The sequence below is a fragment of the Populus trichocarpa genome, chromosome 14 (genome assembly GCF_000002775.5).
Source record: "Populus trichocarpa isolate Nisqually-1 chromosome 14, P.trichocarpa_v4.1, whole genome shotgun sequence".
NCBI classification, from domain to species: domain Eukaryota; kingdom Viridiplantae; phylum Streptophyta; class Magnoliopsida; order Malpighiales; family Salicaceae; genus Populus; species Populus trichocarpa.
Genome location: NC_037298.2, coordinates 14,050,333 through 14,122,421, shown reverse-complemented (window position 1 = coordinate 14,122,421; position 72,089 = coordinate 14,050,333). Strand labels below are relative to the sequence as shown.

General features: G+C 33.4%; 4 protein-coding genes and 1 long non-coding RNA gene across 8 annotated transcripts; 4 read left to right on the top strand and 1 right to left on the bottom strand.

Annotated features, from left to right (window-relative positions):
* The first annotated feature begins 11,250 nt into the window (after nt 1-11,250).
* Nucleotides 11,251-12,198, top strand: LOC127904309 (uncharacterized). Its single transcript, XR_008057330.1, has 3 exons — nt 11,251-11,314; nt 11,648-11,799; nt 11,939-12,198. It is a non-coding gene; the product is annotated as an uncharacterized LOC127904309 (long non-coding RNA).
* A 7,642-nt stretch (nt 12,199-19,840) lies between these two features.
* On the top strand, nt 19,841-21,899 carry LOC7463399 (outer envelope pore protein 24A, chloroplastic). The gene is made up of 3 exons (XM_002321225.3): nt 19,841-20,108; nt 20,438-20,797; nt 21,593-21,899. The coding sequence occupies exons 1-3, from the start codon at nt 19,911-19,913 to the stop codon at nt 21,671-21,673; spliced, it is 639 nt and encodes a 212-aa protein (XP_002321261.1). The 5' UTR covers nt 19,841-19,910; the 3' UTR covers nt 21,674-21,899.
* A 23,509-nt stretch (nt 21,900-45,408) lies between these two features.
* LOC7469394 (uncharacterized membrane protein At1g75140) lies at nt 45,409-47,797 on the top strand. The gene has a single exon (XM_024585708.2). The coding sequence runs from the start codon at nt 45,657-45,659 to the stop codon at nt 47,625-47,627; it is 1,971 nt and encodes a 656-aa protein (XP_024441476.1). The 5' UTR covers nt 45,409-45,656; the 3' UTR covers nt 47,628-47,797.
* A 1,339-nt stretch (nt 47,798-49,136) lies between these two features.
* Nucleotides 49,137-54,179, bottom strand: LOC7463397 (COP9 signalosome complex subunit 4). 2 transcript variants are annotated; one of them, XM_002320549.4, is made up of 14 exons: nt 53,859-54,176; nt 53,621-53,772; nt 52,919-53,022; nt 52,752-52,812; nt 52,165-52,257; nt 51,968-52,068; nt 51,257-51,365; nt 51,129-51,173; nt 50,927-50,995; nt 50,749-50,840; nt 50,605-50,647; nt 50,038-50,097; nt 49,535-49,594; nt 49,137-49,404 (listed from the first exon to the last, which is right to left on the bottom strand). In XM_002320549.4, the coding sequence occupies exons 1-14, from the start codon at nt 53,986-53,988 to the stop codon at nt 49,330-49,332; spliced, it is 1,194 nt and encodes a 397-aa protein (XP_002320585.1). In that variant the 5' UTR covers nt 53,989-54,176; the 3' UTR covers nt 49,137-49,329. The 2 variants fall into 2 exon arrangements, 1 of the variants encoding a protein (XP_002320585.1); XR_002977583.2 differs by lacking the exon at nt 49,137-49,404 and adding an exon at nt 50,307-50,493 and having other exon boundaries at nt 53,859-54,179.
* A 6,835-nt stretch (nt 54,180-61,014) lies between these two features.
* LOC7463396 (uncharacterized) lies at nt 61,015-68,082 on the top strand. Of its 3 annotated transcripts, none has more exons than XM_024585428.2 (16): nt 61,015-61,170; nt 61,409-61,632; nt 62,057-62,139; nt 62,269-62,379; nt 62,492-62,593; nt 62,787-62,895; nt 62,976-63,176; nt 63,801-63,969; nt 64,068-64,149; nt 64,243-64,330; nt 64,833-64,929; nt 65,092-65,185; nt 66,065-66,137; nt 66,829-67,002; nt 67,190-67,312; nt 67,725-68,082. In XM_024585428.2, the coding sequence occupies exons 1-16, from the start codon at nt 61,158-61,160 to the stop codon at nt 67,884-67,886; spliced, it is 1,905 nt and encodes a 634-aa protein (XP_024441196.1). In that variant the 5' UTR covers nt 61,015-61,157; the 3' UTR covers nt 67,887-68,082. The 3 variants fall into 3 exon arrangements, with proteins under 3 accessions (XP_024441196.1, XP_002321258.1, XP_024441197.1); XM_002321222.4 differs by having other exon boundaries at nt 62,041-62,177; XM_024585429.2 differs by lacking the exon at nt 61,015-61,170 and having other exon boundaries at nt 61,483-61,632; nt 62,041-62,139.
* Nucleotides 68,083-72,089: the final 4,007 nt, after the last annotated feature.

Here is a 72,089-nt window from a genome sequence, read left to right as displayed (position 1 = left end):
AACACGTGGCAGTCATGACTCTTCATTCCATACAATCTGCAGTCCTCTATATTAACCAGCCTTGATATGTTCGATGCATGTCCATCCGGAAAACGCAGACTCTTAAGCCATTTGTAGACTAGCAGTTGTGCGTTTTTCTCTAACACGAAGCTTGCTCTTGGTTTTGTGACCCGTGACTCATCATAAACCAACTCCATATTTTTACGGTTACAGTATAAAGCTATATCCAATCTAGCCTTGATGTTGTCCTTTGTCTTCCCCTTCACATCCATGACGGTGTTGAAAATATTCTCAAACATGTTCTTTTCGATGTGCATGACGTCAAGGTTATGGCGGAGCAGATTGGTCTTCCAATAAGGAAGCTCAAAAAAGATACTTCGCTTTACCCAATTATGGGTCAAACCAAAACCAGGAAACTTTTGCTTACCTGATTGAAGGCCAAACACAATGTCACCGTACTCTGAGACAACATCATGTAATTCTTCACCAGAAAGACGCGGGGATGCAACATCTTTTTCAACTCTGCCAACAAAGAAATCTTTTCTGTTCTTTCTGTACCTGTGATGAAGTGGCAAGAAGCGACGGTGACAGTAAAAAAAAGAAGCTTTACCTCTATTTGCTAGCATGAATGCCTTGTTGTTTTCCATGCAGTATGGACATGCGAGTTTCCCATGCGTGCTCCAACCAGAAAGCATTCCATAAGCTGGAAAATCATTGATAGTCCACATCAATGCCGTCCTCATAAGGAAATTTTGTTTCCTCGATATATCATAAGTCAGAGCTCCGGAGGACCACAACTGCGCCAACTCATCAATCAACGGTCGAAGACAAACATCTATATTCCGCCCCGAGCTTCTTGGACCGGGTATGACAGTAGATAAAAACATGAACTCCGGCCTCATACACATTCCCGGTGGCAAGTTATAAACTGTGAGTATGACCGGCCAACAAGAATAAGGAGCAACAAATGACCCAAATGGGTTGAATCCGTCTGTACACAACCCAAGACGCATATTCCTTGATTCAGCTGAAAAGTGAGGATGAACACTGTTAAAGCGTTTCCACGCTTCGCCGTCAGAAGGATGAACCATCACTCCATCAACCGCATGGTGTGCTTGGTGCCATGTCATGTGCTCAGCAGTCCTTGGTGACATGAATAACCTCTTCAGTCTAGGTGTGATCAGGAAGTATCTAAGTTTTTTATATGCCACTAGAGTCTTTCCCCTGCCAGTTCTAGGTTTGTAACGGGAATGCCCGCATGTCATGCACTCGGTCATCTCAGCATTTTCAAGGTAGTATAACATGCAGAAGTTAGGGCACATGTCAATTTTTTGGTATCCTAAACTGAGGGATTTCATCATGGACTTCGCAGCATAGAAGTTCTCTTTCAGCCTGTTCCCTTCAGGTAAAATGCTTCTTGCCCATTCAATAATCTTGCCATACCCGGCCTCACTCAACCCGTGATCTGACTTGATGGTGAACACCTGTGCTACGGCCGATAATTTACTGTGGTTCGTGCAGCCATCCCATAATGGTTCGTCAGAATCTTTCAACAAATCAAAAAACCTAGCTGCATCTACATTAGGTTCTTCTTCTACGATTGGACATTGACTGCCATTACCTTGATTCATTCTCATTGCATCCATAACCATATTTCTGTAAGGATTAGTGTTGTCATTTGCCGTTTCATGCACGTTGCTAGCACTAGAAGTAGACCCAACCACCGTTTCTTCCATTCTCCTCTCACTCTCGCTAACAAATACTTCTCCATGTGCATACCAACACTGATAATTCTCCATAAACCCTTTGTGTAGAAGATGCATCATTACAACATCTGGATGCAAATACTTTTTATTTTCACACTTCCTGCATGGACACCTAATACCGCCTCCAGTAAAATTTCTGGGAATAGATGTTGTGAAATTAATAAAACCCTGAACCCCATTACAATAATCCATCCTCCGCAATCCTTGGGGTGAATCTCGATACATCCATGAACGATCATCCATGACTTATATCGAACCTCTATAAAATTATGATGACATCATGTATTAATTAACTAAGTTAGGTAAATAAACTTGCAAAATTATTACTTTACCTCGAGATTATCCAACAAACCAATCACAACTTCTCATAAATATTAAATATTCATTATCATTTATCAACGTCCATACGAATTAAAATATATAAATTTACAGAAATTACCACTCCGCAATAGTACCATTGATAAAACTTTAAACGGGCCCATTAAGCAAGCTATTAATTATTTCAAAATAGCACATGTAATTCGGTAATTCCATAAAGAAATAACAATTTACAAACAAATACAATCTTACAAAATCTAAAACAAACCATAACAGGTACAAAATTATACATTCTTATACTACAAGTTTGTTTGAGAAATAACAATAAAACATGTACATCTACTAACAAAATACATATACTAAAAAAACAATAAAATTGACATTTAATTAAATGTTAAAATTTAAAAAGATAGAATTACTTACAAAAATTGATAAAATCCGTCGGTAAATCAGAACACGGATGCTGTTACCACAAAACTTCAAGAAATATAACTTGTTGTGCTGATATGAGGAAGATTTTTTTTTTGGGGGGGAGGGGGGCTGGTTGTTTGCAGATGGGGAGAGTTGGGATGAGGAAGAAGAAGGAGAAATAGGGAAGGAGAGGGTCGGCAGAGCTGTCATGTAGTAACTTTTTCCGACGGTTTCACCGACGGAAACTCCGTCGGTTATTACGTCGATGATTCTGACGAAAACATAGACACGTCACCGTACGGATCTGCCATTTCAAATCCCTCAGTGAGTCCGTCGGCAATTTAAATGGCAAACCGGTTACATCACTGTACGAGCACTGTACGAGCTGTCGTTTTGAATCCGTCGGAAAAAAATAACCCGCCAAAACCTCCATGTCAGCGACCTGCCTTTTTTTTAAATTCGGAAACTTTTCCGTCCGTAATTCAGTCGGTAACTACCGACGGAAATTTTCCGTCGGTAGTTACCGACTGAATTACGGACGGAAAAGTTTCCATTGGTAATTACAGACGGAAATTTGCCATCGGTAATTTCGACCTCAAAATACCGACAGAAATATTCCGTCGGTAAATCCGTTGGTATTTAGCAAATTTCTGGTAGTGAAACAAATGAAGCAAGCCATTGGAGCTGGAAGAATAACGAATCTAAGTGAAAAGAAAGGATTCACTAGAAGGAAAAAAGAGACGGAGGTGAACCACCTTGAGGAAGATGAGGAACAACTTCCTTCACCCCCCATATCCCTAAAAAAGATGTATCAGTGTCTCCTCAACATCGGCCAAGTAGCACCCATCCTCGCTTTAGCCATGCAACCACCATTTCCCCACTAGTACAAACCTTAGTTAAAATGTGAATATCATGTTGATGCCCTAGGACATAGCATTGAAACACACCTCACTTTAAAAAGGAAAGTCCTTCAACTTATCAAAGTTGGATGGATTACCTTTGATGATACACCTAATGTGAATTCCAATCCCTTTCCTAACAATGCCTCTAAAAATGGGAGTGTCAATGCAATAAAGACAGGAAAGGAAAGAGCAAAAACCATGAAGATAACCATGAATGATTTATATCAGGTGTTAAAGCCAACTCTTAAAACGCCATCACAAGAACAAGCCGCAAATAACAATGGTGATTTCTGCCTATACCACCAGCATAATAGGCATGACATTGGTTATTGCAAGGAATTTCACACTGAGGTGAAAAGTTTAATGGCATGAGGATTGTTAGCAATTGATGATCTTGAAGAGGAGATGGAAGTAGGAATGGTGACTGGGCAAGCATGCAGATATCAGTCGATGGAAAAAAGGGCCACAAAGATTGATTTTGATCAAGTCAATGGAAATAAAAGTGGAAAATATAATGCTTTGCCTTATGACTATGATCAAACCTATCTTATAATGGTTCCTGCACCTGTTTTCCATGCTGAAATTGGAGGTTTGACTAGAAGTGGGAGATGCTTTACTCTTGAAGAACTAGAAAACCAGCGGAAAGCCAAAGGGAAAGATGTGGCATACCTAACCAGGACCTATAAGGTCAACAGACCAGTAAGCAATGAGGAAGCTATAGATTTTTTGAAATTGATGAAACATAGGGAGTATAGTATTATAGATTAGTTGAAAAGGACACCAACCAGAATTTCCCTGATGTCCTTAACCTTGAGCTCAGAATTACATCGAAATACACTCTAAAAAGTCTTTAATGAAGCTTATATCCCCTAAGACATAACACTAGACTTCATGGAGCATTTAATAAGGAGAATACAATCAACCAACTACATATATTTCACCGAAGATGAACTTGATCTTACGAGGAGAGGGCACAATAAGTCATTGTATATCACAGTAAAATGTAAAGATGGTGTTGTCGCTAAGGTGCTCGTAGATAATGGGTTAGCTCTGAACGTGTTGCTGAAACACGTAATGGACCAAATACCCATTGAAATTTCTCACATAAAGCCCAACACCATGACTGTAAGAGCATATAATGGAACACTAAAGCCTATGGAAGTATTGAAGTGGATTTGTATATCAGACCACAATTGTTCTTGGTAACCTTACAAGTCATAGGCATCCACCCTTCCTACAACATGTTACTAGGGAGACCTTGGATACATACAGCTGGTGCAGTGGCATCCTCCCTACACTAGAGAATCAAGTTTATTATCAACAGTAAGCTGGTAACCATAAGGTCTGAAGAGGTTATGTCGATTACGAAGAATGTGGCAGTTTTGTATATTAAGGCTAAAAATAATATAGATGGTGACCTAAATTCCTTTGAAGTTGTAAACATTGAGTGGGTCCTTAAAAACATGATATAGAATACTCCAAAGCTTTCAGAAGCTGTAATCATAGTTGTAAAATGCTTCCTCAAGCATGGACTCCTCTTTTGCTACAACCCAATCAAGAGTATGCCTAAGAAGATAAACATAAGAAAGCTAAGAGCTACTAATAAAAGATTTGGGTTAGGATTCATGCCTTTGAAGAAAGACCATACAAGGTCAGCAAGAATTTAAAAAGAAAAAAGAATGACCTGGATTATAGGGAGGGAGACCAATGAGGAAGATTTGAAGATCTCACATCTTTATGAAACCTTCCCACAACCCATTTATGCGAGGAGGGTAGGATAAGGATTGGAAAACTTGGAGGAAATTTTGCCAGTGCTATAATCAATTGTTTAGAAAAGGCTGAAAAAGTCGAAGAGAGTCCCCTCGAGCTTTTCTTGCCCCAGCTAATGATCAACACACTTGAGGACACCCCGACAGAAAGTTTTGTAAGGAAGCTCGCTGAAGGAGAAGACTTGGATAATTGGGAAGCTCAAGACATCCCAGTTGTCATAAAAAAGTAATTCATCTAAGGGTGCTTACAATTGATGTGTTTAACTTTTACATGCTTTCCATATGTCTTTTTCCTTTATGTGTCCTTACCTAGCTGATAATTGTGGCTCAAGATATCAGTTAGGGGTGTCTATATTTGAGCCACTCTTTCAGTGTTAGTGAGATCATGCATTTTTCTTCTTCCATTTTTTGCCTTGGCTTACTAAATTTCATTCACTTATATGAAACCCTTTTCGCTTTCAGGCCATCTGAAAGCGAAACATCAATAAATATGCGAACTCATTGCATTATGAATAATTGGCTAAATTTTGATAAATGCACGATTGCTATGGATAAATAAGAGTTTGAAGAAAAAGACATAACATAATTCACCGAGATAATTAAACAACCTAAAAATGCCTTAAAACCTGTTGAAGAAAATCTACAACGGTGAATGTAGGTTCTGAGCATGAGAAAAAGGAATTGAAAATTGGAGTACAGATTACAACCAATGAGAGAGATGGTATAATATCTCTTTTAAAGGAATTCTCCGATGTATTTGCTTGGACAAATGCTGATATGCTTGGTTTAGATGCTAGTATTGTGGTGTACAGGCTCCCTCTAATAGGTGGGTGAAAACTAGTAAAGCAGAAACTAAGAAGAATGAGGCCAGATATTCTTATCAAAGTAAAAGAAGAAGTGGGGAAGCAATGAGACGCATATTTTCTAGAAGTGGTCAAATACCCCTAGTGGGTATCAAACATAACGGCAATACCTATGAAAGGTAATAAAATCCGAGTATGTGTGGATTTTAGGGAATTTAATAGAGCTAGCCCGAAAGATGATTTTCCACTCCTTCCTTACATCGATATGCTTGTAGACAGTGCTGCAAAGAAATTTACTTACTCTTTCATGGATGGTTTCTCAAGTTACAATTAAATTAAAATGGTCGAAGAAGACAAAGAAAATACCATTTTTGTTACCCCTGAGGGACTTTCTATTATAAAGTAATGCCATTTGAGTTCAAAAATGCAGGAGCCATATATCAACGAGCAATGATGACTCTCTTTCATGATATGATGCATAAAGAGATTGAAGTATACATCGATGATATGATTGCTAAAACCCAAAGGGAAGAAAATCATGTGTAAACATTGAGAAAGTTGTTTGAGAGGTTGATGAGATATCAATTAAAACTAAATCCAGCCAAATGCATATTTAGAGTTAAGTCTGGGAAATTGCTGGGATTTATGGTATGTAATGAAGGAATCAAGGTAGACCCGGATAAAGTCAAAGCCATCCAAGAAATGCTAGTGTATCAGACTGAGAAAGAAATGAGGGGCGACTTTTAGAGAGGTCGAACTATATAGTTCGTTTCATCTCTTAGCTAACTACTACATGTGAACTAATCTTCAGGTTATTAAGAAAGAATAACCCTGAGATTTGGAATGAAGATTTTCAAGAAGCTTTTGATAAGATCAAGTAATACCTTGTGAACCCACATCTCCTAGTGCCACCAATTCCTGGAAAACCCCTGATACTATACCTGACTGTCAGTGAAGCAGCCATGGGCGCTGTACTAGGGCAACGTGATGAAACAGGGAGAAAAAAACAAGTCATTTACTACATTAGCAAGAAGTTCATAGGTTGTAAAACACGTTATAGTATGGTTGAGAAATTATGTTATGGATTGACATGAGGCGCTAAGAGAATATGTAGTATATGTTGTATTTCACCACATGGCTCATCTCCAAAATAGATCCCATGAAGTACATATTTGAGAAACTTTATTTGTCTAGTCATATCGTAAGATGACAAGTTTTATTGTCATAGTACGACATAGTCTATATGACTAGAAAGGCAATAAAAGGAAGCGCCATTACTAATCATGTAGCTGACAATGTCATTGAGAAATCTGAACTTCTAAACTTTGACTTTCCATATGAAGATGTCCAGGCAATCGAGAATGAAGAGGGGGATGATTGGTGGGCAATGTACTTTGATGGAGTCGTGAACATATACAGTAACGGAGCAGGAGCAGTCATAATTTCCCCAGATGATAGACAATACCCCATTTCCATCAAACTGCAATTTAACTGCACTAATAATATAGCTAAATATGAAGCATGCACTCATGGCTTGAAAGCACTTACAAAAATGAAAATAAAGAAGTTAAATGTATATAGAGACTCAATGTTGATAATTTACCAAGTAAAAGGAGAATGACAAATTAAGGATGAAAAGTTGAGTCCCTATCAAGAATACCTTTCCAAATTAGTAAAAGACTTTGATGAGATAGAATTTACACATTTGGAAAGGCAAAAAAACCAATTTACTGATGGTCTAACAACTTTGTCCTTCATGACTCAGATTAATTATAGGGACCGAGTACAACTAGTATGCATAAGAATCATAAATTCCCCTCCTTACTGCTGCTCAATAGAGGAAGAGTCAGATGAGTAGCCTTGGTATTTCGACGTGAAGAAATTTGTTCAGTATCAACAGTATCCTAAGAGGGCATCCAAGTCAGATCAGAAGACATTACGAAGAATGACTATGGATTAGTACCTAGATGAAGAGGTTTTATATAGGAGATCGTTTGATAGGACTCTTTTAAGATGTCTGAACGAAAAGGAAGCAAGGAAAACATTGCATGAAATATATGAGGGGATATGTGTACACATGCAAATGGACATATGATGGCTAGACAGATCCAGAGAGTTGGATATTTTTGGATGACACTGGAGAAAGATTGCATAGATTACGTGAGAAAGTGCCACAAATGCCAAGTGCATGCAGATAAGATTAATGCACCACCAATTCCTCTATTCAATATAGTGTCACCTTGGCTATTTGCAATGTGGGGGAATAAATGTTATTAGACCTATTAATCTGAAAGCCAGTAATGGACACAAATTCATTTTAGTAGCAATTGATTACTTTACTAAATGGGTTGAAGCATGCTCATATGTGCATATGACTCAGAAGGTTGTTAAAAGGTTTATTGAGAAAAAGTTAATTTATCAATATGGGTTGCTTGAAAGAATAGTCATGGATAATGCTCAAAATTTCAACAGCAAAATAATCGTTGACTTATGTGTTAAATGGAAGATCAAGCATCTAAATTCATCCCCGTATAGGCCAAAGATGAATGGAGTTGTAGAGGTCACCAACAAAAACATAAAGAGGATTATCCAGAAAATTGTGGTCTCTTATAAAGATTGGCATGATTGGCTTTCTTATGCTCTCCACGTATATAAAATAACAGTAAGAACATCAACTGGTGTTACACCTTATTCGCTGGTATATGGAATAGAGGCGGTTATTCCCCGAGAAGTGGAAATCTCATCGTTAAGAGTATTGATGGAGCTCGATCTAGAAGAAGTTGATTGGGCAAGGAAGAGATATGAGTAGTTAAACATGATCAGTGAGAAAAGACTAGCAACAATTTGCCATCACTAGTTGTACCAGAAAAGAATGGCTAAAATACATGAAAAGAAAGTTCGGCCAAGAACATTCAGAGAAGGTGATCTGGTGTTAAGAAAAGTTATCCCATTGCCTAACGAAGATCATGGCAAGTGGGCACCAAACTATGAAGGCCTCTACATAGTAAAGAAAGCATTTTCAGGAACAGCTCTGATCCTAATGTAAACCCCTAGTCAAAAATAGATAAATCTAGGTTAAATAGGGTAACTATTAATTGAAAAATGATAAATTAGGGAGAAAATCTTATGAATTTGGATGAACATTTCTAGAAGATTAATTTAAAATTTAGGGGGCATTTGTTTGCCAGGAAAGTGGTTTCTTGGAAACCACTTTCCAAATTTTCATGTGTTTGTTTGTCATTAGGAAAGTTGGTCAACAGAAAACACTTTCCAGTCAAAGGAAAATTTGTCTTGATTTCTAGGAAAGTGTTTTCCTTTTATTTTGAGCGGAAAACACTTTTCAAAAGTTGTGAAAATTTTAGAAATATCATATTATTTGCTGATTATATCAAATTTGGTCCTCAAACTTTTGATTGATATATATATTTTGTTTGAATTTTTTTTTAATTTCATCCCTTAGAATTTGATTTAATTTGATTTTTATATTAACTTTGGTCCTCATTTTTATGATTGTTATTTGCTTCTCTTATCATTTTTTTAATTGAAATTTTTTATCTATCAAATTTGGTCCTCATTCTTTTGATTGTTACTTATTTTATTTGAAATAATTTATGAAATTGCAATTATTATTATTTTAATTTCATCATCTTTCAATTTTTTTTATTTGCTAGATTTGATCTCCATTATTTTGATTATTATTTATTTTATTTGAGATAATTTATGAAATTAGATTTTTTTCAATTTCATTCTCATTCAACTTTTTAATTTATAAGATTTGTTCCTCATTATTTTAATAAACTTGAAAAAAAATAAAACATTAATAAGTTATTTTCCAGCTCATTTTTCATAACATAACCAAACACTAGAAAATGTTTTCCAACTTATTTTTCATGACACTACCAAACATCGAAAAATAATTTACTTTCCCAGAATTCACTTTCCAAGGAAACCATTTTCAAAAAAAAATTACTTTCCAGCAAACAAACGAGGCAATCAAGAAGCTAAAGTAATAAAATAGTATACAAAATATTAGTTAATGATAAATCGTGAAAACTCCTTGACCAGGTAAAAATAATAATTTGAAGGAAATTTTATAAATTGGGTGATATTATGCGTAAAATAGAAGGAAATGTCAAATAAATCAATGCATGACCCTTTGCGCGAGAAACATCAAATTTTAGTATAATCCCCGCACACAATTGTGCTAATGGAACTGAAAGTGGTAAGAAACTCAGAGAAAATTTTTATGATAATTATGAATAGGAATATCCAAAGAATTAGTCTAAGACCCAAGATGATTTAAGTAAATTATATGGTATGCAAAATTTAGATTTTTGTTGTGAAATTTCCAACTGTTCATTTTTACAATATTGAATGTATCTCCCAATCCAAGTATTGGATCGGGCTGAAATTTTATGTGGGATCTTAAGACATATTGTTTTACCTTGGGTTAAAATTTGAGGTCGATCGGAGTTCGGGAAGGTCCTGAACATGAAAATACAATGTCATGGCAGTGCAATAAACCAAAATTTATGAGGAGTAAGTTGGGGTATAATAATAATTTACCCATAAAACCTAATGTAATTATACTTTTTGCTACTGTTCACGTGGAACAACATCTAAAAAGAGAGGAAGAGGCTTATATCTTGCCTATCTTCAAAAATCATTTGAGAAATCTTCCCAAATTGTGAGATTGAAGCTTGCAAATATGTTTGTAAGGAGAGAAACACATTTAGGCTGAAATTAGAAAGCTTGGTTGGACGAGAGGAACTTGAGGAATAAGTATGGGTGATAAAGAGGAAGAACAATTGAAGAACAAATTGGCAAGAACTCTTCAATTTAAACTTAAAATTATTGATAAAAGTATTCTTCCTTAGTTTTCCTCCTTTATTTCATAGTTAGTAAATGATAATTGAAAAACCCCCAATGTTGTGATCAAGGTTATCAAAATCGCGTTTTGACTCGTAAAATCGTACGATTTTACGAGTCAAAACATATAAAACGTGCAAAATCGAGTTTAAAACTCGAAAACCAGTAAAATCGGTCAAACCCGGTCAAACTCGCATAAAATCGGTTCAACTCGGAAAAAACGTTAAACACGGACCGATTTCACGATTTCACGTGAAATATAAAAGAGCTGCAGCGCCTCCACCCTTTCCCTTTCCCCTTTCCCCTTCCCCAGTTCCCCCTTTCCCCTTCCCCTGTTCCCACTCTCTACTCTCCACTTTTACTAATTGTCTGCTGAATATTTAAGATCTGAAATTCTGAATTTAATTATCTTCAATCTCCACTTTTCACTCTCCACTCTCTCAGCGCCTCTGGTTTTGCTTGCTAGCGAGAATAAGGTAAGAATTTATTCCCAAGCTTTGTTTTTTCTGTCTCGCCTCTGGTTTTTTTTGTCTCGTTTTTACTCCCTGCATCGTCCACCTGAAATCCTTACGTGGAGAAGAACAAATCATTGTCCCTCTATTTACTGCTTCAATAGTCAAAGGCTTGATGGTTGTAACTTGTAAGCTCACACTGAAGTATTAAAATGGGTTTCTGAAATACTTATAGAAGTAGATATGTGGGTTTTTTTTTTTTTTTACTTTTTTGGATTCTTGGGTTAATTTTAATTGTTCTCTAAGATAATTGGGTCTAATTATAATGAAAATTTTGGAATTGGTGTTTAATAATAGTGGCTGAAGAAAATGAGGAACAACATGACAGAGATCAATCAGTGGTGGGATACTGGGATGAAATTATAATGCCTGCAGACGAAGAGCCACTGCATGAAAATCATGAAGAAGATGGTAAAATCACTGAACTAGAGAGCACTAATGCAATCAAGGTACAACCATTTATCTTTAATTTTCCACTTTGTTCACTTCCATGAAAATTTGGATCAAAATCAAAGTTAGATTGTAACGTGTTCCATTCTGCCTAGCTATTGTATTGACCTTAACTCTGGGATGAATTTTGTTTCCTAGGATGTATTCAAAATTTTGATACGTGGACTGTCGGTTTGATGGAAAGTGATGCAGTGACAGGTTGTGAAGAATCTGTGACGACAAGAGAACTGGGGAATGCTTGATGATACATTGCAAATGTCTTTGTGACAAAGGCTATCAGATTCTTCTCCCTATAAGAAACTGTTACTGCAAACTTATGTAGATCATGACAGATTATTGGTCCAAAATCCTGATATCAAGTACTAATATACTTTTTTATTTGTACTGCTTGTTCATTCTTTAGGCTTTCCATCTTCTTTTATCTGCAAGATTCTTTGAGTTGTAGTGCTAACCCTTCATATATAGTCATAAGTTTCTTTTCTTGAGAAGTTTAGCATAATGGAGAGTAGATGTTGTATGAACCTTGCTGGAATTCATAGATATGATTGTTAATCAAAGAATTTTTCTGCTTCAGGCGTTTATACATTTTTGAATTGAGTTCGTTTCTTTTTCCTTTTTCAAAGCCACACGTAATATATCACTGATGATTATGATATTCACACCTTCTTCACTGCAATGCAAGTCTAGTAATGATGGAATTGATTTTATTAATGGAATAATGGAATGATTTTATGAAAAATTTAATTGTATAGTATATGTATGAATTTTTATTTGAAGCATGAATTTTTTGTTAATGTATTTTAAAATTCCTTACGATTTTACGATTTTACGATCCGTTTTTACGATCCGAGTTTGTTTTGGATTTTCCGTGCCGTGTCAAAATCGCGATTTTAACAACCTTGGTTGTGATTTTAGGGTTCTTGAAAATGTGTAGAAAATGAGAGTTTCTTTGAACATGGAATAGATAATGGATGTTGTAATGCATGAAAACACTTGGTGTAATTGTCAAATTTATATCTCATGTAATTTAAAGGTGGTGTTTCTATATAGTTGTAGGTATGGATGTTATCTTTTAGATGGAACTAGTCTTGACTTATTTGGAGTTGTATAACTCCAAATATAAGAAAAACATTGAGTAAAGGTCCAGACCGATATAGTACTAAACAGATTTTGGGTGCTACTGTAATTGTTAATTTTGAGCCTTAAAACAATGTAATTTGGAGCTAGTATTTATATAAAAGTTGTAGGTATGGATGCTATATTTCAAATGAAACTAGTCTCGACTTATTTGGAGTATTATAACTCTATATATGAGAAACAAACGAAGTAAAGGTCTAGACTAACATAGTACTGGACATGTTTTGGGTGCTACTGTAATTGTTAATTTTGAGCCTTACAATGATGTAATTTGGAGCTGGTGTCTCTATAAAAGTTGTGTATATAAATGTTATCTTTCAAATAGAGCTAGTCTCAACATATTTGGAGTTGTATAACTCCATATATGAGAAACACACTGAGTAAGGGTCCAAACTGACATAGTACTGGACAAATTTCTTATGCTACTGTAATGAGTGAGTTTAGACATGTAGATGGAAAAAATAAGTATTGTGTCCTGCATGAAAATTGTAGCCCTATGTATTAGCTTTCCATAGAGACAAACCATGCTCGAAAAAGAGTTCTGAAACTTTAGTTACAATTAAAACACCAAACTGTGTTTAGAGTTGGGTGAACTAAACTAGCTAGGACTAATCAAACTCTAATCTTTACTTGGAATTTGTTGTTGATTAAAGGTTATAACACTTGGAATGATGTAGTAAAAATTGATGAAATGAACACTTAATGTTAATACCCATGTTTCGGCATATAAAAATTTAGATGGGAGAATCCTTGAGAATGTACATGTTGAACTTGATTGTGTACTACTTGACAACATTGTGATGAACTTAATGAGGTTATTAAAAAAAATTGATCTTTGAACATGTTTAGTAGTACTTCGTAATTGGAATGCGTAGAACACTTTATATCACACGATAATGAATGAGAATTTGATGTTGCCACATGAAGAACACAAAAATATGCTTGTTAAGGGAATGACATAGGCTTCAGCCACCTTAAGAGAGGATAACAAAGAAAGACCCTCTAAATGAATGTATGCGTGTTTCGATATATGTGTGGTAATGGTCTTTGACATTACCTAAATAAAAATATACTGAGTAATAGTCATTTTGTGTATCAGGAGGCGTGACCGAGATCAGATCTTCAATCGGGCGAGGACACATTATGGGAGGGGCAGGTAGGTGGTTTCCACCTTTAACTAATTATTATTAAATCCTTGAAGTATTTATGCATAATGTTGCTACCCGATTTCAATCGATTAAAAATTATTTATGAAACACAATGAATAATGATGTGATTAGCTTCAGGTAATGATATCCATATTGGATAACTGAGATTAAACGATGTGAGTAGCTTCAGCTATTGGTATCCATATTGGATAACCAGGATTAAATGATATGATTAGCTTCAGCTAATCGTATTCATATTAGATAACCGGGATTCATTGATGAGATTAGTTTCGGCTAATAATATCCATATTAGATAACCAAGATTAAATGATGAGATTAGTTTTGGCTAATGATATCTATATTGGATAACTGGGATTCATTGATGAAATTAACTTCACCTAATGGTATTCATGTTGGATAGCCGGGAATGAATTATGAGAGTAGCTTCGACTAATGGTATCCATGTTGGATAGCCAAGAATGAATAATGAGATTAACTTTGGATAATGAGATCCATGTTGGATAGCCAAGAATAAACATTGAAGATTAGATTTGGCTAATGATATCCATGTTAGATAGCTGAGAGTAAAAGATGAGGTTAACTCCGGTTAATGGGGTTCATACTAGGATTACCGGTAATGAATGTCGTGAACCATCTCATTTGAAAGCGTTTACTAATATGATAAAATAAAGAGTATGATGTGTTATTCACAATTGAAATTAATGTTTAAAGAACCATATACAAAATTGATCATAGTTAGGAATGAATAGTTACGCATGAAAGAATTCTATATATATAAGGATTCTTAGACCATAATACATGTCATCAGTTGTTTGTTGAACATAGCTCAAATAAAATAATGCAGCATAAGGTTGTATGAAGATGTGGAGTAAAATATTAAAGATAGACTCGGTAGGAAGATTTTAATAGTCGAATTTGTTGGCAATCAAATGGGTTTGCTAGAATTATTGGCAGCCGCGAGGGGATGACCAAATTATATTTTATGGCCATAGAATCGATGACTACGGATGAGATACGAATGATACTTAGTGGTCGCAGTATCGGTGACTAAGGATAAGAAAGGAACGATATTTAATGACCACAATATTAGTGATTATGGACAAGATATAAATTGATAGTTGACGATTAATTATCAATAACTATGAATATAAAAACTTTTGATGTTTAGTTGGCTAAAAGAACGATGTCCAGGGAAGCAAAGTACGATTTGGTTAATTATAAGATGATGATGTAGGTTTTCATTTCCCTATGCTTCTATTTAAGTTGACAAGTCCTTTAAATTAAATCATGAGTAACAAAAGTTACTTCCTAGTTGTCCGTAACAAAAAGGGAATTCATGTGGTTGTCTTTGTTTTGAATGGAGACCATTGTGTTGTTGTTTCCAATGAGTAGAAACCATGGTGGTGTTGTTTCCAAATAATGGAAACCATTGAAACTATCCTCAATTGTATAATGGAAACCATTAACTGATGCTTAAAAATGTATATGATAGGGGGGTTGATTGGCAACTTAAAACATGATACCATTTGATGTATTATTAAGTCAAAGCAAACATTAATGGGGTGATAACAAACGATTGTGATACCTAGAAAATAGAAAATATGATAATGTTACAAACAAATTATGTTAAACGGTGATGATGATGAGTAAACATAAGATTAATATGTGTGTGGTTACTTCAGGGATTGTACCTAAGGAAATCGGTAACTAAGGAAATGAAATATTAATTATTGATTAGGGAATCAAAAAATTAAGAAAATGAGTTGCTACGTGGTGATGTATAGTCGGCAACCTTAGATTTGAATGTATTATGTAATTTGTCGTAAAGGCAATGCCGAAAGTGACAAATATGAACTTAGACGCATAATAGCTAATGCGTAATTCAATATGTATATGATGTAATCAATGCTAAAAGAATTCTAGATAAGCATATTGTTCTTCTTCCTTATGAAAAACCATGTACATGTATTTTATGGCTAGATGTTAAATTTGTAATGTTATTTTAATTGCAATGATGAGTACGAGTATTGTCATATAAGTTGAGGTATTATTGAACTTGAGTTGAATGTTTTGAGAAAGATTGTTAAAAGTTTTAATAGACATAATGATTCATTTCCCTCATAAAAAAATCATGAGCATAAGTCTTATTGACGACTAATAACTTTTATAATGCTATATATGTTGCAGGTCTATGTCACGAAGTGGATCAACACTGATTGTGTTGTTTCACTATTTATAATTTTATTAGGTACTTATTTTTATGTACTATGAATACTTAAAATTGTGTTAATAACTTCACCTTGAAATGTACTAAATGATATGATTGTATTTTAGCATTTGGTTATTGAATCTCTTTTGTTATGTGTGTGTGTTTGTATCCATCACACATGTGTTTATGTAAATGAAAAATGAAAAGAATATAAGATGAATTGTGAGAAGTAATGTGAAAGAATCAAATGGAGAAACAATTGAATTGATAGGTGGTCGAAGGTTACTGCGTGTATGTAATAGAGTTATTTGATATTGTGTTACCCAAGAGAATAAGAAAAGTACTGAGAAAATGTATAAGTTATAGGAGAAATACTGTTGTAAATTTGGTAAACCAAAGAATCAATAATGAGATGTATTGTTAGATAGATTGCTAAATATTTTTTTTACTCCATTATACTCAGACATGATGATTAGAAACATGAAAGTTACATGAAAATTTCAGGTCATTGCACTAACTAGCATGGATGGAGAAGATGTATAGGCCTATGAATTTAGATTATATAAAGAAATACTTTGTGTAGCTCGTTCTCATCAATAAAACAAAATTTGACCAATAATTCTCTTCATATACACTCTCTTCTTTTTAAAAAAAAACTCGCATGATCTTATTGACTTGCAATGTTTTTGAGAAAACCCTTTCCTAAAAAGCTTCAGACTTTTTGACCAATTTTGGTTTCCAAAGAAAAGTGATATGATGTTTGTTTTAAAAGATATCTTGACATTTTGTTCAAGCAATTCTCACCTCGAGGTGACAACAATTTGTTTAAATCATATATCTTGAGTTGCACTTTAGCTATATGTATAATTTCAGAAAGTAGGATTCACCTACTATCAATTTGAAATCTTATTCCAAACCATTACTTTGGATAAGGATAGATTTATCAGTTCTGATCGTTCATGATTAAAAAGAAAAAAGGTCATCTTTGTTTTTCTCTCATATTCTGAAACATATCCCTTGTGGTCCCTTTTTAGCCTAAATAAGTTTTTTGTTTCATAAAAACTCTAACTAGGATCACACTCCATACTTGAAGGGCATATGAAAATTTCTAAGATCAAGATCGGTTCTGACTAGGATCATATCCCACACTAGGGGGCAAATATAATTTTTAGAGCAATAAAAAAAAAAAAGATCAAATCAAGGTCAATACAAAATTAGGATGCTCCACCAAAGCAATCAAAATGAGCAAAGCAAAGAAGCACAATGAAAAAACACAATGAGTTAAGAGTAGTGATTCTAAGTCTAGAAACCTCAAAATACTTTTGAGCCTATGAATCTCTATTTTTTTTTCATAACAAAAAACATGATCCATATTATGTGATTTTGAAAGTCCTTTCTTATCAAGTAAACAAATGATTTGGATTGTTAAAATTACATCTCCAAAGATTTCATCATGATTATGGCATAACAAACAAAACTATGTGTCATTATTCATAAAGATAAAATTAGCATGCAAGAAATTTTTCACCATATTTTTTATCTGGTCATCTCACCATATATCTTTGAATACCTTTTATTTTCCTTTTTCAAAAGTAAAACTACTCAAGCTCCACTCCTAAGCCACCATCACAAAAAAAAAAAAAAAAAACAACATTAAAAAGGTTGGTTGGTGGTTGTATACGTCGTGAGTATGAATAGCAATGACAGTGGATATCCAAGGGTTTAGTTTTGTTATATCCATACCCAATTATGAACCTAATAAGGTATAAATCATACCTAATCTTATCAGGTTTTGAATATCCATCGGGTATATATATCCAAACCGAATTGGCCCGAACTCGAACATGTGTTATCCAACATTCGGTTGGCATAGATTAAGAGTCACCAACCTACCATCCTTTTGTGTCATGTTCAAATCTCTTAATAAAAATTATAAAATACAAAATTCTATTATTTCAGACTCTGATTTATGTGAGAACGCCGCAAATATCAAACTAAAAGTTCAGTATCACAACAAAAGCTAGGGCTCTTGAATTTTTTATATTATAAAACAACAACTCAAGTAGCAGTCAACAAGTTTTTAAAGTTGAAATTGCACTTTTTCTAGCATATGTAAGACTCTACTTGTGAAGAAAACATAGCCAACTTTAGCTTTTGTATCTGTAGATCCATGACATAATAAATGAGAAACAATAATTTTTGTACTAAAGGAGATTGGAGAAGAGAATAAGAGGAAAAGAGTGAGGTGTATGGGAAGAAGTCGGATGGAGAGGGGGCGTGTGATAACCCTAATTATATATATATATATATATAGATATATATATATATATATAGGTTGACACAATTGCAGTTATTTCAAACTTTAAGGTTATTGTTGTAGTTTAAGTAGGGTTTGGGTCGGGATTTGGGTCGGGCAAGGTTTTATCTATAACGTATTTAAATTTGATTTTTTTTTTATTTCGGTTATTACTTGAAACCAACCTAAATTTAATAGAAAAAAAAATTCATAACCATTTAGATTGGTTTAAATCAGTATCCAACAATTACGGATAAAATTATCAACTCAAAATATGAAAATGTGAAAGAGAAAGCTTAGATGGTGTTGTTTTAGGTGTGGATGAAGGTTATAGATGTGTGGCTAGAGAGTGATGGATGTCATGGTGGTTAATGTGTGGCTGGTCGTGGCAAAGGAGGATGTTGAGGTGTGGCTGGTCGTCGAGATGTCTAGCTTGGCTGGCTGTTGCGTGTTGCTTTTGCTCCCAAAGCAAGAGAGCTTTTCAATATATGTGGTGAGTACTCTTCACAAAGTCTAAATAGGAAGCCATTTTAGGAGCAACGATGCTCATGGTCTAATGAGTTTTTAATATATAAAATAATAAATTTAATTATAATATAATCTGTGTTTATAAACAGTTAATTAATCCACGTGGCATTAAAAATAATTAATAGTCTTTTGACGTTTACCATGCTAATTGGTAGTATTTTTTAAAAAATCTTTTTTCTCATCAATCTTTATCTTATCTACTTTTTTTTTATCTTTTGTTTCATTTAAAAATTGAAAAATAATATAATAAGGATAAAATTTTAAGTTATGAATGAATTTGAAAACATCAATTAACCTCTTTAATTATATAAAATAAATTAAATATATTATAATACTATATATCAAGAAGCATACAATAATAAAATGATATAATTAATAAAGATTAAATAGAATATATTTAAAAAATAAAGATTAGAGAGATAAAGACAAAATAATTTTATTTATATGAATTTATAATTTTAAAATAATTCAGATTACAATGCTATAGAACTGTTTTAATGTGTTTGAGAGGGTAGTAAATATTATTTTTAAAATATTTTTTATTTAAAAATATATTAAAATAATTTTTTAATTTATTTTTTACATCTAAATAATCTATATATGTAAAAAAAAATATTAAATTTTTTTATGAAAAAATATTAATTTTTTATTAAAAAATTAAAAATTAACAAAATAATGATTCATCGCTGCGCTTTCAGATCCTTACCAACGACCAGTTTAAATTGGAGGCACCTATAATCCTCTCTCCTTGTCTTTCTCGTTTTTCACGAAATGAAGGCGTCTTTAAAGGGCAAGTATGATAATGACAAAAGCAGCACCGCTGCTACTGTCGCCTTCAACGCCGGCGATGTTAAGCTCCGGGCTTCCATAACTGACGCCACAGTCGTCAACGGCCCTAGCTTAAACGGCCTGGCTTTAGCTGTCGAGAAACCTGGCTTCTTCATAATTGACTACAACGTTCCGAAAAAGGTAACTCCTCTTTGCTTTTATATTCGGTTAAAGTCTATTATGTGGCTGTTAATTTTGTAGGAAACTTGAATTGAAAAGACTATTGTATTACTTCAAGTTTGGCTTCCTTTTGGTTTGTTTCCTGATTGATTCATCAGTAGCCAAAGAGGGATTAGGATTTTTGAATTTCTAATTCAAGGGTATTTTTTAAGAGTCTAGGGCTTCTGTTGCTAATTTGTAACATTTTTTCCCCTGTAGCTGTGAAATTAAGGAAATTTAAAGAAAACTTGAATTTTAGTAGAATTTAGTAACTACCATTGACTTGATTTTCACTTGGTCTTGTGTTGCAGGATTTTAGGTTTCAGTTTATGAACTCAGTTAAGGTTGTGGACAAGCCCTTGAATTTGACATACATTCATTGTAGAGGGGATAACCGGACTATTTTGGATGGGACTCTTGTGGTTGATTCAGCGAACAAGATATCTGCTAATTATATGCTCGGTACAGAGAATTGCAAGTTGAAGTATACCTATGTGCATGGAGGACTGACTTCGTTCGAGCAATGTTATGATTTTGCAAAGAATTCATGGGATTTTGCTGGATCTCGAAAGGTTTATGGTGATGATGTGCTCAGGGCTGTGTATCAAACGTCAAGCAAGAATCTGGGCATGGAGTGGTCAAGGAATTCAAAGCTGAATGGGAATTTCAAGGTAAACACATGATTGTCATTTGTATGCTTTTTGGCTAGTTGCTGGATTTTGGTTCTAAATTAACAAATTAAATAAGGAAAATCAAGAAATAGAAATAGAAAACAGCACTAGTTGAGTTTACCACAGGTTCTCATTCTATTTGATAGTAACTGTATGAGACTCGTAATGGAGTTGAGCATAAATTTAGCAAACTAGTACATGCTTTAAGAATTTGATCCTCCATTAAACTGGACAAGATTACAGTTTAGGATTTTAAAGGTTCTAGTTCATTGATGGGAACTGTTTTTCTAGTGTGTTCATGGCCTCACATGTTGTATATCCATTTTGTAGCTCCTAGATGCATCTTATTGATTCTGTAACACAAGCATGTTTGTTTTCTCTAGGTTTTCAATTGAATTATAACTGAGCTTGTTCTGGTTTTGCAGAGAGCGTAGTTGTTGTATTTTACTTGCATTTTTCAATCATGAAAAGACCCTGGCATGATTGTGTTCATTTGAAGAGAAATCTGAACCAATGGATTGAGAGTTTTCAATAAAACACCTCTACTTTTATGGCTTGAAGTAATACATGTCTGGGATTGCATATGATATTAGAAAATGGGTGATTGCATAACTTTCAGCTATTTGGATGCTAGATTGATGCTTGTGAGCTGCTTAATTTTATTCGGTGGTTGTAGTGTGCCTTGACCTGTCTGGATAAGCCTCTTTAAGCATTTCTAGGATTCCAAAACCTTCTAAATTTCCTGTATTTTAATTCAAAAATGATTTTCTAATCTTTGTTCCTTCTTTATCTCAGGTTTCTGCATCCATCAATTTGGCTGAGGAGTCAAAAATGCCAAAATTAACTGCAGAGAGCACATGGAACTTTGAGATGTGATGCATTTCATCAGTATTCTTTCCTGGTTGTAACATTTACCGGTTGTTTTGACAAACAGCTCCACCTTTGGTTGTGCCCATGATTGCTTTAAGCTTATTTTTGTCCTTGAATATTGTCTATAATTATAAATTGAACTGATCACCTGGTCAGGGGCAGCTCTGTGGCACCGTTTGTCAAACTGTTAAATCTCTCTTTTGAAACATGCGTGCGGTCACTTTTGTTGCAACATCTTGTATCTTATGTATGTTTAGCTTTTGCGAGGGACGGAAGATTATGGGTATGGTGAGGTTAGTGACATGGAATGCATATATTTTCCATGGGTGTGATATGCAAGATTGAGTCTCCTTTGTGGGAGCTGTGGAAATGCTGAGGGTTTATGCTTGGATAGTTGCTCGTGGGTTTTTTTAGCTCCGCAGAATCCTACCCCAAACTTGCTTGCAAGTTCAGGCGTCCTTTGTCCAAGGCATGGCTGGTTATGTTGACAGAAGAAATGGAGTTTTGTAAGAGAGTATTCTTGAGTCGATGCATGTTAGTAACTGAGGTATCGGACAAGTCTTGAACTTTCTGGATCATGGAAGAACTGAGCATTGAAAGAAACCTGAGACCTGTTTGGAAATACACTTCAACTCGTGTTTTTAAAAATTCTGATTTTTTTTTCTTAAATTAATATTTTTGTAGTGTTTTTGGATTGTTTTGATACATTGATATTAAAAATAATTTTTTAAAATAAAAAAAATATCATATTAATAAATTTTTAAACGAAAAGTATTTTGAATTGGAATCCCGAACAGATGCTAAAAAGTCATTGATGAAACGGTATGGGGCTGTTATTAGGAGGATACTGTCCTAATCCTGCTTCTGGGGTTGTAGTTTTCTTGTTAAACGGCACTGGTTTACTGAGCAACAAGCATTGTTTCCTAAAGTAACGTGGGCTGAAAGGAATGAGGAGATGTATCAAAGGAAGGAGAATGGCGGGAAAAACTGTTATGCTTAGTTGATGCATGGAAGCATTTAACACATGAGAATAAAAGAATATAACATATTCAGTTAAAATGAGAAAACAAGCTTAATGAAGTAATCTTTTTGTAACTTGCAAAATTCTCTTTTTTCTTCTCTCATCTATTCTGACTCTGAATCTCATTCTCTACCTTTAGTTCTTTGTTAAGATTTAGTTCTTAACAAATTAGTATCGGAGTTATCAAGAAGGGGATATATAATAGTGAAAAGCAATAAAGTTAGAGCTCCGGAGAAGCATGGTAGGCAATTAAATGAAAGAATGCAAGTTCTTCAACAAGAACGACTAGATTCCACAACTAACAACAAGAGATAGTGGCAAGAACAAGCTAAGTGGAATGAACAACTATTTGCGCAAATGGATACCTTTATGGCTACCATTCAAATATTTATGGCTAGAAAAGAAGCCGTCGATAAAACTTTTACCGAAGAATAGTGTCTTATATCGACAGAATGAATTCGTCGGTAAAACTGTTTAATGGTATAGTGAAATTATATTTCACTTTAATTCATCTCAAAGAGTGGAAATAATTTCACTATACTTGGAGGGTAAGGCAGAAGTGTGGTCCGAAGGACTCTTGATAGGAGATCATGATCTTACTAATTGGGAGGAGTTTGTTCGATCTATCTATATAAGGTTTGGCAGTAGAAAAGATGTAGTTGATGAGTTTAATAAACTTATATAGAATAGAGCGGTAAAGGAGTATGTTGAAAGATTTGAGGAGTTTAAGTCATTAATAAGCATTATGAATCCTTCACTTACATAATCATACTACACCTCAAGCTTTATCAATGGACTCAAAGATGACATTAAACCAACACTGAAGATTTTAAAGCCTGCGGTGTTAGTACAAGCATTTGACCAGCCCATGTGACAAGAGGAATCCAATCACGCCATAACTAGAAGGAATAGAACATCTCCTTCTTTCAATAATGGAAGACCACTAGGTAAACCTTTTTCAAATACTCATACTACAAGAACTGATGTGATAATAGGAGGAAAACAAATGCATGATTCCTTATACGAACAGAGAAGGAAGTTAGGTAAGTGTTATAAGTGTGGGGATAAATTTGTTCAAAGCCATCAATGCAACAAGAAGAATCTGAATATAATGAATGATGTAGATGAAGAAAATGATGAATTCTTAGAAGTAGAGAAAGAAGATAATAATGAGATGATTGCTAGTGAAGATCAAATAGATGAGTATGAGTTGTCATTAAATGCATTGGCTGAGAGTTATGCCCATAATACAATAAGGATTAAAGAAAATTGTCAAAACAAGAACCTTGTCACACGTGCGCGTGATTCGTAACGAGACATTGGGATCGAGAAGTTGCCACCAAGTTGTTTGATTTAATGTCACTAGGAGACCCGAGTGTACTATTCTTATTATAAATTCTAAAGGTATGAGACTAATTGTGGCTAATGAAGGTATTAACACCCCTAGCGCATCTTACCCAAGATAAGCTGCATTGTGTGGTCTAAATATGGTTTAAGGGTTTTGATGGGTTCCTAACCAATGATTTGTCTATGGTTTAGAACAAAGATTTTATGCTCATGAATAAATTTGACATTTCAAATTATTATGAACTCGTATGCCTAGATAAATTCTTATAGGAAGAATCCATGTAGGTGCTCTAACAAGGTTCACCCATCTTGGAAGGTAGAAGTGTTTTTCACAACTCGTATATTATGGTAACAAATACTCCCAATTAAAATTGATGAATATCCAAAATAATTTTGAGAATTTTCTAGTCAACTCCTGATATTTAAAAACCAGTCTACTTATAGGTCCAATATTTATACCAGAATATTGACCATTAATTTTCAATAATTAAAATTTTTAAGGTTATTGAAATATTGGCTAAAATCTTTTGAAATTTTACAAACTTATTGTAAAATCCATGCAATATGTTTTTAAAAAATGCCAAAATATTTTAGAGTTTGAAATAATGCTCAAATAACTTTTAGGATTTTTGGCTATATACAATTTAAACAAAAAATTGTATTTTTAAAAGAAATATTTTTTTATTGTTGTTTTTGTGGAAGGGAACCGATTCGTTTATTACCAAAAAAGTGCCTCGCATGTAGATTACAATTTCAAATATTAAATATGTGAGGGTAGAAAAAAGTGGGGAATTCAAAATTAATTGCAAAATGATCTTCCAACAATTAAAAATTAATTAAGAACTGGATGAAGATTATGTTTGGCAAAACGCAAATAAAATATTTTTATCAAGGCTATTTTAACCACGATATCAATTCAAAACAAATTATTATTTGTCAACTCAAAACCAAACAACGCCAAACATCCACGCAAAAATTATTAATATCACCTACTTCGTTCAAATTTCATGTTAATCAAATAAATCAAACCGACCCGAACATAACTCTTGCGCCAATATTTAACGTCCATAAAACAATCACAACCCTAAAAAAATAAACCCATAATTCAACACAAATAATCAAATTATTTTAAAATTCAAACACAAATCAAACCAAATTAATAATTCAAACAGTCCAACTATTATAAAAAATAATAAGCGAATCTAAATTTCACAATATTTTAGCAATTTGTCTAAACAAATGTTTTGAGGTTATGAATCAACCTTATGAGGTGTTTAGGGAGAGAGGGAGCTGAAGTTTGGATTGGGTGCAGATGAGTGTATAACGAATTTGGTGAGCTCACTTGGATAGATGGTTGAGAGCTTAAGGAGCTAGATCTATTTGTTATGGTAGGAATTGCAAGTGGTTTTTGGCTTAAAAAATAGGTTTAGGGTTTTTGGTGTGTGAGCTAGAGAGAGTTCTTTTTTTTTCGGTATTTTTCCATAAGTTTTTTTATCCTCTCTCCTAAACATTTCCCCTTTTTGTGTGTGTATAATCATCTACTTATAGGTAAATTTGTTTTATCTTCTTCCCTTTAATTGCTTGGTTTCCAAGCAATCTAAATTTTCTTTGGTCCCTCATTTTCTTTCTTTTCACTTTTGGTCCCTTTTCCCATTAATTATACTTTGATTCTTCTTTTTTTTTTTTTGTATTTTGATTTTTTTTAAAAGGGCAACATCAACATTGACTCACTAAGAAGTAGAAGAAGATAAGAAAATGAGCTGAAGAACAGAAAAAAAAGAAGAGGAGTTAAAGATTAGAAGAAAGAAAAGGAGCCAAAAAGAGAAAAAAGAAGAGGAGGAGGGGAGAAGTTTGTAACTTTTCTTATTTCATTATCAATAATCTAACCATATTGTAGAAAATTACATACAAATAATCAAAACAAAGAAACCTTAATAAAAACCAACAAATAAACGTGACCCACTAAATAAAATGTCTAATAAAATAATATAGATTAAGCCCAATAATAGTAGGTAGGCTATGTCTACAATCAATTTAGGTCTTATGTACCCAACTTATACTTTCTAAAAGAGCAATTTTTGCTTCTTTGCTATGCAGTTCTGATGAAGATGACAATGATAAGGAGAACATTGATCCATCCCCACCCGGTTTGGTTGATCTGTCTTCAATCTCCTAAAGGTGATCCTATGAAAGCTTTTATTGATGAAGATGCTGAGGTAGAAGATGACAACGATAATGATCTAATGCGATTCAAAGATTATGATGAAGATGAGGATGACTTGAAGCTCTGAGGAACTTAATGATATGATAGCAACTGGTTACAAAGTGCCAGTTGATGATGAAATTTGCAATCAATTTCATCAAAAGTGGCTACAGCAACAGGATGCTGATGGAACAGAAAATCTTTTTCGGAGAATGAAATGTGGTTCTAAAGAAAGGAAAACGATGTTGTTTGTGTTAAATATAATTTGTAACGTTTAATGTCTTTTATTAGCTTTTATAGTCTTTTATTAAGAGGAAGAGTTTCTACTTCTTCATTAATTAAGCTTTGTAGTTTTTTTACTCTTCCTTGTACTATAAAAGGTGAGCAGAACAACAAGGAAATATAACAAGATTTGCTTATGGTATTGAGCTGCAGCTCTACCATTTATCCTTTCAATTCCTCCTTCTTCTTTGTTTCCGCTTTTATTTCCAACAGATTTGGTATCAGAGCCATTTGGTTTCTTCTATGGTTTCTTCATCTAGCATTTCTACCTTCTCCTATACAGCCACGCAGATTCCTATCTTTGATGAAGATCATTATGAATACTAGAGTTCTCAAATGAAAACTATCTTCATTTCACAAGACTTATGGACATTAGTTGATGAGGGGTTTGCAGAACCACCCCATGAAGGATCTTCTTCAAACTGGTCAGAAGAAGATGCAAAGGATTACAAGCAGAATGTGCAGAGAAATGCAACTGCCTTGAGAATAATACAACAAGGAGTAAGCAAATCCATTTATCCCAGAATCTTCTCTATTAAGAAGGCAAGAGAAGCATGAGAGATATTGAGAAATGAATTTCAGGGCTCTCAGAAAGCCATTTCTATTCGACTGCAGAATTTATAGAGAGAGTTTGAAAATCTTACAATGAAAGATAGTGAGGTGGTTAAAGACTTCTTTTCTAGAACCACTGAAATTATCAATCAAATCAAAAGTTGTGGAGACAATGTTTCAGATAAAAGAATTGCAGAGAAGATTCTCAGGAGTTTGCCACAAAAATTTGAACATATAGTTGTTGTTATTGAAGAAACAAAAGATATGTCAAGACTTTCAATTCATGAATTGATGGGATCTTTAGAAGCGCATAAACAAAGGGTGAACCAATATAACAAGCAACCAATGGAGCAAGCTTTTTAGATCAAAGCCAATTTTTCTAGCAAGAAGGGAGCAAGTTTTCATCATCAGGGAGGAGGAAGATTGTTTTATAGAAGAGACTCATATGGAAGAGTAGGAGATAGTTAGAATCATAGCAGAGGTAGAAGTAGGAGTAGAGGAAGAGGAAGAGCAAATTTTCAACCAAGAGTAGGCAGTAATCCTATTGCTCTATTTGTAAGAGAACTGGTCATGAAACTCAAGATTGTTTCTATAAGTGTACCAGATGTAAAAATTCCTCTCACTCTGTCAGAAACTGCTGGCTCAAAGACAAGGAAGATGACTATGGAGAGAACAATACAAAAAATATTTCAAAGCAAGAAGATCAATTGTTCTATTCCTGCATAAATGTAGAACACAAAGAAGAAAAAGTCTGGTATCTTGATAGTGGTTGTAGTCACCATATTACTGGTGATCGCTCAAGCTTTGATACTCTTGATGAAGAGTTTTCTTCTCATGTTGAACTTGGCGACAACAAAAAGGTGGAGATCAAAGGACAAGGTGATGTTGCAATCCACTTAAATGAAGGTAATAAAAAATGCATTCATGATGTGTTTTACTCTCCTAGCATTGGTCAGAATCTGTTGAGTGTGGGACAAATGATGAGAAGAGGTTTTAGACTGGTTTTTGATGATGCTCAGTGTGAGATTTATAATAAGAACACAAATCAAAAAGTAGTTGTGGTCAAGATGAGTTCTAATAATATATTTCCTTTTAACATGAAATCACTTCATCATGTTGCTATGAGGAGTGAACATCTTGATGATTCTCAACTTTGGCACTTAAGATATGGGCACTTAAATTACAATGGCATGCAGTTATTGAAGAAGAAGGATTTAGTCTCTGGTTTGCCTTCTATCCAGAATCAAGTTGGGATTTGTGAAGGATATGTGTATGGAAAAATGCATCGATTTCCCTTTCCAAAGACAGCCTGGAGAGCTAAAGCACCACTTGAATTGGTTCATGCAGACATTTGTGGTCCTACACGAACACCATCTCTGAATAATAAGAGATATTTCCTACTTTTTATTAATGACTTTTCCAGAATGATCTGGATCTATTTTCTTAACAACAAATCAGATGCTTTCTCTGTCTTTCTACAATTCAAAGCTCTTATAGAAAAGCAAAGTGGGTGCCAAATAAAGACTCTAAGAACAGACCGTGGAGGAGAGTTTATTTATATGCCCTTTCTTGATTACTGCAAAGAGAATGACATTCAAAGGCAACTTACAGTCAGATATACACCTAAGCAGAATGGAGTTGCAGAGAGGAAGAATAGAACTATTGAAGAAATGGCAAGAAGCATGCTAAAAGGGAAAGTACTTCCTAACAAATTTTGGGCAGAAGTTGTCAACACTGCAGCTTACATTCTCAATCGCTCTCCAACAAAGGCAGTCATAAATCAAAGTCAATTTGAAGCATGGCACAAGAGAAAGCTTGATGTCAGCCATCTTAAAGTTTTTTGGAGCATTGCTTATGATTTTATTCCCTCTCAAAGTAGAGACAAGTTTGATGAGAAAGGGGAGAAGCTTATCTTCATTGGTTATAATGATGAATTTTTCTACTTTTCAATCCTAAAAAGGATCAGTTACTGCTGTCCAGAGATGTTATCTTTGATGAAACTGCTGCTTGGAAATGGGAAGATTTTGTCAATCTTTAAACGACAATTCTGGAGTTACCTCAAGCTTTAGAGCAGTCTGATGTTTCCATTCTCAAATCAGAACTGGTTCAATTTTGCATAATGGAGGAAGCCCATCAAGTTCTATTGATGAATCAGACTCAGAATCTCCTCCCAGAAGAGTTACGTTCATTAACTGACATATACAACTCTTGTCATGTTGCTTTCTTTTCAGGTGAATCTCAGAATTTTAAAGAAGCAGTAAGAAAGGAAGAATGGAGGAAAGCTATGAATGAAGAGATGATAAGTATCGAAAAGAATCAAATATGGAAATTGGTTGATCTGCCAAAGGAGAAGAAAGCAGTGGGATTAAAATGGGTGTTCAAGATTAAATACAATGAATATGGCAGCATTCAGAAGCATAAGGGTAGAATTGTTGCTAAAGGCTATTCTCAGCAGCCTGGAGTTGATTTTACAGAAACCTTTGCACTTGTTGCAAGGATGGAAACTATCAGAATCGTTCTTGTCTTATCCGCACAACTTCAGTTGCAGGTGTTTCAGCTTGTTGTTAAGTCAGCATTTCTTGATGATGAATTGCAAGAGGAAGTCTATGTTCAGCAACCTCCTGGATATGAATTAAAAGGAAAAGAAGATAAAGTCTACAGACTTCATAAAGCCCTATATGGATTAAAACAGGCTCCAAGAGCGTGGAATCATAAAATTGATCTTTATCTTCATCAGAATGGTTTTAGTAGAAGTCAATCCGAACCATCACTCTATATAAAGAAGAAGGGAGAAGATTTTCTAATGGTTTGTCTCTATGTTGATGATCTGATTTATACAGGAACAAGTAAGGATATGGTTGCAGAATTCAAGACTGCTATGATGAAAGAATTTGAGATGCCAGATCTTGGCTTAATGAGATATTTTCTTGGCATTCAAGCGAAGCAATTTCCAGGAAAAATCTTTATTTCACAAGAAAAATATGTAGCAGATCTCTTAACGAAATTTCACATGTCAGAGTGTAAACTAGTAGCATCTCTAATGGCAGCAAATGAGAAATTACTGCAGGATGATGGTGCAACAAAGATTGATTCAAAGTATTTCAGAAGCCTCGTTGGGTCCTTAATCTACCTCACAAATTCAAGACCTAATATTCTTTATTTTGTCAGCATTATCTCCAGATTTATGGAGAATCCGGACAAACTTCACCTTGAAGCAGCTATGAGGATCTTGCAATATCTTCAAGGAACCAAGAATCATGGAATCTTGTATAAACAACAAGATGAAAACAGGTTGATTGGCTATTCTGATGGTGATTAGGCAGGAAGCTATGATGATAGGAAGAGTACATCTGGATATGTGTTTTGTCTTGGAACAAATATAATCTCTTGGTGTTCAAGAAAGCAGAGTTCTATAGCCTTATCTTCTGTAGAGGCAAAGTATATTGCAGCAAATGAAGCCGTTTGTCAGTTAGTTTGGTTGAGAAGAATCATTTTTGATCTGCAGCAAAATATTCTTGATCCTACCACTATTTTATGTGATAATATATCAGTCATTGCTATGACCAAGAATCCTGTTTTTCATGCAAGATCAAAACACATAGAGTTGAGACATCATTTCATTAGAGACATGGTCAACAAGAAGGAGATCCAGCTAGAGTTTATCAATACTTATGATCAACCTGCAGACATCCTCACCAAAGTTGTTCCAGCTGAGAAGTTTCAACAATTCAAGGAATTTTTTAAGATTGCAAATTAAAAGGGGGTGTTAAATATAATTTGTAACGTTCAATGTCTTTTATTAGCTTTTATGGTCTTTTATTAAGAGGAAGAGTTTCTACTTCTTCATTAATTAAGCTTTGTAGTTTTTTTACTCTTCCTTGTACTATAAAAGGTGAGCAAAACAACAAGAAAATATAACAAGATTTGCTTCTGGTATTGAGCTGGAGCTATACCGTTTATCCTTCCAATTCCTCCTTCTTTGTTTTTATTTCCAACAGTTTGAAGGCAAAGAAGATGAAGAAGCCGAAGAAGATGAAGAGGAGTTTCTAGATGAGGCTGCAGAAGTTACAAGAAATGTTGTTCGAATGAACTTAAAGAAAGATAAGGAAATGATTTCTCAATTTTTCATAGATAAGGATGATGTATATGTATCATCTGATGATGAGGAAACAGAAACGAGGCTTGTTAAGGAGCAGCCATCTTATGAAGCAGTGAGTTCTTAGCATATCCATAGACATGATCTCTCAAGAGTTGTGGTTATATATATTATTCCAATTAGGAAGTCTGATGCTGATACGGATCTTCTGACCCATAGGTTTCATATGATTTTATGATTTTGTCCTGAATATTATGGTTTCAATTGCAAGATGATGACTGATCATGATTAGAAACAGGAAAAACAGGCTACATTCTTGTCACCAGCGGAGGCTGAAGGCTCCAAAGAAATCTTCGGGAAGCTGAATGGTGTGCCTGATACTAGGAAGAAAGCTAAGATAACATGTATGATCTTATATTTTCCCATGCATGATCTTATATTTTCTCATGCATGATCTGTTATATACTATATTATCTCTTGATGTTCAGGCGGATTGGTATATGATTGCACGGAATGGTTTAAAAGGAATAGCTGACCCCAATTAGTTTGGAATCGAGACTTGGTTGTTGTTGTTACTAACTATCACATATCTAAATTGTTGCCTCATTGCTTCCACACAACTAAGTTTCAGTTTTACTTGTATGGTTCTGATCTTACATTCTCTAGGCTTATTTTGGCAGCGTATTTTCACATGCGACCCATAGGAAATAGGAACACGTCATCAAAGGTAAATGGTGTGCATTGATTGGATGTCATGAATTCATTCATGATCAGCTCTTCTACTTCAAATCTATATAATTTCTCCCGTCAAACATGCCTTTATCAATCTGATGTGTTTAATCAGTTCTGCATTATAGCAAGCTTCTGCAGCCTGCACATTCGTTCTCCAACTAAGTTTTGCACAATCCTTGTAACCTATCCCTGTTCCAACAAGCATGCGAACTAATGTTAAAATTAGCTTCATGTTTATGTGTACTTTTTTCATATCACTTAACAAGAATTCGTGTCAAATATGATGTCTTGGTGTGTATGCTGTCTTATACACAGAAGAACCCTACTCAATTGAATATGAGAATTTGACCAAATCAATGTCAATTGAGTCAATGTTTCTATCTCGTGGATGCCACTGACTATAACTTTACGTTGTAAAATATTGCAGTCATCTTTCTTGGGCGGGAATCAAGAAATTCTCTGCCATCATCCCGGAAGCATGGATCGAGCACGGTTCATTCTTTTGTCTTTGAAAGAGATGACAGGAGTGCAGCCTCAATGCCAGAGGATTCTTCGAATTTGGTAAGCTATATCAGGAAGTTCTCAACGCTTTAAATAAGCGCAAAAGTTTATCATAATTTGCTTCAAAACTTTTTTATATATAATTTGTTTGATTTTGCTTTCTGGGGGCGATTCAGATTTTACCATTGGATACTGTATGTATAGTGAGAAAAAAAGAGGGGATTCTTCTGTTTTAACTGAAATGAAAGTATCATTCAAAGTTACTATAATCCAACTTGGTGAATTTAATTCAATTTATTTAGCATGGTCTTCATTTAATTGATACTTGTGTGCTAAAACACATCTATGTTTGTTTTCTCTGCAACTTCAGTAGGTTTTATCTGACTTGCAGATCCAGAGAGAGAATAAACCAAGGAAAACTGTTTCAGCAAAGTTAAGCGGCTCGCAAACTAGATCAAGTTCACACAAACTGCAGCAGAAATGAAATTCGGCCCGTCACTACACGAGATGTTAAGGTGCCCTTCTCTGCAATCTAGGCACCACAATAGTAACATTATGGTAGGTCAAGTTGAAGCCATGTATGCTGCATTCAAATCGAATCAGAATCAGAGAAAGAACGAACCCAAGGGTATCCATAAGAACTGTATAGAGTATTATCTGAAAATATGCCATCACCGGATACTAATTGCTGTATGGATGATGTAAATTAGTTTAGAGTTCTTGATTGGTAAAATAATACATACAAACCAAAGGAATTATTCATTATTTACCGTAGTTGCTTTGAGAAATCATGTGATGCATCTATTTTTGGGAGACGAGCGCACACTCTTTTGGATTAACTTCCAAAACATGCGATTAGAATTTTGCCTTCGACTGTATTTGCAATGCAGGTATAGACAAACTTATTGTGAATCAAAATGAAAGGATGTGACCTTGTGTTCTGTCATCAAACTAAATGACGAATACATGCATCGAATAAGGTACGTGAAAAATGATTTTTTTTAAAAAAAAAAAAAGTTCGCCCGCTACTAAAAAATGAGTTCATTAGTAACTATCTAGTCCGTTACAGATAAAACTAAAATCTATTGCTGACAAAAATCAGCAATGAAATTAGTAACAGATAATGTCAGATGCAAATAATATATATTAATTTTTTAGCAATGGATTATCAGTTGCTGATTTTTTTAGCAACAATTTATCTGTTGCTAAAATTCGGTTGCTGATTGTATAAATCAGCAACGGATATTCCATTGCTAATCAGCAATGGATATTGCGTTGCTGATCCGTTGTTAATTAGCAATGAAAAATTTGTTGTTGATCCATTGCTAATTTGTTCAATAATTATTTTTTAAAACATGATTTTTTTTCCCATTTATTGAATTTCTTATAATTATTTGTGGATATTTCAAAAATTATAGAAAAATATATAAAGAACATAAATTAATACTAGATATTATTTTATCAATAATAATAAGTCAAATGAATTGTCAGGTCATATATTTCCAAGGAGGAAAGTTATAAACAGTTACAATTACTGGCCAATAAAAGTAGACATTTGAAGACATGTCAAATGAACTAAAACCATTAGTGCATAATTCTAACCGAATATTTTGTGGATTGGATGCAAAGTCCTGATGGTCCTGATTAAACTACTTACATGCCTCCCCGTCATATGGATACACCATAACTCCATCATCTTACCTATGAAAATGATGTCATGTCATATCTTTAGCATGATGTGGAGATATGAATAGCCTCTGAAGTCTTGGTGTCAAAGGAAAGTATCGAAGTTGTTTCTCTAACTTATTAGAACCTTTACTATTAAGATTTATAAGTTTGTATCGTAAACTTTCACAAAAGTCATAATTTGTTTTCATTGCATCTACCCGATAGTAGAACATACAATAATTAGGACACACATCATATTTATTATAACCAAGTCCAAGTGGCCGCATAAATTTTTTGCTATTATAGAAATTTAAAACCAAATTTTCATTATCAAACATGCAACTTCTTGTAAATTCAGTAAATTTGTTGAAGGCAGTCTGAGTCAAATTTAGAGTTGACTTCATATTAAGCAATTGTACACAAGCAGATAATTTGAATTGCTTGGTACACCCATCTCATAAAGACTCCTCTGCAGCTTTTGGTAATTTATAAAATTTATCTTCCTCTGGATTCGAAAGTTCCTCTGCTACCATAGGACTAGAAACCATATCATTAGAGTATGTATCACCAACCCCCATTGCATGCAAAACCATATTTCTATATGAATTTTCTTCATAAACATCATTCACAACATGACTACACCCAACTGATGAAGGTCCAGCAATTATTGGTTCTGAAACATAAGGCTCTCCATATACAGTTCAATTTTCATAATCATGTAAAAATCCTCTTGAAAATAGGTGCTTATAAACATCTTCTTCCATTAAAAACTTTTGATTTTTGCACCTAACACAAGGATATCTAATTTTACCTCCAGATACATTTTCATCAATTGAAAATGCAAAATTGATAAATCTTTGTACACCCGCAATAAATTCTGAACAAATATGACCATCCCTATGACGACGATATATTCATGATCGATCGTCCATATTAATCTAATTAACATAATTAAAACCAACAAAATTTTAGAATATTATTTAATATATTTCTTAATCTATATTTAACACTTTATATAATAAATTATCAAAATAACTTCATTAATAACTTGCTCATAAGTTATAAAAGGGAAAGATATGAAAACTTGCAATAAAAGAAAAGATAACAACATTGGAGTACTGCATGAAGTTGAAATATAATTAAGTTGTTGGAATTATGTGAAAAGAGGAAAGATACTATGCTGTTTTGATTTTCCTATAGATTAGTAAAATTATGTAGGCAAAATAGCTAGCTAATTAATTAGGATACACCAAGCAACTGCTCTATTTATTATTTCCCACCACCATTTGTTTTCTTCAGCTTTAGTAATCTAGGCTCTTCTATTAAAAAAAATTGTTTGCATTGTCAAGTAATATTATAGAAATGAAGTTTTCATGCAAACATATGCCACAATTATTATTTTTAACCAACTATTAAATATTTATTTGATCGATAATTTATTACTTAAGATCATCGCATTAAACAAAGAAATACTTACAAACTAAAATAAGATTATATGTCTATCTAATCTATGGTTACTGAACTGCACAACACATAAAATAACTTCTCTTTCAAAGAAGAGTGGTATAAACAATAAAAACACCTTGGAGACAAATTACATTATTATTAGCAAACAAATGTCAAGATTCATTACCCATGCAATTTTTCTATAAACCAAGTTATCTTTCAAAATTGACAAACCTGGAGGACCCAACAAGCACAACCCAAAAACTTGGCAACTCCAAATGCAAATAAGTAATGTGATGTGAAGGGTTCAACAATCTGAAATTAGAAAAAAAAAAAAAAAAAGAGCAAGAATAGTAGTGTTAAGAAATTAAAAGAGTAAATTAATAGCATTACTTTAACTAGAAGGAAGATACATAGTAATAAATAAATAAATACTAGAAGTCAATATAAGATTGCAACCTTATATTTTAAATTTTTCTTTGATATGCTATAACAGGTATGAACTGCAAATCATGTTGTTTTGGGATTCAAAATCCAATAAGTTATAAATTAATATTTAATACCAATTAGAATTACTATTAAGTAAAATGATTACATATCTTTCCTTCCTTCTTACCTCTGCTATCATATACAGTTATTAATACATGGTGAAGTTTCAAAGACAATAATTGAGTATAGATTTATATGTAAACAATGTTCATTCCGCAAGCCTACAAATTGTCTTCATTGCATACAACTGTAATCAGAAAATTGAATTCCCAATTTCCTTTATTAGTTGAAACATGTAAATCACATTCTCTCTGCTTTGCTCTGTTTAACACTATTAAATAAGAACAATTTCTTTTATTTCAAATTGTAACCATGAAATTAATGATTGTAAGCATCAGTAAATTAAGTTGCACTCTCTCTGCCCTGTTTATAATATCATCAAGTACTGATCATCCAATATTTATTTTCCTATTAAACACAAAGCCCAGCCCCCCCTCTCTCTGTATATTTGTTTTCCATTACATCGATCGACCTCGCCCAGTTAATGAATTTAAAATGAAATACATTATTTATTTGTCATGTTTTAGATTTTTGTTAGCCGATAGAAATTTCAAAGATAAAGAACATTACATTAAGAATTAGAAACATTAGCATGTGATGATAGCCATATTTAACAAATAATTTGTAAAAGATCGAACAAAATTATTCTTCTCTTCCATAAAATTAGTTAATAAAATAATATATATTCTCTCTAAATTACAAATACAATCTCTCAAATATGAGTTTATATTTATACCTGTTATCTTAATTTGTTGCACCATATTTGTTCCTTGCAAGATGAAATCCGTGAGAGCACAGCATTAGAGAAGAAGTTAAGAAAGTGACACATGGGGTTATTGGAAAAGGATGCCTTGGGAGCACATATTCATGGAGAACAATTGAAAAAAGTGACAAAAGATGGGGGTTTTGAAAAATGAAGAAAGGGATAGATAGGGTTAGGGTTCTTTTGGAGAATTAAAGGTTTTTTCTCTTGAGATTGGTATTTCCTCGTGTGAGGTTTTTTTTTTTTTTGCAATTTACCAATTAATTATTAACACCTCATTGTTTTGTTTTTTTTTTTTATATAAAAGTCAAATTCTAATCTTTTCTTTTTATCAGCGACAGACTTTTTCATTGCAAATTTTGTATTACCATATTAGCAACGGAAAATTCGTTGTTGATTCTTAATATATTAATTTATTTTTTAGCAACCGATTTTACGTTGCTAAATCAATTGCTAATATTAAAAAATTAATATATATGTAATTTGTTATTAATCTGTTGCTAAATTTGCATATGAAATATTATGTTGTTAACATCCAATGCTAATAACCCTCTTTTTTAGCAGTGGCCCTAAATAATGTTGTAACTCCAATATATGGTTGGTTTACAAATTACAAGCAAAACAAAACTTTTCCTTAACTAGAGAGAATTACTTCTCTAAGTTCGGAAGGGTGCATATATTGGAGTCGTAAACCCCTAAGAGGAAGGAGGTGTCTAGCTTTTGCGAGGGAAACTGGAGCAATGAAATTTCCAGGCTTATAATTAATGATAGAACAAGGGCATGAAGAAATAAGAATGGAAGATTGGCACAGGTGACCAAGAGAGAAAGAGAAAGAGAAGGAAAGAGAGGGAGAGAGAATCTCTTAAATTCCTAAATTGCTGAAGTTGTACCAATTACTCAATTATGGTTTGATCTCTCAATTATAACAGAAAACAATATATATGCATAAAGTTTCTCATTCTTAGAATTCCAGCATATTCTTCCTAAGCCAAACATGGCACTAAGAACTAATTAAAATGCAAGCAAATGAAACGCACAACATCACTTAAACAAAACGCACAACATCATAGTCTTATTTTATTTATACCCATCATTTGAATCTAACGGCTATGTCAATGGTTGATTTCTCCTGTGCCCTTCTCATCTCAATTCTCTTTTCGCAATAGTTGCCCCTCATTTAAATCGACCTTGTCCTCAAGGTCAAATTATAGAAATCTCAAGGCTAATTCATCAGTAAATTTCCAATTGGCTTCTTTAAAAGTCAAACCCTTCCAATGGATGAGCATTTGAGTGGTTGCTTGGTAGTTTTTCTTGACCATTCGACAATCTAATATGGTTTGAGGGTGGAGAAGAGGTTCAAATGGCAAATCTAGCAGTGTAGCTTGCACATCCCTATTTCCAACCTTCTTTAATTAGGACACATGGAAAACAGGGTGGATGGTTGCAGATGAGGGTAAGTTTAGCTTATAGACCACGGTATCAATTCTTGCTAAAACTTCATGGGGACCATAATACTCTAAAGCTAATTTCCAAGATTGCCTATGGGCTAATGTTTTTTACTTGTATGGTTGTAATTTGATGTAGACTAGATCCCCTACTGCAAATGATCTCTCACTTCTATGCTTGTTAGCTAGTTGAATCATTTTATGTTGTGCAATTTGTAGATTCCTCTTAATAGTTTGTAACATTAGTTCCCTCTTTGATAAAAAAAAAAAAAAAAACCATCCACTGCCTCTACTTGTGAGTCCCTTGAAAAATATAAAATGTGTATAGGTGGAGGATAGCCATAAAAGATTTCATAAGGAACGGACTTTGTGGCAATATGGCAGTTGGTGTTGTACCACCACTCTACCAGTGGAAGCCACTTAACTCACTAAATTGGGGAGTCACTTGTCATGCAGCGTAAATAGTTCTCTAGTTACTTGTTTACCATCTCATTTTCCCATTAAACTGAGGATAATAGGCAGTCAAATAACAGAGTTTTACCCCTTGACAGGCAAACAAATCCTTCCAAAACAAACTCAGGAAAACAACATTTTTGTCACTAACAATTGTAGTTGGTAGGCTATGTAGCTGGTAGACATTGTCAAGGAAAACTCTAGCCATATCACTTGCAATGTAGGGATAAATAATTGTCATGAAATGTGCATACTTATTAAACTTGTCAACTACCACAAATATAACCTCCCTTCCTTTAAACTTAAACAGCCCTTCCACAAAATCCGTACTAATGTCAATAAATAAGGCTTTAGGTATGGGAAGTGGTTGTAGCAGCCCTAGGGTGAGCGTGTTTTACAATTTGTTTTATTGACAGATAGGGCATTCCCTAACATGTTGCTTGATGTGTCTCTACTACCCTTTCCAGTAAAACCAACTAGCCACCCTCTTAGTAGTAACAATAGTCCCTAAATGGCCTCCCAATGTTGAGTCATGATATAAGGCAGTAATCTTAATATATAGAGTTATATCATTGCCAACCACTGCCTTTCCCTTTCTATACAGTAATTGATTGATCCATAAATAATAGGAATGAGAAGCAAGATCTGTTCTTAACTCCTAAATGAGAGTTTGTATAACCACATCAGTTACCTAAGACCTTTTGATTTCTTCCATAAATATAGTAGAGATAGTAGAAACTACTAAGGTACTTAGCTCACCACAGAAATCTCTTGATAGTGAATCAACAACCACATTTTCCTTACCCTTCTTGAATTCAATTTCATAATCAAAACCAAGTTGTTTGACTAGTCACACATATTATGATGGACAAGTCACCTTCTGCTCCAATAAATATTTGAGACTAATATAATTAGTGTAGATTTTGAAATGTCTACCCTACAAATAATGCCTATATTTGGTTATAACATGAAGAATGGCTAGCATCTCTCTTTTCATAAATGGAGAGTGCCTGTTGTGTTGCCCTAAATGACTTGCTGCTGAATGCAATTAGGTGTCCTTCCTTTATTAAGGTTGCCCCCATTCCACCACTACTAGCATCTATTTCCACAATAAATTGTTTACCCAAATTTTGCAATGCCAACACTGGTGGATTAGTCATAACCCTCTTGAGGTGATTGAAGGTTGTAGTTGTTTCTGTTATCCACTTGTAAGAGTCCTTCTTAAGCAGATTTTTTAAGGGTTTGCAGATGGTACCTAGCCTCTTACAAATCTCCTCTAATAGCCATTGAGACCTAGGAATCCCCTCAACTATTTAATGTTGCTTGGTTTGGGTCAGTCCAATATTGCCTTGACTTTTAAAAGATCAGTTAACACCCTTACTGCAAAAATAACATGACCAAGGTATTTGACTTAATTACTACAGAAAACACATTTGTTGGCCTTGGCATATGCTTGTTAGCCTTCAACAACTCAAAATTCAATTTTTAGGTGTTCCAAGTGTTCTGTCATACTGTTGTTATAGATAAGGATGTCATCAAAGAACATAAGGATAAATTTTCTTAAATGGACCTGAATACCTCATTCATTAGACTTTAGAATGTTGTTGGGGTTTTAGTCAAGCCAAAAGGCATGACTAGGAATTCATAATGCCCATTATGAGTCTTGAATGTTGTCTTATGAACATCTTCAAAGGACATTCTTATCTGGTGATAACCAGATATGAGGTCAATCTTAGAAAAAATAGTGGCACCAACTAACTCCTCCAAAACTTCATCTATTATATAGATAGGGAATTTATCATTCACTGTAAGCTTGTTCAATGCTCTATAATTTATACATAGTCTTCATAACCCATTTTTCTTCTTTATTATGACCACTGGAGAAGTAAAAGAGCTATGATTGTGTTGGATGATCCCCAAATCCAACATTTTCTTGACCATCCTCTCAATAACATCTTTTTGTATGCTTAAGTGCCTATAAGGCATAGGTTGACTAGATTAGACCCTTCCTTCAGAGGTATATCGTGTTCATGGCTACGTGGTGATGGTAAGCCCCTAATTCCTCAAACACTTCTTGGTAACCCACCTTTAAAGTTTCAAATACAACATTTTCATTAGCATAAGATCAGTAGACATTAGTTGCACCTCTTAGCCCTAGTCCTCGATGAATTTTAAGCTGCATAAATTAATTTCAGAAACTAATCTAGTGTTGCTTAATAAGCCATTTAGTTGTTCAAATCTGACAACTTCCATTAATACTGAATCATCTTTCTTGAGAATCACTTTTTGATCTTACCATAGAAATGTCATTCACATCTCTTTATAATTGCCAATCATAGTTTTCAATCTAACCAGCCACAAAATTCCTTAAATCATATCATAATTTTTCAATTCCAGAATAAAAACATCAGTCACAAATTCTACTCCCTGCATTGACCATTGGAAGTTTTTGTATACTGAAATGCAAGTCATTATCCCACCATCAGTTACTTGCACAGTCAAGGGTTTAATATTGATGAGCTTACAATGCAACTTGTCAGCTACTTGGGTTCTAATGAAATTATGTGTGCTTCTAAAATCAACAAGGATAAACAATAGTTGTTTTCCAACCCTCCTAGTGACTCTAAGGGTATTTAGGCTGGTAACTCCTTCTAAAGCATTAAGAAATATATTGAATTGTGAGTGTCAATCTCAATTTCAGTCACACCTTCCTCTTTACTACCCTCTTCTTCCTCTTCAATAACACACAATGAATAAAGCTTCTTGTTCTTAAACTTGTGCTTGGCACAAACTTCTCATCACACCAAAAGTAAAGGCCCTTAGCTCTCCTTTCATTCAAGTCTTTATTCCCCATGGGTCTAGTAGTTCTTGTGGTATTAGTGGGGTTATAGATTGGGGTTGATAAAATGCTTGTATGAATTGGTTTAGTGATGTTATTAGGATGCGTTGGTAAGCATTTATCGTAGCTAGTTAATGGGTAGTTCTTGTTTTGGTAGGTATAGGTGGTTGAATGATAAATTTGTTTATTAGGATTTGAACTGTAATGTTTGTGGGTAAGGGTTTTATCATGTAACCTAGCTAATGTGTAAGCTTGTTTTAAAGATTTTGGTTCAAACATCTTAACCAAATTTTTAACCTCTACTTCCAGCCCTCAATGAAAAACACCAAGGTATTTTTTTCAGAAATCTCAGTCATATTCCAAAAGATATCAAAGTCCTTGATGTAGGTTTTTAAATCACTCTTTTATTTCAATTCAATAAGTTTCTCTAAAGGATTCCTCCCCCCCTTCAAAAATAAAAATCTACAACATATGGCCTTTATATACTCCTGCCAAGACACTACTTGTCCTTCCAAACTTCTCGTAAAATTTTGATGCCAATATAAAGTCATTCCATCCAAATAATAGGAGGTCAACTTAAGTTTCTCATAATCATCAATCCCTTCAACATCAAAGTATTGATTACATTTATAAATCCACTTATGAACATCTTCCCCTTCAAAAATAAGAAACTCACGTTTTGGTTTACGTAGTTTATAACAAGGAGGCGTACCTTCATTGGCCTAGTTGAACTTAGCAAAAAACTCTCATGCAACTGAGTATTGTGTTTCCTTAGGAATACTAAACTCACCAGTAGAAAGTTGAGTTTTTTACAATGTTGACTCCATAAGATAAGCAAGAGCATCAATAGCTTCTTTAAGCTCCATAAATCATATATTGGTATCAACCCTAGTATTATCAAGTTAGTGTTGAAGTTGGTCATATTTCTGGGTGTGCTATTGGTTGATAGCATCATCTACCTTCCTTGCATCTTAGGATCTAGTCTTAGGTGGCATTTTGAGAGTCTGAAGATGTTTGCTCTGATACCACTTGGAGAAATGAAATTTCTAAGCTTACAATTAATGATAGAATAACAACATAAAGAAATAAGAATGGAAGATTGGTGCAGGTGACACAGAGAGAAAGAGAGAGAGAGAGAGAGAGAGAGAGAGAGAATATCTGAAATTCCTAAAGTTGTACCAATTACTCAATTATGGCTTGATCTCTTTGTTACAACAAAAAACAATATATATGCAAAGAGTTTCTCATTCTTAGAACTCCAACACATTCTTCCTAAAAACTAATTAAAATGTAAGCAAATGAAACACACAACATCACTTAAACAAAACATAACATCATAGTCTTATTTTATTTATACACATCATTTGAATCTAATATCTATGTCAACGATCAATTTTTCTTATGCCCTTCTCTTCTCAATTCCCCTCTTACAACAAAAACAAGGTTTTTTTTTGTTAAAATATAGATCGCAAATGGTAATAGTACACCATATTGGACATTTTGCTCCTAAACAAAGAGTTGCTATATTTAGAAATTAGAAGTGTTTTAGCAGATTGCTGGTGTTCGTTGATAATTGTTTGTCACTTCTTGATTGATAGAGCAAGAGATCCTAATATGAAAACCGTGAAACATTTCCTCTAAAAAGTTAATCTTCATCGATTTCACCTCTTTTCGTGCCCTTAGTTATGCATAATCTTGCTGGAAAAATTTCCTGAAATTAATTCTCTGAAAATCTCAATCATTCAACTTTATAGAAACTATCGATGAGATTATTTTGATTTGGAAATTGTTTTCTGTAAAATTAGCATTGCTGAGTATATCATTGTGCTTCCACCTTCCACTAGTCCCAAATAGAGAGAAGAGGGAGGATTCACGGACCAAAACGATATATTTAGGTGTATTTTAGGGTTATGTTTACCAATTAAATGTGTAGCCCTGTCTTTTCTTCTTGTTAGGACAAAAATTAGCAATGAAGATCAATTTAGGTAATGTTAAGTAAAAATCTAACAATTGCATGGTGTTTATAGTTAAACTGACATTGTCCACACACTCATAAAATATTGTGGACATACTATGCATTTTTTAATAATTCATTTTGATCCTCGAAGTTTTATTTTGTGCAATTTAATCCTAATTAAAGGTCAATTGAGTCTGAATTCTTAGTCAATGGTGAAATTAAAAGGAAGGGGACCAAATGAAAAAGACGTCAAACACAGATGGCATTCCAGAGATTGCATGAAAAATACACTTAGGTTCTCGATCTTTAAAAATAATGCAATGCATACAATTTAGGTCCCCTTGAATTTTAAAAAATGAATTTTAATACACAAGTTAATTTGTATTATTTTTTACCTTGGTTAGAGAGAGGAGAGAGGGGGGGTTGTTGGATTCCAGCTATGAGATAAAAAGTTGTTGTTAACTCTATTTCTGGCCACCTTAATAGGTTTTCTTGGTGTCCACGAGTTCTATGAGATGAAAGGAGCTTCATGAAGATTGTTTAAAGCCTCAATGTTGCATGAAAACCAGATATAAGTCGGGAAATCCAAAACTAAATCAGTTTGATTTTGGCTTTTTGGATCATTTTTTAGGTATTTAGAGTTGTTGAGATGATTTGTGAGTGTTATAAGGGTGTTGGTAAGGTATTTTTGGGTTGAAATAGCTTGAAAATAGGGGGGTTTTGCCAAAACAATAGTTGCTAGATTTTTTACCTATCACTGTAGTGCCCGAAATATGGGCTTGCAGACGAGACGTCATATGCCTTGGTGAGCAATGTGTCACCTGTTTATTTTTTTTCAAAAAAAAATAAGGATGGACAACATATCATACTCCTCTTTAAAAAAATTTAAAAAGTAAAAATAAACTCAGGCCCATCAGTGCTCTCGGGCTCTTCATTTATGTGGCCCAGACACGCTGGGTCACAGGCCCGCGAGTCTAGACTCTTTTTAGCCCTCTTTTCTAGGTTGAATATAAATTTAAGGGGAAAAAATATTGAATCCAATTGAGTTTATAGCACAGGTTATAAGTTTGATGAGTTAAGTCACAACAACTAAACTATTGTTTTTTTTACTTATATTGTTTTTTTATATATCTTTTTTAAAATAATTTTAAAGTTTATGTTTCAATTAATATCCTTTTTCTGTTATTTATTTTTCTTATTTAACCATTTTTTAATAGAAATTGTTTTTTCATGGTGTTGTGCGAATTTAATTTTTGAAAAAAATATTATGATTCATCTATATTTTTTTGTTATCTTTTGTATACAAGATTTGAAAATAAAAAATGTTTATTTTCAAAAAATATTTTTGATATGTGTAGTCTTGCATAATATTGTTTTCACTTTTATTTTATTTAATCAATTTATTATGTGTGTCTATTTTTAATATCGTTTGATTGAATAAAAAACTAATTTTAATAAATAAAATTAGTAAATATAACCGGATAAATATTATATCATGCAAGATTAAATATTTTTATTTATATCTGTTTTTTGATTTTTTCAGTTTTAGTTTAGTTATCATTAATATATATTTTTTATTTTTAATCACTAATTTTAATATAGTAATAGTTCTTGGTTTTTTAATTACATGTATACAATATATTTTTAATTTACATTTAATATTTTTTATATATATAAAAATACATCAAAAAACCTTACCTATACAATTACTTTATAAAAAAAAATATCACGTCCGTGGCGAAGCATGGGTAAAAAAAAGTAGTGAGGCCCAAATTCAGCCAATCATCAACGTGTCCAACTATGATTGGCTGTTGGAAGCTTAGAATCAGACCGACCTGATTGCATTATTTCCTTTGTTACTCTAGTTATGAACTTATGAGAACAAAGTACTTTCACCTGAAAAACCGTGCTCCTTGCCCTAACAGCGTACAGACCCAAGTCAAGAACCTAAAAAAAACTTTTTTTTTCTGATCTAAAATATCTATTTTCTCTCACCTTAGATTTAACAAATCTAGCATAGATTCCAGCTAAATTCCCCTGCAATATTTAGATCCAAACACCAAAGATCTGCAATTCCACTGTACAAAACATGTCGACTGCAACACACTGAAACACAACTTTTTCAAGCTTCTTCAATGGCAAATACTCACCAAGGCAAGCTGTTCCTTTTCCTTTATTTGCTTTCCATTTCCTGTTCTCCATCTAGAATTTTGGCAGACTCTAGCTCAGTCTCAACCCAACAAGAGCTGGAGCATGATATCAATCATGCTCGTTATCAAGAACAAGAGTCTGACACTAGAATTAAGCTTAATCAGCAAGAAGTTTTGTTACATAAACTTGAACAACTAGTGAGGAACCTTAGTGAAATAGTTGCTAGATTAGAGCCTAAATTATCTGAGTTACCAAAAGTAGCATCTATTGGTAGGGAACAGAATCAAGAGGCAGAAAGGATTGATCAGGGAAAATTTGATGGTAAGAGATTGGTTCAAAAAGTTGAACAAGAGGGATTCGAGGTTAAGACCACTAGAGATGGAGAGAGGGTGAGGACTGGTTCAGTTACCAAGTACAGTCCATTGTGGTCAGAGAGGTTTCAATTTGTGTCTGCTGTGAAACTAGATTCTGATGCAACGTGCATTCATGTTTTGCCATTTAGAGATTACGAGGGGCTTAGTAAGTATGTTGCTGTTGGTGATGATCGAGGGAGGGTTTATGTGTTTTTGAGGAATGGGGATGTAGCGGTTGAATTCTACACAATGTCCTCTTCACCAATTACAACAATGGTTTCATATTTATCGGCTTTTAAGAATCAGAGTACTGTGGTAACAGGGCATCAGAATGGTGCAATTTTGATGCATAAACTTCACTATGTGTCGAATGGAGAAGAGTGGAGTACACTTTCTATGGAAAATGTGGGTAAGTTTGCGTTCCATGAGGATTGGGATCAACGTTCGCCTATAAGTATCTTGGAAGTGCATCATGTTGGCAGATCAAGGTATATCTTGTCATTAGATGTTAGAGGGATGATTAGGGTTTTTAGGGAAAATGGGACGGTTCATGGCTCTGCCATGCCAACAAGTAGACCACTTGCATTCTTGAAGCAAAGGCTTTTGTTTTTGACAGAAAGTGGTGCAGGGTCATTGGATTTGAGGAGCATGAAAGTCAGAGAATCTGAATGTGAAGGTTTGGACCATTCTGTTGCTCGGTATTATGTTTTTGATGCTACCGAACGGTCTAAAGCATATGGGTTTACATCAGAAGGGGAATTGATTCAAGTATTGTTGTTGGGGGATATAATGAACTTTAAATGCAGGGTCAGATCCAAGAGAAAATTCGACATGGAGGAACCCCTTGCTTTACAATCCATCAAGGGCTACTTGTTTGTTGTTAATGAAGAGAAGGTCTTCGTGTACAATGTTTCATCTCAGCATTATGTTAGGGTTGGGGGACCTCGCCTTCTCTTCTCTGCTGGTCTGGATGAGATCAAATCGTCATTTTTGAACTATCAGTTGACAAATGCTCCCATTGAGAGAAGAAGAGTGATGCCATTAATTGCCAGCGACCGTGAAAAAATCGTTGTTCTTGGCCTCGGGAGTGGGTATGTGGGAATGTATCGCTCTAACCTTCCAATATTTAAAGGAGAATTCAACACAATGCTATGGACAAGTCCTGTGCTGCTCTTCGTACTCTTTCTCTTTGGAGCATGGCAATTCTTTGCCAAGAAGAAGGAAGCGCTTACGTCGTGGGGGCCTGACGATCCTTTTAGCTCCGCATCTGCTACAATTGGAGCTCCAGTAGGGTCATCGGCCTCCGCAGACAGGTCATATGTAGATTCATCTTCAAGAAGTACTGATATGATGGAATTAAGGGCTGGGGGATTGATAGGTCCAACAAGGAGGTATCCTTCTCCCTCGCGATATCCTGGGGGAGCAACCAGTTCCTTCAGGCCAGGTTCTGCAGATGCCAACACTAGACCTTCCTCTATTGATCCGAATTACAGAGCATCATCGGAGCTAACATTCAGGGGTCCAGCTCTGGAATCCACAGGTTTCCCTATAAGAAGGGAGAATCTGTTTGTAAACAATCAAGTTGTGGATGATGTCAATTGAGTTGCAAGATAAATTCCTGTAACTTCCAATTTCTCTGGTGTTGGTATTCTTTTTAGATTTTGTCCTTGAACTGTTCATCTGACATTACAGAGGCCTTTTGAGCTTTCAGTGTCGTCAGTTAGTCTGAAGAAGGTTAATAATGGAAAGAGTTCTTATCCCCGTTTCATTCACTATCTTTCCCAGATTTACTTTTGAGAAAAGTCTCCTTCTCACGATCGTACAAGTCATGCATGCGCGCCTAAATTAATAAATTCAATAATTCTTTTCACGTTCAATTTTTCTAAGATATACAATTTAAATAAAAATATGAATTAAAAAACTTAATAAAAATTATTTGAGAGCAAGAATGAGACTAATTATGTAGCTGGAGTGTTTTTTTTTTTTAGATTTTCTCTTTTAAATATAAAACTAAATGAAAAAATAACATATTTTTTTTAAATACAAACGAGTTAACTCTGAAAAAAAATAAAATGACCATTAAGTTCTATTATATTTTTTTTTAATATCAATAAGTTCATTTTTATAATTGATCTTGTGAAAAAAAAAATCATATTTATAACATCTATATTACCTTATGTTATATTAAAAAAATATATCATTCAATTAATTTCTATTTTCTTTTTTTTTTCTAGTTTACTTCAAATATTATAATTTTATTTAAAAATATTTAGCTTCTTTACATGTAAAATAATTTATTTTTATAATTGTCTTTCTTATATTTTGTAGATTAACCTGGGTTAAATCAAACTATTTAATCCGTGATTTAAATTATAAACTTCATCAAGTTTAATAAAAAAAAATTAATTTATTTATTATTTAATTAAATAAAAAACAACAAATTAAATTATTAAGGGGAAATAAATTTTCTCAATTTAAACTTTATTTTCTTGTTAATGAATCTCTTTATATTCTTTTTTATATAGTAAATATTATTTTTAAATAAAAACTCATCATGATCTTAACAAGAAATTAAAAAAAATATATATTAAAATAATATCTCAACATTTTTATATGTTATAAGAAAAAAAATTAATATGATTAAATATAAAAAATCCATAAAAGAATTCATAAGCAATTTTTTAGTTTTTTATTTTCTAAATATAGCCTTCATGTCATTCATTTTTTATTAATAAAAAACAAATATCTCATTATTTATTTGTCTAGATTTTAACCACCAAAGATTTGACCTGAAAATCAAGGTAGGGTTTTCAAACTTAAAATAACATTTTTAATTTATTTTCATCAGAAACACATAATAAACACCATAGCAACTCCATAGAAAAGAAATCCAAACAAATCAGCAAATCTAATTCTATGTCAACACAGTACAGCAGGTTAAAATTAAAAAAAAAATCAATAATCTGAGTAGAAAAATCTTAAAAGACCAAAAAAAAGTGAAGTCACTGTGGCGCAATGTTTTGAGTGGGGGTGAAGCAGAGACAGGTATACCTCTGGCAAGAAAAGGTACGATGGGAAAAAATAAATTAACATTAACAATAAATGACCAAATTGCTGTAAGTTGTGCTGCTCAATGAATATTGATTATTGACACGATAAACAAGCAGATAAAACTTCCAAAGTATTTTAGCTTCACAAAAATAATGAGAAACCCATGGGAAATTAGCTTTTCTGCTTTTGAGCACATATAAGCTAAGCAATCCATCTTAATCTTGTAACTGGCCATATAAAAAAAAAAAGCAGATCAGACAGGAATAGACAAGCCCTTCTTTGCCATGCTATCGAGGACATCATTCAGTGCTTGACACAATCCAACAATCTGCAAAATATGCAGCAAGCAAGGTATAAGAGCTGCTTCAGAGGGCAATACCAAGTGCATGAAACAAATTGAAAAGCAATCTAGCACTGGTTAAATTCCCATGAAATTTGTAATCATGGCTAGGAATCACCTGTTGATCCCATTGTTGCAGCTCTACAGTGTCATCTTCAAAATGTATGACTGCTTCCACCTGGTGTAGGCAGGTATATTGGATTCAGCAGAGCAAACTTGAATTTGCTAGGAAACAGATATCCAGAAAGAAACATATCGACAGCAAGCCCAAGGCTCCAAAAAGCAAATAAGGTCAACCCCGAGACTAAGTTTAAATTTGAGGTGATGTTAACAATGCAGTTCCAGAAGACCATAAAAAAAGTGCTAAGTAGACAAGTGTCTAACTTAAATGTTGCAACACAAGTTGCCACTAGCAGAGAAAAAGTATGAAATGAATGGGCAAGTCACAATGAAAGCTCAACTATACCGTAATAGGACAAAAATGTTCCCAAGTCCATTGTGGCCCTCAAAATTAAATCTAGTCTGAATATCAAATTCATTATGATGCAATCCAATGAAATCCTTGATAATTGCAAAAGTCTGAAATTTAGAGAGCCAGGATCAGAATTTCATGGTTCATACCTGGTCGATCGATCCCCTCATTCTATCCTCGTAAATCATTCTCGATGCTATCTTCTCTGCCTGAAAAGCAAAAAACAAAAAAAGAATTTAGTTCTCACACAAATATACTGTGAAAGCATATACTGAGGAAAAAACAAGAGCAAAATAAAAAGAGAGAGCCAACACCAGCAGGGACTCAATATTCAAAGCAAGACTCAAAGAAGCAGGTTTCATAAAGCATTGCAGATAAAGAAAAGTAGAACAAGATTAAATAGGCACACTATGCATACTCTTATCATCTGAGACACATCAGACAACGGATGGAGCTAAGCAAATGGAAAACCCATGAAAATGCATACGAAGACTGAATTCCCCATCAGCTTTCAAAACATAACATCAAAGGGGGAGAAGGTGGAAATATTTAAAGAAAACACAGCACACAACTTGATCAGTAGATCTAACTGCATGACAAGATACCTGCACAACTGATTTGATCAGTATACTAAAACATTGATAGAACTCACACTTTAAGAATAAGGGGTAGAACATCAATTACATGAGAACCTTGGCAAATCATGACAAACTGACCTTGTGTGGAGGAATTCCCAGCAAGGTGCCCAACTCTTCAAAGCTACAGAAAAATAAAGTGGAAAACCAAAAAAAAAAAAAATTAGTACAGAAATTACGAGGAACCTGAAGGAAAAGGTAATCCAAGACAATTGCATCTCCAACCTTATATTTGTGTAAAGTTTGCTAGCACTCAAAAGATTGTGCTCAATCATAGCACGATCCAGTACAGTGAAATTGTCTGGTAAAAGTGCTTTCTGTTGAGAAAGCAAAAGGGCACCAATTATAGATCATAACATCAAGTGAATGTGGCATCAATAACAGTTGAAAAGACATTTATAACCTGATGTGCTTTGAGTTCCTCAGAAAATGCATCAATTTCTGGTTTTCTCAAAATTCTCTCTAAATACACCTGGTAAATTCATACAAGGTTTCTGCTAATAAAACTTGAGAGGCATTGAGTGTGAAAAATAGTAAAATTGAAAACAGATACAATGGTGCAGTATGCTGCATGAGTGTGTGTGCGTGTGTGAGAGAGAAAGCACCTTTTGTAATATAGGATAAATTTTTAACTTCGAGCATCGTTCGTCCTGGACCATGTCCATACATCAGTATATCTTCCAGAAGTATAATGCAAATCAATTTCTTTTGAGCATACGCTAAGATTGTTTACCTTGTACAAAGTAGCAAGAACACGTGAACGTTGAGGACCAGCAGCAGCCAAGATAGTACATGTCACAGCAGCAGATAGAGCTTGCTCCAATGCTTCCTCATCAATGGTTCTATGATGAACACAACAGAAGAATGTTAACAACTGTGTATCAGTGCGGTGCCTCAACACACCAACAATTTGTAAATGGGAACTGGAGAGTAGAAGGGCACCATTTTTGTTACAGATGATAAATTTTACACCTGAAAAGTTTGTCACCTGGACAATTCTTGTTGAAGATGAAATTTTATATTTTAAAAGTTGAAGACAATGACAAGAACCATAAAAAACAAACTGATATATTCAAATATGAAATATATTTCAAGCAGTATACTTTCACATGGGGTTGGATAATTCACAGCATAAAATGCCAGGTACAACATTAATTACAGGTCAATAGTCTTCTGAATTAAGTTTCCATACCCAAAATTTATTCAAAGGTAGTTCAGAGAAAATCAAAGCCAATGTGGCATCAAATTTATCCCATTCAATGCTGTTCTATGGGCAAGCACAAGTAGTGCAGAGACAGGAATAGATTCAATGCTTGAATAACATTCTATGAGTCAACAAAACTAGAAAAACAGAGTTGGCTACATTCTTAAGATTCCACAGAGAATCAAAGTAAAAACTAAATGTACCAAACATTCACAATAAATAAAACCTAGTTTTACATACTCATCTTCTATTTGTCTCTTCTCAATTTGAGATATGTCATAGTAACGTAGTGCTGCTTCCAAAAACTTCCTCTTTAAATCCAAAATTCTTGCATAACACACCTGACAACAAGAAATAAGAAGCAAACAATTTAACAAAACAATAAAATTTTCAGCCTTGTATTAAATTACCCTCAGAAACAATAGAACGATCTGAACCTTGTATTGCAAGTTCAACACTTCATGCTGGCTGTTGCTAACCAAAAAAGATGCTTTATTGATGAAAGCTTCTGCATTAACTGCATCATCATCCTGCAAATATAAACAGAAGGAAACATCAATAGCAATTTCAAACTGTTTTATGGCACCTATAAGAGAGATAATTCCCTCAACCTAGCATTGAGCTAAAGTCAGATTTTGGAACTTGAACACTCAGTTTCATCTAGCTCTGGATAAATCTTAAAATCAAAAGAGAAAAAAAAAATCACTTCTCACTCTAATTTTAGAAGAAACTCAAGTGCACATGCAGATAAAAGCAGGTATACCCCAACCCAGAATAATGGCAAGTACAACGCAAAAGTGATCCATCTTGCTGTTTATAACTCTAATAAAGCATCCAGGCCAACAAAAGGTGATAGATGAATGTGTTCATTTTCATCTAAATATCCTACAATCTTGCTTGACAAATGCCTTCGCTTTTAAAAAAAGTACATAAAAGCAAACAATATACCCAGAACCCAGTGAAAAAATGTTGTTTATTAATGAGTTCATCACATATCCTATGCATGCATAAGAAAGTCAAATACCTCGAGATATAAGCGAGCGATTTGGACACACTTTGATAATCTGAATGAATCATCAATAACCCTGATGGAAAAATTATAAACATATACAGATTGTCAGATAGTGGCATTTTAATAACCAGCAGAAATACAACTCCTATGGTTAAATATAAGGAATCTTACTCTCAGACCTCATTCCAGAGTCTAGATCAATGCCACTGAGCATCTGAGCTGCCTTTGACCATTGTTGTTCTGACTCGTATAGTTCAGCAAGTTTCTCTCTAATTATTAACACCTGTGAGTCATACAATTAATCAATTTCATATCATTGAGAAATGGTTTTTATCAAACTCTCATTTTGTAGCTGCAGTGCAGCTCCTTATTTATGTGGAAGCTATAAATGTTTTAATTTTTTTTTGCTGTGACGTTCCTGCAGGCTTATCACCGGCAGTCTCCTCAGGGTCACAAACTCAGCGGTGGCAACAAAACACATGGGTTGCGCTTGTTGCAAGACTTATGCAAAAAAAGTAATAAGAAAATTATGCGATCAATCCATCTTGCTTTCAAGCAATAAAAAACCAATATGAATGAAGCACGTTCTCATAACAACAGCCAAATCTAACCATTGCGGTGTAGAAAGATAAGATTTGAACATAATGATTTATCCACGCACAATGCACACAACTAGCTTACCAAACTCGAATACGCCTGATTTTAATTGAATTAACTAGTTAAAAAAAGTGCTATCAGTAATAATAAGCATTAAGAAACCAGACAGTTCAAAAAGGAAAAACAATGAAACCGTAGCATAAAAATCCAAAATTCCAGAGCACAGCAACGTTGCATAAAAAGAAATCAACTTCACAAAACAATTCAACGATGTAAAAACGAACCTGTTCTTCGAAAGAAACAACCCGAGGCTGAATCTGAGCAAGTGTATAATGGGCAATCTCCTTTTGCGTCTCCGGCTCCAACCTCCCTAACTCATGAGCAAAAGTCTGCAATAGCTGCCTCGACACTACCAACGGTACGTCGTCTGACAACACTACAGGTCGTTTTTCAACCATTAGGAAAAAAAACAGAAAAAAAAACCCATAAATTTAAAGAAAACAAAAGTGAACAAAAACATACTGTGATCGATGAATTTCTTGGCTTGAACAATGTCGTTAGAAGAAATAACAGAGCTGAGAATGTGTTTGTACTGTTCGATCTTTTGCCTCTGATCAGTAATAGTCGAGGCACTGGCGAAGACAATCTCCATGGCTGTCTCTTAATTTTGTTTTCAGTTTTGTTGAAACCCTACGCCCTAATTATTCTTTTTTGGGTTTATCGCCGGCTCCTCCGCTGTACTGTCACGGTTTGTGAGTGTGCAGTAGTAGGAGTCCGGTGTTTTTACATTTTATAGGAGACGGATACTTGTCTGTAGCGTTGTTTTTGCAACAAGTTAAGACTCGGCACGTTATAACTGCTCGATGGCATTTTCATCAATTTCAATTTGACGCGCTGAGGAATTGATACTTAAAATATATTTTTTATTGAAATATATTAAAATAATAATTTTTTATTTTTTATATTTTTTTTATATTATTATATCAAAACAATTTAAAAATGTATTAAAATTTTAATTAAAATAAAAAATAAAAAATATATTTTTTTTTTATAAAAAAAACACAATTTCACACAAACAGCATCAACTCCTACAAATTTATTATGGTAAAATTATAGTAAGGTAACGCCTTTTTTGTTCACCAAATCACAGTAATTGGTCCTTTTACTTTTTTCTCTTCTCTTTTTTTTTTTTTTTTGAGGTTTATCAAATTCTAACCATGAAATTGTTGTAAAAAAATAACTTCAAGTAAATATTATTTAATGTATTTTACATTCATCAATAATATAAATTGTAATTTTTCAAAACATAAGTATAAGAATAACTAAACTATAAGATACTTAGAGTAATTTTTTATTTTTTTAAATTCAAACTTTGAAATTAATATTTGAAGAATTTAAATCTTTTAATACATCAAACATAATATAGAAAATGTTGGAATTTATTTTAATAAAACATGGTTAATAGACATATTTAAGGTCAAGTTTAAAATGAGTTCCACTAACTTTTAGTTTAAAAATTTGCTGAAAATTATTTTCTTACATAAGTTTTCTAACATAGAACATTAAAATGATTAAAATAAATTATTGATGAATGAGACATTGATTTTAAAAGTTCTTTGTTGTCATGTTTGTTATGAAACTCAAAACTTTCTATTTCACTTTTTTTTAAAAAAAAAAAATTGTTTATTTAGGAGGAAGTTGAAAGGTCATAAATAAACCTAAACAAAATGATGTGAGTTTAACCCCTAACACACACTTGACTTGAGCACGAGTCCTGTGTTTAAAATGGTTTGTTTTTTTGCTAACTTAGTTTTTTCTTGAACTTGGATTTATTATAAATTAATTCTTTAGCTCATAAATAATTACTTTTTGACATTCTTTTTTTTTTTATCTAGTCCAACTCATGAATCTGATAAGTTTTCTTCTATAAGAATTTCTTCAAACCTGATCATTTTTTTCAACTCCAAAACATCATATTTAAAGCCAAAATGTTTATTTATAATTTTATGACATGTAATCAAAGATGATAATGGTCAAAATTAATTATTATAATTACCAAAATTAATTCTTTATTAGTCTTGGTTCCAAAATCCATTATAAATATAAGAAGTGAAGGAAGAGTTTTACACATTGTTTTCTAAATTTTACACATTGATGCAAACCTCGTAATTACATAGTCACGTAATCCACAACGATCAAAACAGGTCAGGTAGGAGTGTGACATAATGAAAACATATCACAAGGTACTAATATTATTGGAATAAGAAACCCCCACCTTACGAATATCAATTCGCAAAAGAGAAGTATTAGGAAGATGTCATGAAACCAATTAATCTTTGATAAGTCAATTTAGTTTGTTAGAGAACCAAAAAAATATGAGAATCTCTCACACACAAGCTAAATGTATTCAACATCAATAGTATTATAAAGTCTGAATATTTTATCCTTACAAAGAGTATTTATACTTTTGAAAATAAAAACTCTAATGGATCTACTCTTATAAAAACTATATTGAAGCACCTTTGTCTACTTTGACTTTAGAAGATAAAGAGATATTTTTTGATGACGAGAATGAGCTTGGTTGGAATGTTTAGTTGATGACTTTCCTTACATACCACCACAAGATCAAGATCCTTATTTCTATGATAATAATGGAGATGATGTTTGATTTATGTTTTTTTTGTGTTAAAACATTTTACTTTCATAATATTTTGATATTTTGTTTAAGTTGAATTACTTTAAGTTAAAGATCTATTTAATCTTGACTATTTAGAAATATTTTAAATTTTGAAATTATATTTATTTGACATTGTGTTTGCATTGCATAATTTATAATTAATTTATCTTGAATTTGAATTATGTTTGTTGAAATTTTTGGTTCCACCATAAACTGAACTAAAAATCTTGATTTGACACGAAAAAACCCAAAAATAAAACCAAAGAAAAAAAATATTAAACACAAAAACTCAAAAATTCTTGAACAAAACATATCAAACACCAAAACAATAAATAATACGAAGAACACTTGAAATCGAACCCAGACCAGATTTGGTTATAATAAAGACACATACATGTTGTAAATCATGCAAAGATCAATAATCTAGCATCCAATTACTTGGATTATCACTAAAACGTTACAATTTTGTCAAAATAGGTTTCGATTATAAACTAAAATCCTAGGATTAAAAGTCATTGAAATCATATTATTGATGCAAATAAACACTAGATTATTGGTTAATCATGCATAAGGAAGGGTCTTAGGCAAATATATAAAAAAAGGTCAAAATCATGTAGCTAAGAAAATGTTCTTAAAAAGAACACGAAGAACATATGAATAACATTCAACATGAACCCAACAACGTGGCTCTCAAACCAGACTGGATATGGGCAAACCAAAAGCACATACATGTTGGAAATCATGCAAGGATCAATAATCTAGCATCCATTCACTTCGATTATCAATGAAACATTACGATTTAGCCAAAATAGATTTCGGTTCAAAACCGAAATCGTAGAATTAAAAACCATTTAAACACGTATTGATGTGAATAAACATTAGATTATTGATTAATCATGCATAAGGAATGTGTATGTGCAAAGAAATTGACCAACATTGGTCCAAATCTAGTGGCTTAGGCAATGCTCTTTCTAAGAACACGAAGAACATTGGAACATTGCCTAAGCCTAGGGGGAAAAAAAAACTTAGTCATGCCCAGAAATGACAGCCATTGCCAAGCCTAGAAATGAACATTTTTGGCTTCTAAAGCATGCCTTTTTTTAACCTAACAAGTCATAATATCATACACAAACATGTTTAAATAAAAAAAAACTAATAAAAAACATAAAAACATCAAAATCAAACAAAAGGTACTGGATCTAAAAAAAAATATAAATTTAAAACAGATTATATGTTCACATAACATGAATTCAAAATTGGTTTTCTAAACCTATTTTATGTATAAACAGACTTAGCAAACCTATGGTAAAACACCCTTGCTTTAACAAGCATGACTTAAGTTAAAAAAAAACTAAAACAATATTATATATCAAAAACAAACTTAAACAACAACTTTAATGTATCAAAAAAAGACTTCAAAATAAACATCATCAAATAAAAACACAACAATAAAGAGGTGAATACAACATTACTTGTTGAGCATTCAAACATGTTTTCTATGCTTATAAACATAAATATAAAACAAAAATAAATAATAAAAAAATCAAAAGTTGGCCACAAAGGACCTACTTTTAGATAAGAAAAGTATACTTAGAACAACTATTCTCTCTTTGTTTTTTTTTTTTGGAAATTTTTGCCTCTCATAAACTTGCAAAGCTAAGAAATCTTTTATTCTTACTCAATTTGAAGTTTTATAGCTCTACATTTATTAGTTTGAAGTTGTCAACTCGATCAGTTAAAACTGTAAAAAACAAAAGTCAATCGACCAAATGACGGGTCACTCACATTTTTTTCTTTAAGTCTAAATGACGCGTCATTTAGGGGTTTTTATTTGAGATTGGTAAATTTTAATTGAGGCCCTATTCTTTCAATTTTTTTTTATTGCACCCATAATTGCTTTCAAACTTTTAATTTCATGTAATTTCACCCCTTGCCAAACTCAATTATCATCCCCTAAGTTGTTGCTTTTTCCATTTTGGTCCTTGGTTCTGAATTTGTGCATTTAAACCCATTAATTGATCAACAAACTTCTAATTTTTTCAATTTAGCCCGTAATTTGGTCAATTTCAAACCCTATATTCACACGCATTTTCCAGTTTAATCATTGGTTTTAGATCAATTAGGTCTCTAATTTTCCATCAAACTTCAATATTTATGCAATGAAGCCCCTGATTTGACCAAATTAACTCCTAAAAATTACAATTTGACCCCTAGACTTTAATTTATTTCAATTAAAGCCTAAATTGACTTTAAAAATCAATTTTTCTTGCAATTAAACCCTCAATAAATTCAAATAAACCTTTTAAAAAAATCTAATTGAGTCCTTAAACATCCAAATTTGAATTTTTCTCCTCAAATTGAATTTTCTTTACTAATAAGGTCTTCGTTAGTTGAAAATACATTGTCAAATTTTTTAATCTTGTATATTTGATCTTCATCAACCAATTTCGGCAATTTCCTGGGCGTTATGATATACTCTTCTTATATATATATATATATTATTTTCTTCCAACTTTTGTCAATTATTTTGTATTTTGTATTTTCTCTTTTTTTTTAATTTTTTTTTATGTGGGACCCTAAAATGGGTAACAACAATTATTGCTATATTTTTTTTTATAAATAGTAAATTCTTTGCCTTCCTCCAACATAATTGAATTTTTTTAAGATAGTTAAGTTGAGAACTTAAGTTTTACTTGTAGTTAAACTTTGAATGCTACAAAATTATCCTGAATGAAAGTTCAATCTTTTTACTTATTTCAGTAGCATGGTCATAATTTAAGCATTTATATCTGGAAAATAAACCAATTGTTAATTTTGATTTTAAAAGAGAGGAGGAAGAAGAAAGAAATAAAGAAATTGAAACTGATTTTGGCCTATAAAAATAGACATGCAAAATAGTTATTGGAGTAAAAAGCGAGAACAATATATTAAAGAGAAAAAAAGAATTGAGAGGGTTTTTAACCTTCTGAATGGAAGGTTTGAAACCCTATGGACATAAATTATTTAATTTATGTGTAAGCTGAGGTTGAACCAATATTGAATATTTATGAAAAACTTTAAATAATGGTTAGATATGATTAGGGTTTTGGGATTGCTGAAATTATAGGTTTTGTAGAGAGATGGGAGAGGGTGGGTTCATTCTCCTCTTTTTGTTGGTTTGTCTTTGTCATAGCTTATTTACTTAGCAAGACTTATAAAATCATTAACTTTCTGTTAAATTATTGAACATGAGTTGAGAGAAACTTTGGGTATTAGGAGATCATGTATCATGCATTCCCTTCCTTAATTGGGCTTATCAATTATTACAATTTCTTATAGACAACGTTACATCAAATGTGGGCTTTGTGTTTTATAATTGCACTTGTTTACTTTTTTTTTATTAGGATTTCCTTTTAATGCTATATATATATATATATATATATATATTTATATGTGTGTGTGTGTGTGTGTGTGTGTGTGTGTGTGTGTACTTTTTTATAAGAAGGAGTGGATTGCCATGATCAAATTCATCAAGGTCTTGTTATGCATTATATGATGATATTTAACACACCGATGATTATTATATTAGCGGCCTTGTTTGTCTACACAAATAATAGAAAAATAAGCCAAATTTTGATATTAGTTCAAACAATTAGTCTTATTTTACTAAGAAAAAATGTGTTAAATCACATTATTAGGGATCATGATAGGAGTTGGCTAATTGTGCAAATTGATGAGGGGAGAAGCAATTGTGAAACATGATTTTATATATATATATATATATATAATCTCATTTATATGTATTTTTATTTTAAAGCTAATGTTGAATATTATTATTTGAGATATTTGTTAATGTATTTGATATTATTTTTTGAATTTTAATGAGATATATAAAATGTTAAATGATAATAAAGTTGAAGCATGTTAATTTAGACTTGGAATATTTAAAAAACTTGCAAATAAATGAAAAGGTTTATGAATAATGTCTCACTGCAAAATATTGCAAGAACATAAATATAAGGTTGAATGAGAAAAATACCAAACTACATCAGACATGTTAATTGTAGTGAATATGGTTGGAATTATGATAAAAAATATATGAAAGTGGATAACAAAAGCGTTTTGAAAAAAATTAATTTTTTTTATTTTTTAATTTACTTCAAATTAATATATTTTTAGTGTTTTTAAACTATTTTGATGTGCTGATGTCAAAAATAATTTTTTTAAAATAAAAAAAATATTATTTTAATGTATTTCAATACAAAATGTTAAAAAAAAACAATTATAACTACACTTTCAATCATATATTTTATTGAGAAGGTTGTTGAACAGTGAGTTGTGCTGCAGTGATGGTTAGAAGTGGTGGGGCAGCTGGTGGCAAGGCTGCTGAGAGATGGGTGAGCAGTATGGCGTGGCTGGTCGGAGAGAGTAAAGGAGGATTGGTGATTGGTGATGAATGGAAGCTGTCGCTGGAGAAAAAGGAGTAGATCGTGATTTTTTTTTGTTTTTTAGTAACACACATAAGGAAACTTTGAACATTATATCAATTATAATAATATATAATATTTTAATTTTTTTTATTAATTGAGTTTATAATTTCTTGATTTATATATAAAATGTAATCAATTATATAAACAATAAAAAGATATAAGATATAATTTTTTAAATATTAAAAAAATGTTACCACACTTATAATTTTATATCCTTTTCTTTTCTTTTCTGTTTTCAAAAACAAAGGGCTGAAAAGAAACAAATATATATATTTACTGCACAAGCGTATTTAGTATTATGATATATTATATTCTTAAAAAATATTTTTATTTTAAAATATATTAAAATATTTTCTAAATATTTTCACGTCACAATAATAAAAAAAAACCAATTTGTATATTTTTAAAATATATTCAAAAACAAAAATTACCACATTCATACATTCTGTCGTTTAGAGACAAAACGGGAAGAGAGTGGCACGAGTAAAGTCAGGAGTGGAAATATCAATTTCCTCTCATATAATAACAAGTTCATCACTCTTCTCCACTCTCAAAACGCGATCCTCTCACTCAGGTGATATTTGCTCCTCTTTCCTAAACCTGAAAAAAAAAAAGAAAACAAAATCGAGAGATCTTTCTAAATTTCAAGCACCGCACCGATATAAACGTATCAATATGGATAACACAGGTTCGTTCCTCCCGCACTCATTTCTTCTGAATCCACTCTGAACCGTTTCATTTATCGCTGTTAATTTTCCGATTCCGATTTTACTGTTTCTTAATAATTCAATTCTTCTTGATTGAATTTGTTAATCATGGTTGCATCAGCTGTTATTAATTTTATTTTGAGCTATTTTTTTTATGGTCCTATTTTTTGTTTTAGATATTTCTGAACTTAATTAATTAGGAATTTTTGACACACTTAGGAGCGAATCCTCAAGGCATAGTAGTTCCGCCAGTTGAAGGTGTTGCTGGAGGAGGAACAGCTTATGGATGGAATGATGGCGGTGGCGTACATTTTTCAAATTCCTCACCCAGAGGATCAATCGATCCCTCTGAGGTTTTAACTTCAGATTTAGTGCATGTTTGGTGCTTGCCTAGCACTGCAAATGTTGGACCGCAAGAGATTCCCAGTAGACATTTGGAGCCTGTAAGTTTTATTTAATCTGCATTTGTAATGCGTGTCTGGTGTTCGTCTTGTTGAGAGGATATGCTGTTTATATGTGGAATTTGTTTAGCCTCACCATTGGACTTGGCTGATTGCTCACTTAGTGCAAACTAGAGATGATTATGTGTGGATAATAAAAATTTTCGGTTGTCTTAATGTGGCTAATAGTTGTATGCTTTGCGATGCCTACTTGATATTTTAAATGTCTCAGATTGTAGGATTTATTAATAAATGCTGGTAGGTTTAGATTTTGGCTTACACTGAAAATTTTTTAATGGAATTGTCTGCGACCTTGATGTTTTGTGGTATGTTTGTTTTGGGAATCAAAAGTAAGTGATTTCTTTTCGGTGTTATAGTACTCTGTCTTCTAATATTAATTTTACCTTGAAGATAAATCTTCTGGCAGCTAGAAATGAGAGAGAAAGTGTTCAAATTGCTTTACGCCCGAAAGCTACTTGGGGTGGTTCTGGCAGTGCAGGGGTTGTGCAGGTTCAGTGTAGTGACTTAACCTCCACATCTGGTGATCGGTGAACTACTCAGAGCAATATAGTTCTTTTTGTAGCTTGATGATCTACTACTCTACTAGTTCTTGGTTTTTCTGATATTGACTGTGAACAGGTTGGTCGTTGGACAATCCATAACATTGCGGAGAGTGGTTTCTATATTAGGTGTCCCAGATGCTCTTGTGCCTCTAGATCTTCCAGTTAGTCAAATAAACCTAGCTCCTGGGTATTGCCTTCATCATTGATTGTGTGTTATTCATTTAATGCAGCGTGAAGAAATTCCAAGTGATTTCTTGCAATGAAATTGAGGTGGTTTTGTTGTTTTCCCTTTGCTGCAGAGAAACAACTGCACTTTGGGTTTCCATTGATGTTCCAAGTGCACAGCCACAGGGTCAATACGAAGGGGAGTTCTTCATCACCGCTATAAAAGCAGAGGCAGAGTAATACATATCTGTTTTGATTTAATCAATGATAGCCATATGCTCCTTGTTTAATGCATAAAGTTTCTGTGCTGAAATTATTGCTGTCGAGTTTTAAATAAGCTCAGTACTTTCCCATGTATGACTCCTGTTATTTAATGCTAGTAAATATGGACATCAAGTTACTTATTATAGTTGATTGAGTCCACCACAGATCTCCATCACAGCGCTTGGGAAAAGCTGACAGGCATCAGCTGTACTCGGAACTTAGGAACTGTCTTGACATCATGGAGCCCGTTGAAGGAAAACCATTGGATGAAGTGGTAAATATTTGAATCAATCATCATCGTCATTTTCTTAACCCTGTGATTACAAGCAATTCATATCAGCAATTGTTTTTCAGGTAGAAAGAGCCAAATCTGTGACTACATCTTTAAGAAGGGTTCTTCTATCTCCAGTATTTTCTGAGTTCTCTACAGATAATGGACCAGTTGATATGATGGATGAAGATGCTATTTCAAACCTAACAGTTCGTGTCAAGCTAAACTTGACTGTTTGGGACTTCGTACTTCCAGCAACTCCTTCACTTCCTGCTGTATTTGGTGTATCCTTATCTTCTTGAACCTTAAAATTACCAAATTTGAAATTGGTGATACTCTCTGAATTTATTGTTGTGAGGTTGGCCTTCACAAATTCCAATATTTATAGAAGTCAAAATTGCCATTCTCTGAATGTTTATCTGAGTTTCCTCTTGATATAAGCTGTAAATTTTCTGTAATGATGTAATTATTACAAGTCTTCCTAGTAGAAGTGCAACATGGTGGAGCTCAAAACAAACAGGGGCACAGGTCAGCCATGTGTAAGACTTAATTCTAGCAAACCTGAATTGAACTGTGCTGAACATAACCAAAGTCAAAGCCCAAGCTCATTTGTAGGTGACGAGTGATATGCCTTCTTTCATAAACAAGGACAATTACCTTTTAATATATATGAGAAATGATAATGATCGTATGCTTATATTTTATCACATGAGAATGGGATAACAGAAGAAGCAATTTGCAAATGCTATTGCTGCTCACATACTTAGGCATTACCAACAGAACTTCATGGTAGATGATGGCATAATAAGTATCAATTTCTTGGTCATCTTGTCTCTTTGAAATTCAATTTTTGTATGCTGCTAAAAAGATGTGATAACTTTCAGTGTTGAATTCCTTACCTTATTTAGATATCTGATACTGTAATTGAGGATCGTTTTGGTGTTGAACATGGAAGTGATGAATGGTATGAGGCTCTGGATCAACATTTCAAGTGGCTTCTTCATTATAGAATCAGTCCATATTTTTGCAGGTGGGGTGGCAACATGCGTGTTTTGACATACACTTGTCCATGGCCAGGTAACTTGGTTGAGAAAAATGAAGATAAGCATGTACTTATTCAACATTTTGCAAATGCTAATAGCTCTCTCTCTCTCTCTCTCTCTTTTATGTTACAGCTGACCATCCTAAATCAGATGAGTATTTTTCAGACCCAAGATTAGCAGCATATGCAGTACCATATAGTCAAGCAGTCCCTGGGTATAGAATCAGTTGTCCCTCCTCGCCTCTGTCTAGTAGTTTGATGTAAAAACTAATGAGCTTCCATATAATTTTAATCTGAAACTGTAACAGTGCAGCACAGGACTACTTGCAGAAAGAAATTGACATCTTGAGGACAAAGTCTCACTGGAAGAAAGCCTATTTTTACTTGTGGGATGAGGTATCAACACTAATCCATTTGGGGATAGATTGCGTGTATGCATCCCATGTCATTGGGTAGTGCCCTTGATTCTACCTTCATCGGTCTATTCTCCTTTTCGTTTCTCATAATTTGTTTACTTGAAAATTGAGAAGGCGGAAAAAAGAGAGTAATTTCAGAGTGTTGTAGCATTTCATGATTATAAGACTTGCTTACATATCAAGATGATATGATGTCTCCATTTTATCTCCTCTGCATGTGCTCTAAACTCTTTCAATTTGGGATGACAAATTACCAAAACTAGTGCCTTTCAAAACCATTTCTGCTCTCTATCTCTACACTTTTGAGAAGCAAAATAGTAAATGTATTATCTTTCAGTGTGGTGTCTTTGGCATTATCATTAGACACTTTAAAAATAATAACTGCTCAATTTGTATAATGCCTTTTGATTTATAACCAATTTCTTAGGTTTCATGCAACATGTCTCCTTCATAACTAATGTGATTCCCATACATCATGGCAGCCTTTGAATTTGGAACAATATGATATGGTCCGCAGCATGGCCAGTAAGATCCATACTTATGCTCCTGACGCACGTGTGTTAACTACGTACTATTGTGGTATGAATTCACTAATTGCTCTCTCTGATATGCTGATAATTAGTTTATGTTCCAATTTCTTCTTGCTGAATGATTTGTTGGGCTGAAACTATAGCTTGACCATTAATTCAGCCATTAGTTGATTATGGTTATGTTTTCACATGTTGCTTTCTTTTCATCAAGGACCAAGCGATGCACCCCTTGGGCCTACTCCTTTTGAGGCTTTTGTGAAAGTGCCAAAGTTTCTGCGCCCACATACTCAAATTTATTGTACAAGGTATTGGGGTTGGTTACTTCCTTGCATGCAAGTTACATATTTTTGTATGCGTGCATACCGCTTATGTTTGTGATTTCGCACACATGCATGCCATTTTTATACTTGTGTTGTTAGTTGGGCATCGGTGCTTTTATATTATTAATGTGGTTTATATGCCCCCACCAATATGGCTCTGTATTTCAGGAATGTACCGCACCTCCATTGCACCATCCAACAGGGAAGTTGCATCAGATTTGGAATCATATGACCATATTCAGTTTTTATGGAATTGTTTTTTGTCTGAGTCAATGCATAGTTTTTCAATAGCAAGCGACCCTCTTTGCTGTCCATATGGTTTCAAATAAGCTTATCAGTGGGATATGGCCTGCTGTAGCTATTTAGATCTAAGAACCAGATAATTTTGCTCCATTTTTTGGAGGGAACTCCAGTTAAGAGTGAGATTTGGAAATATTTTGACTGTTCTTGTTATGGTGCTTGAACTGAACTTGGATGGGCCTTGCTGTGCATGACTTGGTATGTACTACCAAATGTACTGCATAGGTATTTACTAGCTCAGTGATATAATCATTAACCGTGGCAAAGAAGAGAAGCTGTTTTTTATAAATTGATTAGCAGACTTATCTGATATTTCTTGATATGTTGATGAATGTACCTCATATGTTGTGTGCCTAAGGCTACAACTTGAACTTCTTATCTCACTACTTTATTGGTTGGCAGTTATCTTGAACTGACTTTCAATTAGATGCATAAGGTTATTTGGGACATGTTTGTACTATATTTCATATAGCTAAGATCTTCTAATGTTCTAAAGGATGTAATTTATTTATTATCAGAAAAAAGGAGGAAGAGGTGTAGTTTACTTTTCAATTTTCTCTGCAGTGAGTGGGTGCTTGGTGATCGAGAGGATCTGGCCAAGGAAATTGTCTCTGAATTGCAGCCAGAGAATGGTGAGGTAATAACCAGTGCCGTGCTTTCCTTCTAAAGGACAAAAAAAAGCTATACTAAAAATATGATGGTCCTTATTCTGATCCTGTGACGATGAACTGATATCTGTATTTGAGAACTAAACAACTTTATTAACATTCTTGTTATCGTTATTTTTTTCATCGAGTTTTAATTTAATATTGTTCTCAGTGTAAATTATTTATGAAGGAATTGAATTTGACCTGGGCATGCTAAATAATACCTGTTTAATTAAAAAAGCGTGCATATCCATAGTTTTCTAACGAGCTTTGTAACTGTGGCTGGTGAATGGTTCTTTTGTTCTTGCTGTCATATAAAGGGAAGTAGACAGATTGTAGTATTTTCAGCTGGTTAATAGGACCACTGGTTACAAATCTCTGCTAGTATACGAAGCAAAAAATAGCTTCAATCTGACACTATGATGTATTCTAATTGGTAATTGGATGTTATTCAGTACTGCTTAAGTTTTTTGGTCACCATTTTTATACAAAAGCAACCATGCTAGGCTATAAAGTTTTAATCTCTGGGGCTCTAATTTTTATTTTGATGGGTATAGTTTTGTGATTTATTTCATTGTTCTTTCTGGGACAGTAACATGCTTTAGAACTTGAATGTGTAGTACTTGCTTTTAGTGCCATGTATAGTTATTCTGAAGCAAAGCCTGCTTATTCCTTCTGCAGGAATGGTGGACATATGTGTGTTTGGGACCCTCTGATCCTCATCCTAATTGGCACATTGGGATGCGTGGTACTCAACACCGTGCTGTGTTCTGGCGTGTGTGGAAAGAAGGCGCAACAGGTTTTCTGTACTGGGGTGCCAACTGCTATGAGAAGGCTACAGTTCCTAGCGCAGAGGTATTTTCATTGCATCTCATTCATTCATAGAATAGAACGACAGTTGTAAATTTCTGCTTTCCTATTCTTTTTCTCTGACTTTGAAATGTTTGCCTTTGAGCAGATTAGGGCGTGACATTCTGCCAGTTATAAATCCTTACTTTCTTTTTTCTTTTTCTCTGACAATGAAATGTTTGCCTGCAAGCAGATAAGCTTCAGGCGTGGTCTACCTCCAGGTGATGGAGTTTTATACTATCCAGGCGAGGTGTTCTCATCCTCCCACCAGCCAGTTGCATCTGTTAGACTAGAGCGCATACTAAGTGGCTTGCAGGTAAGAGATATTTAAGTGACCGTTCATTTGTTTGGGTTCAGATCAGAGCACGGTTTGCTGCTATGAGAGTTCCTAACAAGATCCCAAGGATTTTATTTTCAAAATAAAATCTTTTCAAGTTGTTTTTTTTTTTTAAAAAAAATTGAAAGTAATCTCATCTCATGCTTAGGATCAATATATTTTACTTGTTACCTGAATATTTCTTTTAAGATTCTCTATGCTAAAGTTGGAATCTTGATACTTGTGTCATGGCTGTAGTGATTGAAAATTATCAATGCTTGACTCTCTCTCCCTCTCTCTCGCGCGCCCGCGCACACATTTGAGAAAGATAAAAGTTGTGCATGGATAGTGCTGGGTTTTTCTCTAATACATGTTTCTGGTTTTGATGATCTTTCACCTTTTATTCTATCAGGACTTAGAGTACCTGCAACTCTATACTTCAAGATATGGAAGGGGTGAAGGGCTAGCTCTTCTGGAAAAGACAGGCATGTATCTAGGTCCTGAACGTTATACTTTAGAGCACACGCCAATCGATGTCATGCGGGGTGAGATCTTCAATACGTGCCGATCATGAATAGATGGTTGTGTTCTCATTGAGTTTATTGTTTTTGTAATTATCCATAGAAACTTTTTGTATGGTAAAAGATGAAATGGTTTGTGCAATTGCATAAACTCTTTCCACTTTCAACGCATAGTTACATGCAGTGCTTTACTGGTGGTGCCGAGGCAAAAGTAATTCTGGACGATAATATGATGGTATATTCGAAGAACCGTTGCATCTTATTGCTCTATGATTCTCCCGGCATGACGTGCACCTGCCATTGCCCTTCCAGGAGTCATATTCCTTCGGAATTGCCTCTTGTTGTATTGTTCTTTCTCTCACCTGCTTGAAACTATAGAATTGAAACCATCAGCAGTCATATGCTAGGCGTAGTTGCATCCTCGATCTTCAATGTGCAATCCATGCTTTCATCTTTATGCATCAAAAGCTTTTTCTTCCAGGGTTGAGGTCTTTTTGATACGAGGTTCAAAAAGAAACTTCCGATGTTGTGCCCGATTAAGACCTAAAAGCTCCATTCCTCAGTTGGAAATTATCAAAGTTACAAGAGCCGCATAAATTAGTTTTCTGCCGCTGCTTTACTAGCCAGTTGTTCAGATTTTAATAATTCCCGGTGCGTTTTACTTGGTTAAGCGGTTGGGATGAAGTCTGACACGATCAAGGAAAAAAGTTGACTCAATCATATACACAAAACAAAAAAAGGTTACAGCCATCCTCTACTTCCCCAATTGCGTAAGCAACGGCAGTGAAAATGGGTTCTTCCTTCTGAAAAACTGTGCTGTTAGGGGTCGCAGGTTATTTGAGAATGTGCAAGTGCTATTGGAATTAATCATTTAAATTGCTCTTGTATGTTAACAGGGAAAACGTTGACTCCATTCAGCTCTTGGTCAACTCCTTAAGAACATGTACTCTCCTGTATAGTATTAGTAGAGCAATTGACCTGGGCAATCGAAGATAGTATCTGACCCCGCAATGTACTGTATCAGAATAGCAACTAGGGCTCTTGTAGACGAAGCCCCTCTGTAGAAGGAGAAAAGGTATGGAAAGGAGTGTTGTAACCATCAAGATTGAAGGTGCGCTTACTGGAATCGGAAAAGCAACCTGAAGATAATCAAATTGGCGATCATTACTTTGTGGACCTGGCACTCATTTCTCCTTTTTGACACCATTATACTTCTTTCGTGGGAAGATGGTAATGGTTATTTTTCAAAGTGTTTTGTTTGGAAATATGTTGAAATAATTTTTTTTTATTTTAAAAAATTATTTAGACATTAGCATATAAAACGATCTGAAAATAAATAAAAAAATTAATTTTTTTTAAGAATATTTTTAAATCATAAAAACAAGTTTTGTTTGAGCTTTTATCGTTAACTCGTAGCTGCACATTTTTCCAGCACTTTCTGCTTGGTCCATCATGAGGTATTAGAAATGTGTATTATGGGCATTCAGTTTCGTTCGGCAATGAAACTTGTCGAGAGTGGATTGCTTTAAAATTGAGTTAGTAAAAGGTTTGTTGTCTAATTTATCCCACTTGTTCTCTAATTCTTTTACTGATTTTGAACGGATAGGTCCAGGATTTACATCCTTAGTCATCATTCCCGAAACACAAGGCACGAGGCATGAGGCAAAGGGTAAAAGAAAGTACACTTGTCAAGAGTGACTCATAAACCTAACGGGTCATAATGCATACAAAGTTTTTGCGCAAATTACATCTCTTAGCTATACACATCATTAGAACAATAATGAAATTTTTTTGTACTACAAAAAAAAATAGAACAATAATGAAATTAAAAATAAAAAAATAAAGAAAGAATTCAAAAAAATCAGTCATTAAAATAAACTCATCGTCAAGTAACGAGATTAAAAAAACTTTATACATTTTTTTTTTGTTTACATTGCAGATCAGGTTAAATTTTTTATAGACATAAGAAAATATTCAGGTGTTGTTAATGTGTTTTTTAGTAGAAAAAAAAATAAAACTATATATAGGAATTGATGTGACCTAGTTAATTTGACAGATCTAAAGACAACCCGAATAATCAAGAAAAACGTAATTTAAATATAAAAAAAACCAGGCAACATCTTTTTTCAAGTATTAAAACGACAACATATTAAATCGACCCAGATCAACTTGGGTTAACCTACCAAATTTGCTACTCAGGTCATGAGACCCTAATAACCCTACAGAAAGCAAATTAAAAAAAATATATTAAATTCAATCCCCAATCAACCTAATGTTGAAAAATAAAATTGAAAACTAAATTCAATTAAAAGAAAGAGCTCATTCGACCTAGATTAACCTTTCAAACTTGGATCATAAGAACGTGGTAACCCCCATAAAAAGTACATTGAAACAAATTATAAATCTCAGTTCACAATCAACCTAACCTAATGTTGAAAGATGAAATTACAAAAAAAATAAAAATAAAGAGACACAAAAAACCACCCAAGTTAACAAAACAAACTCATGACCTAAGTGATAAGACTAGAAAACCTCATAGAATGCACATTAAAATAAATTATAAAGCATAATTCTCAGTCAACCTAATATTGAAGGATGAGATTGAAAAAAAAAACCACTTCAAAAAAGAAAAAAAAAAACCAAGTCAATCGGCTTAACCCGCGTCTCAAGTTATAAGACTGTGATTACCCCATAGTAAGCAAATAAAAAATAAATTATGAAGCTCAATTCTCAATCAACTCAATGTTAAAGTATTCAATTGAAAATAAAATCAAATAAAAAAAGACAAATAATGACTCAAGTCAACCCGAATTAAACTAACAAACTTGAATAAGGAGATCAGGATAACTCCATAGAAAGCAAATTGAAACAAATTATGAAGTTTAATACCTAGTAAACCTAATATTGAAGGATGAAATTGAAAGAGAAAAACAAGCTGAACACTAAAAAATAAACAATTCTCAATTTGTATTTTTATTTTTTAGGACTAAAGTGCATGATACCTTAACATTTCATTGGTTACTGCTATAGTGAAATGCCAAGGGGTTTTAATATATTACTAGATAATTGTTTATGCTACATTGTGGGTTGGATTGAATTTTTTCTGAACATAAAAAAATATCTAGGTGTTGTTAATGAGTTTTTTAGTAGAAAAGAAATTAAAACTATATAATGATTGAATTGATATGACATAGTCAACTTGGCAGGTTCAAAGACAACTCGGATGACCAAGAAAAATATAGATCGACTCGGATCAATTCGGGTTAACTTGTCAAATCTGCTGCCTAGGTCATGAGACCCTAATAACCCTATAGAAAGCAAATTAAAAAAATAATTATTAAACTTAATTTTCAATCAACCAAATATTGAAGAATAAAATTGAAAACTAAATTCAACTAAAAAAACAAGTTGAGTCGACTCACGTTAACCTTCCAAACTTAGATCATGAGATCGGGATAACTCCATAAAAAGCACATCAAAACAAATTATGAAACTCAATTCACAATCAACATAATTTTGAAGGATGAAATTTAAAAAAATAATACACAAAAAACCACCCAAGTCAATAAAACAAACTCATGACTCGGGTGATAAAACCAGAAACCTCATAAAATGCACACTGAAACAAATTATGAAGTCTAATTCGCAGTCAAACTAATATTGAAGGATGAGATTGAAAATAAATAATAAAAAAAACTCAAGTTAACTAGCTTAACCCGTGACCCGAATTATAAGACTATGATAACACCATATAATTGTCGGTGTTATGTTATGAGTTGGGTTAAATTTTTTCTAGACATCAAAATATTTAGGTGTTGTTAATGTGATTTTTAGTAGAAAAAAATAAAATTATATAGGGATTAACTTGATGTGACCTAATCAACTTGACAGATCTAAAGATAACCCAGATGACCAAGAAAAATATAGTTTAACTCAAAAAAATTAAGACATCTTTTTTTAAGTATTGAAATAATAACATATTAAATCAACTTAGATCAACTCGGATTAACCTACCAAATATGCTACCCAGATCATAAGACTCTGATAATCCTATATATATATATATATATATATATATATTAAACTCAATTATCAATCAATCTAATATTGAAAAATAGAATTAAAAACTAAATTAAATTTAAAAAAAGTTGTGTCGACCTAGGTTAACCTTTCAAACCTCGGTCATGAGACCGAGATAACCCCAGAAAAAGTACATTGAAACAAATTATGAAGTTCAATTCACAATCAATCCAATT

Coding starts and splice junctions, on each gene's coding strand:
- LOC7463399 (XM_002321225.3), top strand. CDS start 19,911: ATGAAGGCGTCTTTAAAGGGCAAGTATGATAATGACAAAAGCAGCACC. Junction 20,109..20,437: donor ACTACAACGTTCCGAAAAAG/GTAACTCCTCTT, acceptor CTTGTGTTGCAG/GATTTTAGGTTTCAGTTTAT. Junction 20,798..21,592: donor AGCTGAATGGGAATTTCAAG/GTAAACACATGA, acceptor TCTTTATCTCAG/GTTTCTGCATCCATCAATTT.
- LOC7463397 (XM_002320549.4), bottom strand. CDS start 53,988: ATGGAGATTGTCTTCGCCAGTGCCTCGACTATTACTGATCAGAGGCAA. Junction 53,023..53,620: donor TTGTTTCTTTCGAAGAACAG/GTTCGTTTTTAC, acceptor TATGACTCACAG/GTGTTAATAATTAGAGAGAA. Junction 51,174..51,256: donor TTCTTGCTACTTTGTACAAG/GTAAACAATCTT, acceptor GACATGGTCCAG/GACGAACGATGCTCGAAGTT.
- LOC7463396 (XM_002321222.4), top strand. Junction 62,178..62,268: donor ACCTCCACATCTGGTGATCG/GTGAACTACTCA, acceptor GACTGTGAACAG/GTTGGTCGTTGGACAATCCA. Junction 64,930..65,091: donor GTTAACTACGTACTATTGTG/GTATGAATTCAC, acceptor CTTTTCATCAAG/GACCAAGCGATGCACCCCTT.
- LOC7469394 (XM_024585708.2), top strand. CDS start 45,657: ATGGCAAATACTCACCAAGGCAAGCTGTTCCTTTTCCTTTATTTGCTT.